At 36.8% G+C, this 72089-nt stretch overlaps 1 protein-coding gene across 3 annotated transcripts; it reads left to right on the top strand.

Annotated features, from left to right (window-relative positions):
- Nucleotides 1-18092: 18092 nt before the first annotated feature.
- RAD21 (RAD21 cohesin complex component) lies at nucleotides 18093-48709 on the top strand. 3 transcript variants are annotated; one of them, XM_077847031.1, is made up of 14 exons: nucleotides 18093-18294; nucleotides 26281-26455; nucleotides 33107-33236; nucleotides 35273-35372; nucleotides 37208-37314; nucleotides 37967-38173; nucleotides 38637-38762; nucleotides 39088-39210; nucleotides 40231-40454; nucleotides 41500-41659; nucleotides 42131-42279; nucleotides 44770-44919; nucleotides 46316-46399; nucleotides 47004-48709. In XM_077847031.1, the coding sequence occupies exons 2-14, from the start codon at nucleotides 26312-26314 to the stop codon at nucleotides 47193-47195; spliced, it is 1896 nt and encodes a 631-aa protein (XP_077703157.1). In that variant the 5' UTR covers nucleotides 18093-18294; nucleotides 26281-26311; the 3' UTR covers nucleotides 47196-48709. The 3 variants fall into 3 exon arrangements, with proteins under 3 accessions (XP_077703157.1, XP_077703159.1, XP_077703158.1); XM_077847033.1 differs by lacking the exon at nucleotides 18093-18294 and adding an exon at nucleotides 18556-18697; XM_077847032.1 differs by lacking the exon at nucleotides 18093-18294 and adding an exon at nucleotides 20034-20141.
- Nucleotides 48710-72089: the final 23380 nt, after the last annotated feature.

The raw sequence follows: 72089 nt of genomic DNA, 5'->3' as shown, positions 1-72089 counted from the left end.
AGTACAATCAAGTTTATGGCTTCTTATTGTTCATTATACAATAGTTCTTTTCTGTGCAACTAGATAATAAACTATTCTGAGGACTCAAGCCTAAATCCTCAGTTTTATTTCCAAAGCACAACAGCCCATTGCTAAACCTATAATAGCAATGCAATAAATACCTGGTGATTGATTGACTTTAGGATTATGATATGAGTTTGGCAGTAAGAGAGACAGTCTCTGCCTTCATGTAGCTTACAATCTAGTCTGAAAAACACGTGCTAAAATAGCAATTATTACCAATAATTATTTAACTAGAGTTGCAGTTAATACTAAAATTGTCTCTGAGATCCAATTTTTGATCACTATGTCTCTCTTCAGTGAATTCTTCTGCTCCCTTCTAGATTTCAAGCTCAGATCAGTTTAAAAAATTGTTTCACTCCTCTGACTCTAACTCTGTGGTCCTAAACTGGGATACTTTTGCCCCCAGGAGATATTTGGTTATGCCTAGAGATGTTTTTGGTTGTCATTTAGGGAGGAGAAGGGGGATATTACTGGCATCTAGTAGGTAGATGCCAGAGATACGGCTAAAGATCCTAGGCCTAGAAGGCTGCTGTGGCAAAGAATTGTCCAAGCTGAAGCAACAATAATGCCAAAGGCTGAGAACTCCTGCTCAAACACTTTCTCTCTCCCAAATGCCTTCTGAGTAGTCTTCTTCTCAGCCCCCTTCCACGTGTTTCTTTTAATCCCTAGACATATACAATTATAATGACAAAGGTTTTTACAATAAGATCTCTTTTGTCTCCTACAGAAACTAATATTCATAGAATCTGTATATTACTTGTGAGAGTGGAGTATTGTCATAGAAAAATAAATGTAAGTTGCTGTCTCCTACAGAAATGAGTTTATTTTCTCACTTTTAGCTTCCCATTGAAAAGAAGTAGTGTGTCAAAGCCTACTTATTATTCTCTACCCTTAAGACATGTTTCTATGATGCATCTGACAAATTATACTCAAATTTTCTTTAGCTGTAATAACTGTACTAAATAAAGATGAAATCTGTTGTAAGAATCCCCTAAATGGTAAATTTAATCATGTAACTCATTAATTCTTCACCAAAAAATGTTACATCAAAGACATATGTATTTTTAAACTTTTCATTGATAACATCTAAAACAAAAAACATCAAACCACGTGTGGCATCTTTAATAACACACAACGTTATTTGAAAGCACAATGGCTTCAAATACATTGGTATTAGTAGATCTGTTCTTTTATTTCAAGAAGCACGTATTAGTTTGAATTCTATTCAAATCTTAGAATATCCTAGTCTAAAATACATGCAACTAATATAGCAAACCAAGTTTAAATACTTAAGAAATCTCTGAAAAAAGTTCTACTTTGGAATATGTGTGAATCTCTGACAAAGGGTTCATCTCTTCATCCAGCACTGTGGTCTCCTTAGTGTTCCTTGAAATTTGCAGGGAAGCTCCTGTCTTAGAGCCTTTGTACCTTGTTCTCTCTCCCTGAAAACCCACAGAGCTCATCCTCTCACCTCCTTCAAATCTTTACACATCAATTTCTCAGGGAGTTGGTGGGGGGTGTTCCCTCACCCCCTCAATACTTTCTCCATTTCCTGCACTATTTTTCTCACCTGCACTTATCTCTTTCTAACATGACAAATATTTTACTTCTTTATTGTAGTAAGTATTCAATAAATGTGTGTTGTTCATTTAGTAAATAAAAAAGGAGGGAACGATGAGGATACCAGCAACATCCATTCTGCTGAAATGGATTTAGTAAGCATGGTCTGGCTCTGGAGTAATAATGCCATATTGGCTGCTTCTAACTCCAGTCCAAATCCAAGGTGGTGTGATTATGGAACCAAGGGTCCCAACAATACCTTTCTAATTCATCAGCTTCCTCACAGTGGCAGAGATTACTCTTTTTTAGAGGGTGGTTCTCAGTTGATATTCTGAGAGCCACTCCCAGAGACCCAGCTAAAGCCAACCCTTCTTCACAATCTTCTCATTCATCTTAGATTATCCAGATGTTTCCTATTATACACAACTGAGCCCTGACAAATATTATGTCCCCATTTTACAGTAAGAAAGCTGAAAATCAGTAACATTGAATGATAGGAATAAGTCACAATCAAGTTTATATCATCCCATAAACAAAATGAACATTTCTAGACTCCTCCTTTAATGACTCAGAATACTTAAAACTTACTCAGTCCCAGAAATTCCTCCTCAGAAACATCAATTTCTGGAACTGATGAACATATATTCTTTCCAGCCCAGCCCTCTGCCTAGAATAGTTTGCACCTGCTACTGATGCCTGTTAAGACTGCTCCCAAGAGGCAAGAATATTTTGCATCTCAGTATCTGAGTGTTTTACATAATGTACCCTGTATGATATTTTTGTGGAATTTTCAATATGTGTTGTACTGGGGAACTCAAATTAAGTCACAAAAATCAGCTTGGTTTGGTTACGAAACATCCGTTGTGGGTTTACAGTGCATATTATGGATTCAAATCTTCTTGCAACTAAAAATGGCTTGTTTTCCTTTTCTGATTACTCAGTTGATGACTTGTGTGATTTGGGACAATGAAAGACGGAGAATCTAGCTGTTGCTTCCTGTCTTTTGCACATTCTGTTGAACCAGCTAAACTGTTTTTGTGTCTAGTTATTTTTTGTGGCTATGTGGAGTATGCTTTTGAAACTGAAAACATTTTTGGAGAGAAAACCATCTCAGATAAAATATCATGGGGGAAAATCCTTTCCATAATTTATATAGTGTTATACAAACAAGTCAAGGAAGGGCTACTCCTCTGAAGAAACAAACTTGGTAAGAGGGAATTCCATAATATAAAAAGCAGATGAAGTAGAAGGTATCAGAGGATGAATAAAATCAACATATTTCTTCAGGGATACTTGAAACTTAGTAACAAAAGGTTATCAAATACCATGTGTTAACTATACTGCACTTTTAACACAGTTTTTTCTATTTACTGAGTTCTTTCATAAGTTTTTAACAATTGGTCCAAGAATTTACAGAAGGGATAAACAGCACTTCTAAGGTTGTAAAATAGATAACAAGAAATCGTCATTAGTAAAAGTTATTAAGAGATATTCTGTTTTGCCATCAAAATCAACCATAAAGTACCTATTGCTCAAATAGAAATCCGGACTCTAGCAACAAAGAGAACACCTCTAAAAAATTGCACTTTCATTTATTTAGCATAACAGTTTATTAGGTTTAAAAGAGAGGAGATAGGAGGGAGAGAATAAAATCTGTGCTACCACCAACAGAAATTATATATATATATATAAATTATATATAAATATAATTTATGTATAATATATATATACACATACTATTATTTGATATAGAGAAAGAGTGTTGTGAGAAGGGGAGGAGCAGAGAGAGAAACTTCAAGCAGACTCCCCACTGAGCACAGAGCCTGACTCCAGGCTCAATCTCACAACCCATGAGAACATGACCTCAGCCAAAACCAAGAGTCAGACTCTTCATGATCTCAGCCAAAACCAAGAGTCAGACTCTTAACTGACTGAGCCTCCCAGGCGCCACAATAGAAATTATATTTTTAAAAAAGATTTTGTATTAGTGAATTGTATCACAAAAATGCATTACAAAAGAGCTATCCTTCAGGTGCCCGGGTGGCTCAGTTGATTAAGCAGCTGCCTTAGGCTCAGGTCATGATCTTGGGGTCTTAGGATTCAGCCTCATGTGGGGCTTCCTGCTCAGTGGGGAGTCTGCTTGTCCCCTGCTCCCTCTGCCCCTCCCCCTGCCTCATGCTCCCTCTCTCTCTCTCAAATAAATAAATAAAATCTAAAAATAAAATCAAAAAAGCTATCCTAAAAATATTATATACTAAGAATAAATAAATAAATAGGATAACTCCTAGAATGTACCAGGAAGACTCAAGTCAGAGGAATTGCCTCAAGTGTGTGGGGATTGGAGAAAGACCCTGCTATGCAAAGTCAACCATGTGTAGCGTAGAAAAGGAAACCCTAGGAAGGACAAGCCTCATAGTTGGATCTGTAGAAAGGGTCTTCTATGTACATTTTTTTTAAATCATTAAATTCCACAGCCTGACACATTGCCATATACATAATGGTTCAACAAAATATTTGTCAAACACTTTGATACCAATGAGGTCTGTTGAGTACAGATGCACATGGCAACTCCTTTATGCTTCTTATCTTAAATGATGAAGTGATACCTAGATCAATAGATACCATGTTCCAACCATGAAGCCACAAGCCAATATTTTAAGGATGAAAGAGCAGAAAGCTGTAAAAGATATGGTGTTTAAGGCTATCAAGGAGCTTCCTCCTCCAGATGTTTTGTTATGTGAAATAATTAAATGTCTTATTCTTTATTCTTGAGACGACTGTTATTTATTACTCACAGAAAAAAAAAATGGCAAGAATATACCTTAAAGAAAAAAAAATGTGTTCTTAATTGATGAGTACCTAAAAGGAAAAATTTATCTTTTATCCTCAAAAATAGGCCTGGTGTGGTTTCAAGTCCTCTTTGCCACAACACTCTCAGACAAAACAAAACAATCATTTGCTTGATGACATCTGCAATTCTTCAATTAATAGAACACTTTATCTCAAACATGTGATACTGACTCATACTTAATTGTATAGCACCTGCTTTTGGCATTGCCTTTGGGTCTGCTCCAAAAGAGAATTTCCTGTTTTGGGAACTTTTGGCTCACAAATTCAGATAATGCTCAACATATCTATTTTTTAACTAGTACAGGTTTCCTGGTTCAGCTATTGCTAAACTTTTGTATTCAAATTAATCACACTGCTACCATGCATTGCACAAATAACCACCTCTGAATTTTTCCCTCGTCAACCATATTTTTTCCTGGATTCTTCTCTCAAACAGTCACAAAACTCCATTTGTGCCAGATATCAATTATATTGTCAGTCAGCTCCAAATCCACCTTTCTTTGTCTTGCTTTGTGATACAGGAGCTGGACTATGTGAACATCTTCCCTTTGGCAGCTGGTGCAATGTTAGGTTTTGTCAGCAGGGGGCATAGAAGGGACATTGGTGGAGGAAGGGGTTGCTCTTCCCTGTTCTTGTATGGGTTTTTGCTCCCACAACTCTTAAAAGCAAGCAACCAATGGGACCCCTAGAAGTATTCATGCTCCAGGGAGCTTTGCCAGCACCATTGCAAAGTTTCACTAGTACCTCAGAGGGTAGCTTCCCATTGAGTTTCCCTAACATCCCAGAATGCTGATTACCAGCTGATTTCATTGGGACCTCAAAGGGTGGTTTCCAGTCAGCGATGACTGGAGACACTGCAGCAGATTTCTCTGCCATTAAGTAGGCCACAGCCACACCCTCTCCAACAGAGTCTGGGTGTCAGTGTTGTCCTCCTTTCTTTACATTCCATAGGAACTTATCCTCAACTGTAGAGGTAGAAGCTACTCCCTATATCTGCTATTCTTGTATTCTGAGTTCTTTTTATTGCTTAGTCCTTAATCCTCTGTTATTAGTTAACTATTAACCATTTAATTCCTTAGTAGTTAATTCCATGCTATAAATTTGGTATTAGTTCATTACTAAATAGTAATTCTTTATATTAAAATGTTCCACTTAAATTACTGAGTGATTTCTATTTCCTGGTTACACCCTTCCTGACACACCTCTAGATCATTCCTAGGAATTCTGCATGGGGCATCTTTATTTTACACAAATGTCAAGAGTCTATAGACTTCCAAATAGCAGTTGTAATTTCAGACCAAATTTCCAAGCCTGGTAATCCAGTACATTATATTTAATCTATATAGATTATTTTGCAGAGGCTTGGCAATAGGAAAGACTCAAAAACAATTTCAGTTGTGGTGGTCTTCCTTAAACCCATTAACATTCATTTTAACTGTGGCCCAAGACAATATTTCAAATGTCAGTCTGAGAATTGAATTGCACATCTAAATACTTCAATATTCGGGGAAATGTTTTGGTATTAGAAATGGACTCTACTATTGCCTACAACTCAAGAATTTGATATAATTATATTTCTGCTAATAATAAGCCTATAGGAAAACTACATATTTTTAATCTATACTTTCAACACACACTATTAAATATCGGAACATTTGAGATCCTTAGGATCTCACTATCCTTTGTAAAGAATGACCAATCATAGAGAAAATATTTGCAAATCATGTATCTGATAAGGCTATTATCCATAGTATGTTAAGAATTCATACAACTCAACAAAAAGACAACCCAATTAAAATGGACAAAGTATTGGAATAAACATCCTTCAAAGAAGATATACAAATGGCCAACAAGCACATGAAAAAATGCTTTATGTCATTAGAAAAATATAAATTAAAATCATAATGAAATAACACTTCATATCCCCTCAGATAAATTTTTTAAAATGTAACATAAAATAACTAGTAGTGGTAAGAGTATAGAGAAATTGGAACTCTGATACATTGCTGGAATCTAAAATAGTGCAGACACTGGCAAAGAGTTTTGCTGTTCCTCAATAATTACCATGTGACTTAGCAATTCCACTCCTGGGCATATACCCTAAAGAACTGAAAACAAGTGTTCAAACAAATGTTTGTGCACAAATGTTCATAGCAACATTATTCACAATAGACAAAAGGTGGCATCAATCCAAATGTTTATCAACTTATGAATGTATAAACAAAATCTGGTATATCTGGAACATAGAAAGGAGTGAGGTACACACAACAACATGGGTGAATCTAGAAAACATTATGCTAAGTTAGAGAATCAGGCAAAAAAAAGTCACATGTTGTATAATTTCTTTTATATGAAATATCCAGACTAGGAAAATCCACCGCTCAGCGGTTTCCAGGGCTGGAGGGAAGAGAATATAGGAAGTGACTGCTGAATAGGTATGAGGTTCTCTTTTGGGGTGATGAGAATACTCTAGATAGTAGTGATGGTTGTACAATATTGCAGATTCCACAGAATTGTACACTACAAAATGGTTAAAGTAGTGAATTTTATATGTATTTTACCACAATATAAGGATATATTATGGAAGGGGAGAAATTGGAGGTGGAAAACATGAACAATTCTTTCAAGGAGTTTTGTTCTAAAGGGAAACTGAGAAATGGTACAGTAGCTGGAAGGGGATGTGAAGGAAAGAGTATGTTTTTAAAATATTGGAAATCTTGCTATCATATAACAATTATCAAATAGATGCTTGTTGAATGGATGATTAGATATTTGGTTACCAGACAGACATAGAGGGTGGTAGAGCTCACCTTGGGATGAAAACATGGAGATTGCCATTGACCTGCTACATCCTTGACAGATGAAATCATGACCCACCTTTGCCTCTGATATTCATGGCCTCACTGTGCTAAAGAAATGAATGATGGCAGTAGGGAAGCAGCATAAGGCATAGAAAGCCATACAGACTAACTAATGCATTGCTTAAAATATCAAGTAGATTTCTCCTTCCCATAGTGAGACAGTGGATAAAGTGTCTATGCTAACAGCAAGATATGTGAATGAGAAATCCTATGTCCAATTGATTGTGAATTAAAAAGATGAACAACTTGTCAAATTGGATGGATTTATTTATTTATTTATTTATTTATTTATTTATTTATTTATAAATGTACTTTGATAAATTCCAAATGGTCAATAGTAAATGACGGTTGAAAACATTCTCTGGATCTTTGGAAATTTGCTTATTTAAGGTTAAAATTATTCATGTCTCAATGTCATGTTTTATTTTTTTAATTTTCAGTATTTTAAACATATGCAAAGGTAAAAAGAGAATTAAAATGATCCTTTATATATACTTCACTCAAATTCAACAACTATGAACTCATAGCTAATCCTATTTTATTTATAATCCTACCCACTACTCTTCATACTTCTTTTTTTTTTTTTTAAGATTTTATCTATTTATTCGAGAGAGAGAGAGAGAGAGAGAGGCAGAGACACAGGCAGAGGGAGAAGCAGGCTCCATGCAGGGAGACTGACGTGGGACTCAATCCCGGGTCCCCAGGATCACGCCCTGGGCTGAAGGCAGCAGTAAACCGCTGAGCCACCCAGGCTGCCCTCCTACTTTTTGGAAATTATTTTTTAATACCTGCCAAACTTAATATCATTTAACATGTAAATATTTTAGTATGGATCTCTAAAGGATAATGATGCTCTTTAAAAATATAGGCACATGTGGAATAATAAGATGGCAGCAGAGTAGGAGGACCCTAGACTCATCCTGTCCCATGAACACAACTAAATAACTATCAAATCATCCTAAATACCCCCAGAAATTGGCCTAAGACTGACAAAACAAACTCCACAAATAAAGGGAAAGAAGAGGCCACATCAAAGAAGTAAGGAGTACTGAAGTACTGTTTATGGGAGAAATAGATCACAGGGGCTGTGGAGGAAAGGGAGCCATGGCTGCGGGCAAGAGAGAATACACAAGAAAATGCACAAGGAAGACAGTTTCCAAAGCCATCAGCATGGACATTAAGAAGAACTGAATTTCAGGGAAATCCCTGGGTGGCTCAGAGGTTTAGTGCCTGCCTTCAGCCCAGGGTGTGATCCCCGCGTCCCGGGATCGAGTCCCACGTTGGGCTCTCTGCATGGAGCCTGCTTCTCCCTCTGCCCGTGTCTCTGCCCCCCCCCTCTCTCTCTCTCTGTCTCTGTCTGTCTCTCATGAATAAGTAATAAAATCTTAAAAAAAAAAAAAAAAAGAACTGAATTTCATGAGCTCTTAAAACCAGTGGACATAAAGCTGAGAGTTTTAAAGGTTATTGAGCTTGGCTGGTTAGAGCCACGATGGCACTGTCTTGCTCTAGAGAGAAGGCAGGCAAACAATCCTGGGGCAGACTGTGGAAAGCATGATCTGAAGAATGCCTGGGGCACACAGTGGGGAGATTATTCACTAGCCTAGAAGCGCCTCCCTGATAGGCATCTTCACGGAGAGCCTTTCTGGAAAAGAGGACCTGTCTGGTGCATTTCCCTCCTCCCCCTATCAGCATAAACACAGAACCCCCTATAGGAATCCCCTGACACTGGCTGTCTAACTTGCTTACACCAAGCCCCACCCCTCTACACTCTGGAGGGCTGCCCTTGTTAGTCAAACTTGCCTCAGTCCCAGCGTCCCAGTTCCCTCCCCTAGAAGACTAGTACCAACACCTACCCACGCTTGTGTCTCCTGACCAGAGAATTCTAGGGGGCCTAGACTCTGACGGAGTTGGTGTCAGGTATTATTTCACAAGCAGACTAGAGCACACCTAGTTAAAAGTCTCCACATTCAAGCCAAAGACCAAACACTGCTCACAGCAGGCAAGGAGAGCCTTTGCAGATGACTGTCCTAAAGGATAGAGCAGCCAAAACACAGTAGTAGAGCACATGCAGCACACTGGAGACTCTCTGAAGTGCCAGACTCTGGGCACTACATGACCTTGTCTTCATATGGGCATTACTTTCAGAAGCAGGAGACATAACTAGCTTTTCTAACACAGAGAAGAAGGCAGAGACTTAGACAAAATTCCAAGATGGAGGAATTTATTCCAAATGAAGGAACAACATAAAGGCCACAGCCAGAGAACTAAGCCAAACAGATAAAAGTAACATGACTGATGGAGAATCTAAACCAATAATCAAAAGGCAACTCACCAGGCTTGAGAAAAGAATAGAAGATATCAGTAAGACCCTTACAAGAGATAGAGGAGTTAAAGAAGAATCAATCAGAGATGAAGAATGCAATAAATCAGATTGGAAAAAGGCTTGATGCAATGAATAGTGGGGCTGGAAAAAGCAAAGGAATGAATTAGTGATGTGGAAAATAAAATAATGGAAAATAATGAAGCTGAACAAAATAGAGAAAGAATTATGCAACATGAGAATAAACATAGGAAACTCAGTGACTCCATCGAATGTAATAATATTCATATTATTGGAATTACAGAAAAAGAGAGAGAGAGAGAAAGGGGAAAGAAAATCGATTTCAAGAAATATTAATAGAAAATTTCCTTAAGCCGGGGAAGGACACAGATATCCAGATTCAGGAGGCACAAAGAACTCATATCAAAATCAACAAAAGCAGGCCAACACCAAGACATGTTGTAATTAAATTTGCAAAATATAGTGATAAAAAATCTTAAAAGCTGCAAGACAAAAGAAATCCTTCACTTACAAAGGAAAACTCATAAAGTTATCTGTTCTCAACAGATACTTGGCAAGCCAGAAGGGAGTGGCATAATATATTCAGAGTGGTGAATGGTAAAAATCTGCAGCCACTCTATCCAGTAAGGCTGTCAGAATAGAAAAGTTGAAAGAGTTTCCCAGGCAAACAAAAACGAAAGGAGTTTGTGGCCACTAAATCAGCCCTGCAAGAAATATTAAAGGGGACTCTTTAACTGCAAAGGAGAGACCAAAAGTGACAAAGACAAGAGAGGATTGGAGAAAATCTCCAGAAACAACAAAACAAGTATTATATGGCAATAAATACATATCTATCAATAATTACGTTGAATGGAAAGTGACTAAATGCTCCAATCAAAGGACATAGGGTGTCAAAATGGATTTTAAAAACAAGGCCAATCTCTATGCTGATGCTGCCTACAACAGACTTGTTTTAGACTTAAAGATGCCTGCAGATTGAAAGTGAGGAGGTGGAAAAACATTTAGCACACCAATGGATGTCAGAAGAAAGTCTGAGTAGCAATACTTATATTGGACAAACTAGATTTTTTTGTTCTTGTGTTCTTGTGTTGTTTTTATCCTGCGGTGTGATACCAGCCTCATGGGATGATTTTAAATGTGTTCCATCTATGCCATTATTTTTAAGATTTTGATAAAGATTATCATTACTTTTTAAAATGTTTGGTAGAATTCACTACTTAAACCATGTGGTCTTGGGCTTCTCTGTGCGGGGAAATTTTTTATTCTTAATTCAACTTTCATTCTTATTATTGGTCTAAGAAAATTTCCTACTTCTTGGATTCAAGATTCATGATTCAATCTTGGAAACTTGTGCATTTTTAGAAATTATCTGGGTTTTTTCACTATCTGATTTATTAGCATATACTTGTTTAATCTATCATACTATGTATTTGTGTGGTTACCTGTTGTATTATTTTCTCTTTCATTTCTTATTTTGGTTTTTGAGTCTTCTATTTTTTCTCTTAATGTAGTTAAAGCATTGCCAATTTTGTTTTTATTTTTGGAAAAATTTGTCATTACTTTCAATGTTATTGTTTATTCTGGTCTCTATTTTATTTATTTCTGATTTTTCTTTGTTATTTCCTTCCTCTACTAAATTTCAGCTAAGTTCCTTCATTTTCTAGTTCCTCGTAATATTGTTTATTTGATTTTTTTCTTAATATAAGAATTTATAGCATAAATGTTACTGTAACATTTGCTTTTGCAGATCCCATAGGTTTTGGAATATTGTGTTTTCTTTTTCTTTTGTTTTGAGACATATTTTGATTTGCCATTTGACTTCTGATTTGGCCCATTGCTTGTACAGTAGCGTGTTGTTTAATACTTACAAATTACATATTTAATGTTTACATTACAGATTGTCCAGATTTTATTGTTGATCTTAGTTTTGCACCACTGTGGTTGGAAAATGTACCTGGTATGATTCCAGTTTTCTTTAATTCATAATATTTTGTTATATCTCTTTTTATGTGATTTAAGCAGTGGATTCTTCTGTGTGTACTTGAAGAAAATGTGCATTCTATTTTTCTTGGATAGAATGTTTTATATATATCTTTTAGAACCATGTATTCTGAAGTATACTTCAAGTAAAAAATGTTCTTGTTGAAAAAAAGCAACCTTAACTGAGGTTAGTCATATCAGAGGGAAGGTGGGCAGGGGATGGATGAAATAGGTGAAGGGGATTAAGAGTATACTCCTCATGATGAGCCTTGAGTAATAATGTAGAGAGCTGTTGAATCACTAAATTATATACCTGAAGCTAAAATAACACTGTATTTTAATTACACTGGAATTAAAATGAAAAACTTTAAAATTTTTTTTAGTTTTTTAAAAAGTAAATGGACAGAAAAATATATACCATGCAAATAATGCCATAAGAAGAGCACAGTGGAATTAATAGCAGATAAAACAGAATTCAAGACAAAGATCATTATCAGTAATAAAGATATTTTACAATGCTAAAGGAATCTGTTTATTAGGAAGTGGTAACAGTTATAAATATGTATAAGCCTATTAACAGAGTTTTAAAATATATTTATTAAAAATTGATAGAAATAAAGGGAGATATAGTCAATTCCATAATGATAGTTTGAGATTTTTTTAAAATTAATTATTTGAGAGAGAGAGACCATGGGCAAGGTGAGAGGCAAAGGAGGAGCAGGTTCCCTGCTGAGCAGGGAGCTCAATGGACTCCCATGGATCCTGGATCCTGGGACTCTAGGATCATGACCTGAGCCAAGGTAGAGGCTTACCTGATTGAGCCACCCAGGTACTCCTATACTTTTAGATTTTAACATGTCTTTCTTAGAAATTGATAGAACAACTAGATGAGGGAAAAAATCATTAAAGACAAAGTATCAGAACATTAAAAATAATAAAATAAAAATTTAAAATATAACCACGATACCATTTCACACCTAAAATAATTCTTTACTATCATCCTTTTTAAAAGATTTTCTTTCCTTCTTTTCTTTCTTTCTTCTTTCTTTCTTTCTTTCTTTCTTTCTTTCTTTCTTTCTTCTTTCTTTCTTTCTTTCTTTCTTTCTTTCTTCTTTCTTTCTTTCTTCTTTCTTTCTTTCTTTCTTTTTAAAGATTTTATTATTTATTCATGAGACACAGAAAGAGAGAGGCAGAGACACAGGCAGGGGGAGAAGCAGGCTCATTACAGATGAGAAAACTGAGTCTCAGAGAAGTTGAGCAACTTGTTGAAAGTCACACAGCTACTAAATGGAAGAGCCATGATATCAACCCAGGTCTACCTGGTTCCAAAGCCTGTTCTGTGAAAAATCCTTGCTTCTTGATGTGGTCCACATACCAGCAGCCTCAGAATTACCTGGAACCTTCCCCCAAAAAAGCATGCAAACAAAAGTGGAGTTTTGGACCCCACCCCAAACTGTCAAATGCAAACCAGCAATTTCACAAGTTCCCAAGTGACAAGCCTATTAGTTGGACAAGCATCACTTTCTGCCATTCTTCATTGAATATATCTGACCTTACTGATAATAAATTATAAATAAATAAATAAATTATAAATGAATAAATAATAAATTGCCTTTGGGGCTCCTGCATGGGTCAGCGGTTAAGTGTCCGCTTTGGTTCAGGTCGTGATCCCGGGGTCCTGATTTCCGGTCCCACATCCGGCTCCACACAGGGAGCCTGCTTCTGCCTTTGCCTATATCTCTGTCTCTCTCTCTCTCTCTGTGTCTCTCATGAATAAATAAAATCTTTTTTAAAAAAAAAGTTTGCCTTTAGTCTTAGGGAAAATATTTCAGTCTGTTATTTTTCAATGTGAGTTTATATAATAATATTAATTCCCACATAAGATTAGCGGATAGGGAAATAATTTCCAAATAATTTCCAAATAGACACTGCATTACTTCAGGTCTGATTCTTTTCCCCTGACATATTAACTTTTTGCCTCCAACAAGTTAAAGCAAAGCACATTAACCGAGCTGAGCCCACGGAGGTCATGGAACTGTACATGATGCCCATTCACTTGGAGTCAGCCCTTGGCTCAGCTTAGCCCCAAGCTGTGTCTCTGAAGCACGTACTGTTAGAGTTTCCTATATCTCTGTGCCCCTGTCTCATAACACAGCAGCTTCTACCTTCCCTCACACCTCTTCCAACAAGTCACCCTCCCCTTCTTTGTAGGAAAAGTACCATATTTACTGTATGACTTCCTGATTAATGGTAATTTAACATGTCTGTTTTAAGTTTGCAAGGATTTTTCATCAAGGTGTTACCATATTTGTTGTATAGGATTTAAGAGATCTACCCAACCTCATTTTCTTCCAAATTGCCCTACTCTTTTTAGTAAGCCATTCTGAAAGGAACAAAATATATCGTGTTACAACAACAAAAATGCCTGCATTCTGCAATGACCAGAGGGGTTCAGAGGAAACACTATCCATCTGCTTTGGGATAAACACCCACTATTCTCAAAGGTGCAGCAGAATGCACAGAAGAAGAGATGATGGGCTTGAAAACAGAAGAAATGCATCAAAATAGTCACAAAACCTCCCAGTTAAAGAGTTTAAACTGCTCTCAGCATTGAGATGCAGTTAGCATGATGACATTTTCTGAGAGAAGTCTAAGTAATTAGCATAGAGACCCTGACCCAGCTTCTGCTTCAGCAGCATTTCCTGGTCTCAACCTCAGTCCTTGACAAACTGACAGTCCCACCTGGCCCACACACCTGCAGCATCCCTGGGCCTGCACTGGGCCCTTGTGATTCTTCTTTGCTGACACCTCTCTGCCTAAGCAGACCTTTAGTCCACCTGGAGAGATATTTACAGCTCCTCTCCAAAGCACTGACTCAAGCCCACATGCCCAAAGCTGAGCATGTGACTCTGAATGGGATCTACCATTTCTTTTTTAAAGATTTTATTTATTCATGAGAGAGAGACACACACACACACAGAGAAAGAGAGACAGAGAGACAGAAAGAGGCAGAGACACAGGCAGAGGGAGAAGCAGGCTCCATGCAGGGAGCCCGACAGGGGACTGGATCCCAGGATCACGCCCTGGGCCAAAGGCGGCGCTACACTGCTGAGCCACCCAGGGATCCCCAGGATCTACCATTTCAATGGCTTATAAAACCCTTTCTCACACTCCATTACCAGTCATTTACTTAATATTTAAGCATATTGAAAATTGATACTTCAATGTTTTGTCCTTAATCTATTTCTTACATAACTTTTTTGTCTGATTATAACATTTTTGACTAGGATTGTTGTCCTTAAAGTGAACTTCCTTTCTGATCAAAATATTACAGTCTCTTTTAGAGATAAAAAGGATATTGTTGGCAAGAAAAGCCAGAATCTACAATTGTTTTTTCAGTTACTTTCTGTCCATTTCTCTGCCTAATTCCAAATCTTAAAGAGATTATTCAATCTTTCTGGATTTTCTGTAATGAGGTTTAGGATTCTTATGCAACAAATATTTTATACTTTGATTTTTCTTTATTTAAATAAAAATTTTTAAAATTTTGGTGCAAAAAAATAAAAAAAAACAAAATTTTGGTGCAAAATGTTCAATGTTCACCCATTACTAACCTTGAAATACTCCTGAAAATCTTATCCATTTGCCTTATTTCTCTCCTAATGTAATGCCTCCTACTTTATATATATATACACACACATACAAATAATATATAATTAATTCTGCTTTTAAAATTTGGCAATTCAGAGGAACAGGTCTACAAAATTGTATGTAAATCTTAAATAGCTCTCTACTATCAGTTGGTCATCTTTCTCTGTAACAGTTTTTATTTCACCTTAAGTCTCAGTTGTGTTTATATGCCTTTGTGAACTAAGAAAGAACACACCTGCTTTCATAAATATACTCAGGATGGTGGCAGCATCCAGTTCTTCAGTGATTGTCCCACATCACACACATTATCAACTAAGTAATCAGAGAAGAAAAGCCAAACATTTTCAACTAAAGGAAGATTGAAGCTGTAATTTAAATCAGTTCTGGGGATCCCTGGGTGGCTCAGTGGTTTAGCGTCTGCCTTTGGCTCAGGATGTGATCCTGGAGTCCCGGGATCAAGTCCGACATCGGCCGCCCTGCATGGAGCCTGCTTCTCCCTCTGCCTGTCTCTCTCTCTCTCTCTGTCTGTCTCTCATGAATAAATAAAATCTTTAAAAATAAATAAATAAATAAGTCCTGCCGTGGTTTCAGTCAAAAAAATTCACTATTATTAAAATTAACATATGCAGATTAATCAAATAAGTTTTTCCAGGCAAAGGAGATGTTGACTGCAGCTAACTTCTGTGACAAGAAAAGCTAACTTGACATTTTAGTACAAGGAGATGAATATGTTGATAGGATTAGACTTTGAGCCAGAACAGAACATATACCTTGTTTAGAAGAATCAAATCCAGCAGATTTAGGAGACTACGGCTGTATGTGAAGAAACTATATAAAAATCCACAAAAGGGAAGGTGGGCTTGGGTGGAGATCTAATGGATAAGAATAAAAATAGTTCAAGAGAAAAGAAGTGATAGTACCTTGGAAATTCAGTACTGGAGGGAGAGAGGGAGGGGAAGGAGACAGAGAACAAAAGGGGAGACAGAGAGACATTTTCAAATAAGGATTACAAAATGGGCATAGAACAAGTATAGTTAAGCGGGACATTTAGAGTATCCAGGTATTTTCAACATTCTTAAAAGTTGAATATCTGATAAATATTTGCCATACCTTGCTGGCTATTTCATTTCTCAGAAAGTAGAAGGAACAAGAATAGTAGCCACAATTTACTGAGTAATTATAGTTCCAAGCATTAGGCTGAGTATTTTGTATATATGATCTCATTTAATTCTTTCAAAAATCATGAAAATTACTATCCCCATACAGGCAGTAACTGGCAGGCCATTTTGTAAAGCCCTGAAATTTTGAGTGAGGAGGGAATCTATTTTACAATAATCGCATTACCCTAAATAATACCGAGGATCAGGGAAGACTCACTTGAGGAAATGACTGTGGAACTAAGATGTGGAAGATTAAGAATTAGACCAAGGGAGGCAATGGAAATGCAAGACTGTTCTAAGCACAGGGAACATCCAGTACCAAAATCTTGAGGCAAGAGTGCTCATAGTGCATTCGATGATTTAAAAAGTGGAGTGACTGGAGTAGGGTAAGAAAGAGCAGGCAACAGAAGCAGCTGGAACAGGAGGCAGAGGCTACATCAGGTATTCTGGGTAATAGCCTAAAAGCTATGGAAGAGTTTTTAGAAGACGAAGGGAGTGATCAGACATGTCTTTTGCAAAGGTTCTTTAGGCTGCATTGCAGGGAATTGATGAACTGAAGGAAGACAAGAGTGAAAGTAGAGAGACCAGTTAAGACGGCCACTGGGAATACATACTTGATGGTGGGATAGACAGCAAACAAACACAACAAAACTAACCTTCATATAACCTTCCTCCATCTAGTCGGCCTCAGTGTATGGCTCCCCAGTCCAGTCTATCTAATCCTTGCAAGGAAGTCCCAAACCAGAGGAATCATCTTTGCAACTCCCTCTACCACAAACTCGTAAGGAATCTCTATTGGCTTTATTTCCTTAAAAAGAAAAAAAAAAAAAAAACCCACAAACGAGCACAAATTACACCTGGACATTTACTCTAGTCCTCTCCAATATGCCCGGATGGTCTTTCTAAAATGCAGGAGTCTCCCTTAGTGTCCAGACACATGACTTTCTTTTTCCTCCTCTATCCCTATCTTGATCTCTGCTGCCATGGGACTTTTGCACAGGCTGTTCTCTCTTCTTGGGCCTCCACCTCTATATCCCAGCTCCACACTCCCAACCTCCCCACTTTTGGGTCTCCTGCATTTGGCTTTATAATTGTTGGCACAAGTATTTCTAAAAATTCCGCTACACTGAAGGCTTCACGGAGGCAGGTGCTATGCCCTTCACATTCATCATTACGCCCCAGACCCTAGTTATCCCAATATGTGGTTCGGAGAAGACCATCTATAAATACACGTTGACTCAACGAACCCCTAGATTTTAGGGAGCTTGTTTAAGGCTTTTGTGTGACCTTCGTCGCTACGGAACCATTCAAATGAATTTCCGTGCCAAGGCAAACAAGACTGCACGACAGCAGCTCCCCCCGAAACCAGCGCAAGAATAAAGGTAAGGCGCCAGATGTGCACTGCGCATGCGCCGTCTGCCAGGTCCGCAAGGCTCCGGGACCCTCCGGCCAGAGGATCACCTTTGCGCTTGCTCATTCCCGGGCTGCACAGCCAGGGGGCGGGGCCTACAGGAAAGGAAATGGTCACTGCGCCTGCGCCGCTCCTGCTAGGGCTTGGGCTGGCTGCGCAGGCGCATAGGTCCCATTTTGACCGTAAACATCCTGCCGATTTGAACCGAGGATTTGGGCGGCAGGAAGAGCCGCGGCGTAACGGCAGCCATCTTGTTTGTTTGAGTGAATCGGAAAGGAGGCGGTGGCTGCGGTGGCGGCGGCGGGAGCTGCGCCGAAGCTACACCTCACAGGGGCTCCCCCCTCTCCCCGCCCCCTCCCCCGACCCTTTTCCCCTCCCCAGGCCGCCCAGCCCGCCCTGCACCCGGCGGAGAGCAAGGTAAGCTGCTCGGCCGGCCCCTCTTACCCTCCGGCTCCCTCCCCCTACCCCTTCCCTGCCGTCCGGCCGCCTGGGAGCGGGACCCGGGGGCGGGGGGCGGGGGCGGGCGGGGGAGAGAGCCCCGGCCGCGCCCCGGGACGGTGGCCGCGCTGCCACCCTGCGGGCCCCGGAGCGGCGGCGCCGCCCGCCCAGGCCGCTTGCCCCGGGCCCGCCCTCGGCCGGGACCCGCGCAGCCCGGGCCCGCAGCATCGCTGGGTCGGCGGCAGATGGCCCCGGTCGGTTCCCGGGGCGGCAAAGCCGTTACTCCGCCAGCCCCGGGGGAGCCGCGTCTCGGGAAACTGGGCGGCGGAGGGGGAGGCGGAGGTTTGAACGAGCCCGCTCTGGGGCTGGGCCGCCTACTCGGGTAAAAATGGCTGTCGGGGGAGCCGCGGGGCGGGAGGCGGCGGCGGCGGCGGCGGGCGCGGGGCAGCGCGGGGACAGCTCGGGGGCAGCTCGGGGGGCCGCCGGCGTGCGGGCCTCGCTGCTGGCGGGCGCTCGGGCCGCGGCGGGCGGCAGGCCCCTCTCCCGGCGCCGCTGCTGCCTCTCCTCCCCACCCCCACTCCCCCCCCCTTTTTTCTTAAAGGAAAAATTTTACGTTGGGAATATTGCATATTGGACAGACCTATAGAAAACCGACCGACCAAGGGAAGTTGCTTCTGATTCTAAGGGAATTAGCATAATTGGTCCTCCCGTCCCGCCCCCCCCCTTCTCCCGGCTTTTCTAATGATTAGGGATATTGGGTGTTTGGATGCTGGTACAGAGACGCTTTCGGGAGGCGTGTGTTGCTGACAAATGCTTGATGTCTCTTTCTCGGGGAGGAGGGCTTCGCGAACGGTCCGCTGCGGCCGAGCGTCGCCCCACCAGGCGCCGTCGGCGGTGCTGCCGGACCTAGCGGCCTCCTTCGGCTTTGAAAGGAGGCGGCGCTGGAGGGTTCGCCTGCCCCCCCCCCCCCCCCCCCCCGCCGCCCCGATTTGTCAGGCTGTCTTCAGCGTCCAAAAAAAACGCGCCCCGTGTTTTTGAGGGTTTTTTGGTAAAGGCCCGTGTTTATCGGCTCTCTTGTGCAATCGAAAGTTATAATATTCGCCCTCATAATGCTGTTTAGAATCATCACTGAATTCCAGGGAGGGGAGAAAAATTGTTATTTTCATAAAATGAATGTAAATGCCAGGGAGCTATGGGAGTCTGCAGAATCTTGCAGATGGGTTGGAGAGGCTTTCCTAAGTTGTAGAGTCGTTAATTTTTTTTTTTTTTTTTAACGTTGGAGACGACTCATGGTTTTTAAAAAGACACTGATGAGGACATACACCATATCCAGTGATGACATTATGTAGCAGTTCGTAAACGGTCGAGGTGACAGCGGTGCGTAACTAATGGACGGAATGCTTTTCGTACAAAGTTAGGAGGATTCCATTGGTAGAGCGTATCCTAGTTTACCGTGTTTGCTATTTATAAAGGCAACACCCGCTCTAGAATGGTTTACCACTTGAAGTGTGGTATATGTTTAAAGTATTCTTAAAGTTGATGGTTTCTTCTCTGATGAATTTCCATTCATTGAGACACGTATTCTGAGAACTTGTATCTTTTACAGTTTTGCGCAGAAGGGAGATTTCTAATATTTGAGAAATAAAGGTTCTGTTTGTTTAAACGTGACGTCAGGTGATTAGAGCATAATCGTAACTGGCTTGTGTGTATGCTCTGCTGTGAGATTTATTTCAAAGTTTCTGTTTACTTATAACTACAATGGGATTGTGTCAGTTTGCTGTTCCTCGTTCTGGTAATCCTGTTTGGTAAATATCCTCATTTTACAGGTGTGAAACCCAAGACTCAAATAATAAGTAACTTGTAGCCATTACAGAACAGCTAAGGAAGGAGCTGAATTTGAATCTCGGACCCCTGACCCTAAAACTCTTGTTCAAAGAATGTTAGTACCAAAAGGGTGGGGAACTCTAGTGTGCAGGGTTGGAAATAACTTCTGTTCCTGCTACACTCTCCCAAGCCCCCAGAGATAGTTACTTTCTTACCTGAGTTAGGTATATTTTCCAAGGTCAGTAAATCGCTGAATTTCAACCTTTAGGTGCTTATAGTTTGTGAGAATGAACCACACAGAGTAAGCGCTCAAGTTGCTAGTTAATAGCAAAGCAGGATTGTGTCTTGACTTCCAATATAATAGTATTTACTTTGAATAGGTGATATATGTGTGTGTTCCAAGTTAAAGTCAAACAGTACAAAAAGGTAGATCTCACTTTCTCAGCAGACCCACTTCCAAAGGTCAGTGTCTCATTTTCATTTGTACACCAGAGATATTTTATGCAAATGCATTGAGTATATAGTATAGAAAGAGCCCTTTTTTTTTTTAATACATATATATATGTCATTGTTTAAGGCCGCATGGGATTCTTTTATACGTATTTTGTTAAAAGTCACCAATTAGCAACCAGGTAGGGTTGTTTCTAATATTTTGTCATTAGAATTCATGCTGACAGGGCAACACGGTGTTGCAGTTAGAGGTGTGGGCTCTGAAATTCAAGTTCCCACTTGGATTAAATGCTAGTGAACTTTAGCACATTGTCCTCTCCTTTTCTCTGTTTTCCCATCTGTAAAATGGGCCAGCACTTTTCAGACAACTGTCCTGAAGAGGATGGACACAACATTCTTAGAGCTTAGTGAGGTTTTTAAGATTTTTGTTTTTATTAATATTATACATCTCCAAGTATATATGGCATTATTATTGGAAGTGCAGTTTCTGGTTTAAAAGTATGATTGTTTGAGATTTTCATAAGGTGTTGGCAGATTGCCCTTCAAAGAGGTCATACCAATTTACATACAACCATTGTCCTACCCAGCTTTCTAACAGATGAGTGAAATGTAATAACTAATGTTGTAAACACATTTACCTTTGGCTTTTGTTGAAAGATCATAAAGAAATTGCTGTTTTTTGCATTCCTAAATATGTTCTAAAATATTGATCTTTCTGCCATTTCACTTTAGACTAAAATTACTTTTTAGGATATGTTGGAAAAAGTTTGCTGCTTTAGAAAAAAAAATGAGAAATCATGAAATTGCTAAACTATGCTCTGGGACCAAATGCTGGCTTTATGCTAAGATGTTTTGCAAAGAATTAGCAGCTTTAGAATCTTCCAAATCTACAGAGATTAATCAGCCTTTTTTTTTTTTTTTTAAGATTGGCTAAAGTATAGTAATACTAAGAAAAAAAAACTGTCTAAAAGCAATGATTATACTTTCTCCTTATTTAGATATAAGCCAGTAGTTGATCCACCACTGTGCTTCAGGCTTCCTTTAGTTATTAGGGTGATTTCCTCTTGCTAATTGTTTCCCAGAATAATTTTAGCACCACTCTGCTTTAGTTACCCCATCCCATGCCAAGAAAGCATCTATTTAGGAATCTGCCTCCGCATAGCTGGGATATTTTAGGCATGGTACTCTGACTATGAGCTTAAGTCCAGGCCATGAGCTACTGACACCTGTTGAAAAGCACCAGGAGTTTTAATTTCTAAAATCTCCAGAATATTTTACATGTGCCAATTATGAGATCACTTTGTGTATCTCTCTTTTTTTTTTTTTTCTTAAAGGATTTTCTTTCTTTATTTGACAGAGAGCACAAACTGAGGGAGCAGAGGGGGGGAGAAATGGGCTCCCCACTTAGCAAGGTGCCCAAGGTAATGAGGGGCTCCATCCCAAGACCCAAGATCCGGAGCTGCAGGGAGACACTTAACCGACTGAGCCACCTAAGTGGCTCATTTCTTTTATTTAAGAAGCACATTTCTTTATTCATTAAGCACCTATTTAGTAGTTGTCAAGGGATAGGCAGTATTCTAAGCTAAATATTAAGGAGATTTTTATTTGGAACACAACTGTCTTCTGCCGTGAAATTTGGGACTTCTTGTGTATGACAGTGACTGCATTTCTAACCACACACTGCCATATTGGCTTTCTACAAAATCCTGTAGACTTTATAGTGCTGTAGATGTGTTTTAATTTTCACACTAACACTTGAGCTTAAAGTAAAAGTACTGTTTTGCAACATAGACTCTTGGAATATGGGAAGCATATTTTGAACTATAAAATACTGCTGAGCAGGTTATAAGATAAGCTGGAGGTGTTATTATTTAATTCTTATACTTTAGAGTGTTTGACCTAAATTCCTCTAGTTTCATATTCCTAAGTTCTTTTCTTCACTTTACATTTGAGAGAAAATTCACAACATTGTGCATTTGATGAGGCCATTTTTTTTTTTTTGAGACAATTTTCCTAGTGTATATTAATGATCCTCCTGGAATGTCTGGTTCAGCAAATGAGAATTTCAGGACCTTTTGCCATTAAGTGATGGAAAATGGAGAGGAGACAAATCTGACTGAATTTTGCACCACCCCCCTGTATCCTTTCAAACATTTTTGACAGGCATGAAATCTCTTGTCTGTAATATGTTTAATATATTCTGTACATCACTGGAAAGAATGGGCACAGTTTTTATTTCAAAGTACAGTAAGCAAAATTCTCATTTTAAAATTTACAGTCTCTTTTTAATTTACAAACATGAAAATTAGAGTTAACTTTGGGGTGTTTTTTTTTAAGCTAGTTCAAAAGAAATTTTATATTCCTACTAGCAGTTTGTAAGAGAGAAAGCTTCTGTATATCCTCCTGGACTTCGGTGTTGCCATTATTTTTTATTTTAGGTCCTGCAATAGATGTGCAGTGATCTCTCATGGGTCTAAATTTTTTTTTTAATTTTTATTTATTTGTGATAGTCACAGAGAGAGAGAGAGAATGAGGCAGAGACACAGGCAGAGGGAGAAGCAGGCTCCATGCACCGGGAGCCCGACGTGGGATTCGATCCCGGGTCTCCAGGATCGCGCCCTGGGCCAAAGGCAGGCGCCAAACCGCTGCGCCACCCAGGGATCCCAATTTTTTTTTAATTTTTTTTAAATTCTCATGGGTCTAAATTTGCTCTTAATGACTGGTGATGGTGAGCATCTTCTCATTCTTATTTGCCTTTGGTATGTCCTTTTCTTTGAAATTTTTCTGCATTTCTTTTGCCCATTTTCTAATTAGACTTTTTTTTCTTGAGTTTTTAGAGTTTTTTATTCTGGACCCAGGTCAGATATTTCATTTTCAATTTTTTTTTCCTATTTTGTGATGTATTTTTACATTCTCACTGAGCTCTTTAATAGAACACAATTTCTTAATTTGATAAAGGCCAATTTATTGGGTTTTTTTTTTTTTTTGCTTTATGGGACAGGTTTTGTGTTCTGTCTAAAAACTCTTACTAAGCTTTAGGTACCAAAGGGTTTTTTGTCTGTTTTTTTTCTAAAACTTTTATACTTTTACATTTAAGTCTGTAATTTAAAAAAGAAAGTTTGGGATTTATTTATTTATTTATTTTGAACTACTTTTATATAATGTGTGAGGTTTGAATCAAGGTTCCCCCCCTCTCCCCTCCCCCCCCGTGGATGTTATCCACTCAGCCAAGCACTTCCCCCCCCCCCCCCCCTCCATAAACAGAGACAGAGGCAGAGACATAGGCAGAGGGAGAGGCAGGCTTGCTATAGGGAGCCTGATGTGAGAGACTCGATCCCAGGATCATGGGATTACCACCTGAGCCAAAGGCAGACAGATGCTCAACCACTGAGCCACCCAGGTGCCCCACCCAAACACCATTTGTTTAAAAGACTATCTTTTCCTCTTTGTCAAGCTGCTTCATCTTTGTGAAAAATCAGTTGGACTTATTTATGTAGATTTCTGGGTTCTCTGTCCTGTTTTATTGATCTCTGTGTTTTTCTCTCTGCCAAACAATGTTGACTTTTGTAACTATGTAAATCTTGAAATTAGTTAGACAAGTTCATCCCTCTGTGATTTTTTAAAAAGAAATAGTTTTAGCTATTCTCATTCCTTTGCCTTTCCATATAAATTTTATGAAATTGTCAGTGGCTATAAAGAAAACTCACTCGGATTTTGATAGATGTAATGTTAAGGTTTCTTTTAAAACTAAACATACACTGTGCTACCCAGCAGTCATACGTCAGGACATTTGTCCCAGAGAAATGAAAACTTCACCTAAGTCTGCATACATAGATATTTATAGCTGCTTTATTTTAGATAACCTCCAACTGGAAACAACCAAATATCCTTCAGTAGGTGATTGACAAAGCAAATAGTGGGATATCCATTTCATGGAGTGCTACTCAGTGATAAAAAGGAACATATATACTGTTAATAAATGCAACGACTTGGGTGGATCTCAAAGAGTGTCAGCAGAATCCAAAAGGTCATATGCTGTGTGATTCCATTTATATAATGTTCTCAAAGTGACAAAATTATATGAAGAACAGAGTGGTGGTTGGGGCTTAAGAATGGTAGAGAGGAAGGAATGGGTGTGACAAAAAGGATAGGAAAGGAGGGAGAGTTTTGTGTTAATGAACTAATTTTGCATTTTATTCTCACACAGTGGAGGTTACATAAATCTGCACATGTGATAAAATGACAGAATTATACATACACATTGCACCATTGTCACTGCCCTGGTTTGGCACTATATGTAAAATGTCATCATGGGGCAAACTGGTTAAAGAGTAAATGGGACCTCTCTGTACTATTTCTGGGACTCCTGTGAATCTATAATTATTTCCAGATCAAAGATGTTTTAAAAATGTTTGAGTACTTTTCATTTGCTACTGGTGTTCCTTAGTTTATTTCTGTAAAAACGTTACATCTTATTCCAGTGATGGGGCATCTTAGAAAGAAATTTATCTGGCAAAATAGACTTTTTAAGTCTTCTGTGAAAGAGGGAAGATAAGGGAACTATCAACACAAGAAATCTAGGAAACATGCACAGTTAGTATACTCTCCAAGCTGGAGTTTTTAGGCTGCCTTTTATTCTTCTTCTTCTTCTTCTTCTTATTATTATTATTATTATATGTATTAATACATAGCTTGCTGAAAGAAAAATATGAATAACCCCTGCTTTTCTACTAAGACTAATTCAGTCGTAAGATAAGTGTTACACTATCATTTTTCTGAATTTAGTGTTTTAGTTATAACTGGGCATGTGCTTTTAACTTCCTGAGTTGGTAAAACCATATACATAATAGTTTTTAAGCCTCAGCTTTTCTAAACTACTCACCTGTAAAATGGGACCAACCCACCTGCTTATCTTTATTTGGTACCTACAGTATGAAATATTTATTATATCACAGTGCTTGTTATGAGGTAGCAGTTATTATATCAATCTAGTGGAGTATCAATTATTAATGAGGTTCTAAAAATAGAAATTTGGGTATTGATTAATATCTGTGCCTGAATGTTTTTTCTTCTTGGACATACTTTTCTTGCCATAAAGAATATATTTATGTAGCTTTTGGACAGAGGCAGACTCCACAGTCAGTAATCAGGACAGGATGAAATATGCACATTTGATAGAACTTCAAAATGAACAAGAGTTTCTTTGGTGACAACTTAAAAAAAAAAAAACTGGTACTTTTGTTTGGAGTATGAAAGTGATTTGACTCTTTTGTTCCTTTCCCCCTTCAGCTCTTAATTTTTTTGGGTTCTTGCCCTCTCAAAACTAAGCAATAGGTGGTTTTTTGTTTTTGTTTTTGTTTTTTAAGATTGTATTTATTTGTTCATGAGAGAGAGAGAGAGAGGCAGAGACACAGGCAGAAGGAGAAGCAGGCTCCATGCCGGGAGCCTGACGCAGGACTCGATCCCGGGACCCCAGGATCACACCCTGGGCCAAAGGCAGGTGCTGAACTGCTGAGCCACCCAGGGATCCCCAATAGGTGGTTTTTTTAAATGAGTATTGTACCTAACTCAAACCTTTCATAGTTCTCATATTAAAAAGAATTGGAAACTATTTTATTTTCAGATTTCTTATATGTATTGATAAGTCTTTGTTTTCATATGGTGTTTATATTAACTTTTTTTCCTTTTCAGTTTTCCTCCTGTTTCATAATCAGCCGGAACAATGTTCTACGCACATTTTGTCCTCAGTAAGAGAGGGCCTCTGGCCAAAATTTGGCTAGCGGCCCACTGGGATAAGAAGCTAACCAAAGCCCATGTGTTTGAGTGTAATTTAGAGAGCAGTGTGGAGAGTATCATCTCACCAAAGGTATGATTGATGTTGATATTTTTATTCACCTTGTCAATTGTTTATTGATATGTAAGATAGATTTCTGTGAAACACCTTTTTAGGTTGGCATCTCTGTATATTGGAGGCAAAGAAATGTTTATAGTATTCCCTTTAAAAAGTTCTCCGAGTGCACAGATATTTTCTTTGCCTATTTCCATGGTAGATAAATATGACGTCAAGCAGTACCCAAATATTTTATATTTTTCTTTCTAGATGTTTTTGTACTTAAATATGTATATAGATGTTACTAATTTGAGAATTTACAAAATAATCAAAAAGACCATCCATTAATTAGGAAATGTTACAGGGATCAGATCTAATTATCTTACCCACAGTGTCCATAACACTTGTTCCTCCTCAGCTCTATGGGCCTACTTGCTGTTTCTTGATATCCAGCTTCTTCCTGTCTCAAAACTTATACTTGCTATGTTCTTTCCTAAATAGTTAATTACTCTGTTTTCCACTAGAATGGAAGCCTCATGAATATCCTTACCTTACCTACTTTGTTGACTGATCTGTGCTGAGAGGATCTTTTATTGACATCCTCCAGAACTGTTCTGTGAAGCAGTGGTTTTCACCCTTGAATTTCACAAATAGTGTAACTGGAAATAATCCAGTGTTTTTTTTGTTGCCAAGAAAGTACTTTTAGAACATGCAGACACAATTAAATCTATTGACATCATTAGCACTTCATTTAAAAACAGATATATTGACTTCAAAAAATATATACAGACTGATCTCAGAGGAAAAGTCCTTAAATACGATTTTTATGTATACATGCATATCGTGCCTATTTTAAAGGTCTTTTCCTGGACCTTGTATTAACATATACATGCGTCCATTGTCCTGTTGAGAAAACATTCCAGATCACAGCTGTCTGGACCAGCGTTGGGAGCTGCTCTTAGAACTGGCAGTTTGGATGGTGCTGGCTGCCATAACATGTTAAATAAGAGTAGTTCTTTATTGCTGAAAGAGCAGGAGGATCTCAAAGGAATAAAGCTGGGATATAGAAAAGACTTATTTAGAAAAATAGTGTGGGAAAAGAAGTTACAGGTGAAAACGTGAAAATTTGTATTTGTAATTAGCTAATTATAAAGCTTCCATCTGTCTATGGAATTTAGGCTGGTTTTAGAACTATAGTAGGTGGAGTTTATTGCTATAAAGGACATTTCTGTCAAGTTATATCTCAGACAATATTAAAATGAAAACTTTACAAGCAGAAAAATAGGTGATCTTTAGTCTTACCATGTAGAGAAACCTTTTAGTGTTTTGGTATGCCTTCTAAAATGTGCGCATGTTCTTTACACAGTTTTTCACCTTACTGTATGTATACACAGCTTTATTACATGTTTTGTAACATAGGCTGCATTCAGAAAAAGCTCTGTTCATAGCTTTATCATTTTTAATGTTGCATTATACACTGTTACAGCCTCTTATCCACAGAATTTAAATACAAAAAAATGGGAACAGACTTGACAGAAATTGAAGTGAAGCCACTTGTGTATTCATATATTCAGTGTAGAATCCCTAACATGTAGGATTATTGGAAAGTGCTCTAAATAGATGTTGCTGGGAATATCTTTATATGTATCTCATGCTCTGCATTATCTTTATGATCAAAAAAACCTCTGAATTCCAAAACATATTTGGCCCCTAGGATTTAAGTTAAAGGATTATGGACCTCTAATTCATTGTTGTGATTGTACATGATTTATTTTACCAGTCTCTTTTTTGGGTAGTCTATATTTTTTCCTAATTTCTTGAATTTTAATTCCTCTGGTCTTGTACAGTGCAACCATTAAATTATCCAAAGATTTCTCTAGGTAGTAGGACTACAGGTTTATTTTCCTCTTTTATTTTTTTTTAAACTATTGAATAAACAAACACTGCTTGCAAAATCTTTTGTTCACATCTGTGTCTTTTTTTTTTTTGACTCCAAGTTAATTTTTATGTGATGTTAGAATATGTCAAAACCAGTATTACATAGAGAAGCTTCGTGTTCAGTGGTCTTTTGTTCATATCTGTAAGTTTTTCCTTAATGTTAATGTTTAGGAATATAATTGTTGGGCCAGGTGTGATAATAGAGATTTCTGATATGCATTATAATTTGGCTCTGTGGGGAGATAGTGCCAGTTTGCTCTGCTGGTTGAATTGTATGAGAATATGATATTTTCTACTTTTTATAGATAGGCTTACTGAGTTAAATGAATGGAAAGAAGAAGTTGAGCTCTTTTTTTGAAATTAGTATGTGTGACTAATCTTTAACACCCATTAATATTGAGGGTGATTTGGCTTAAAAGGATGACAAATTTTTTAATAGTATGTACAGAGTACTTCGTACTCTGTTAGGGGTGCTATAAAAGAGTACAAGACAATCTTATATATGAAGGTGTCTACCAGTAGCCACAAAGCAAGGCATATGGTTCAGGAATAATATCAAAAACTGTGACGAATGTGTGAGAGAGAGAATAACTTAACCATTTCTATGTAGGTTATTTGATTGATCCTGTTTTATTTTGATAGACTATAAAGATATTTCCACAGAGTAAACTGACCTGAATATTTCTAAGGTTTGCTCTTGCTGTGTGGTTCTCATTAGGGATGAATGTTGGGTTAGTTGTTTAGAACAAGTGTCAGACATATAGCTCAGTTGCAACTCTGTGCCTTCTGCCCCTCCTAACCCCAACCCTCTGTTGGAACAGCCATAGGTAACCTCTGTAGAGTTTTCTCTGGATATATTATAACCTGTGTTCCTTACAACACCGACACTCATAACACACTAGATCCCATATAAGCGTTGATTGAGATCTACCTTGAAAAAAAAACAGGATGAGGGAGTATATTTTGTTGTGAAGAAAGATGATTATCCTTGATCAGTTAGTTTGCCTTCCAGTCAGCTGATAAAACTAAGTGAAAAATGGCTTAATGGAAAATTAACAGTCTTACTTAACCAGAAGTTTAGAAAAAAGGAAGATTTAGGATTAGTTGAGCAGTTCGATGGTGTCATTCATCTAAGGACTCACTGTTTTTTTTGTTTTTGTTTTTTAAGATTTAATTATTTTTAGAGAGAGGGTGGGGGTAGAGGAAGAGGGAAAGAGAGTCCTAAGCCAGCTTTGCACTGAGCATGGAGCCTTCCCACAGGGCTTGATCTCACAGCCCTGGGATCATGATCTGAGCTGAAACCAAGAATTAGAATGCTCAACCAGCTGACCCACCTAGGCACCCCAGGACTCCTCAATCTTGTGTTGGCTTCTTGTCCTTACACTCACGGCCTGTGACTACAAGCAGCTCCAAACCCCAACCTGCACACAACACAAGAAGGGAGAAGAAAGAGGCAGACATTCTCCTTGTACTGGGAACATCATTCTCAGAACTGACCTACTTCATGCTTCTTTTTTGTTGGTTGAGCTGGGTTATATGCCCATTCAAGAAGCATTAGTAAGGAAGAATGAGACAGCTCTTCAAGGCTGGGGACAGTCACTTCTCAAACAAAATCAGAGTTCACTTAGCCAGCAAAGAGCAATGGCTCTGGATTAGGCAACCAAAAATGCTCCATATTCCTTAAAGTACTTATGACAACAATTTCTGGAATGCCTTAGTACCTGCTTCATAGCTGCCTTCTTATCTGTGTTAACTGATGAATTACTGACAATCTGTTCTTTGTGACTACTCAGGATTTACTACAGGTAAAGGCATAAATAAAGTAAAATAGAAGTGATTATAAGGTAACTTCATTTTTTTTTGTATTTTTTTAATTGGAGTTTGATTTGCCAACATATAACACCCATTGCTCATCCCGTCAAGTGCCCCCCTCAGTGCCCATCACCCAGTCACCCCATCCCCCTGCCCGCCGCCCCTTCTACTACCCCTTGTTGGTTTCCCAGAGTTAAGAGTATGTCATGTTCTGTCTCCCTCTCTGATATCTCCCACTCATTTACTCTCCTTTTCCCTTTAAACCCTTTGACTATTTTTTATATTCCCTGAATGAATGAAACCATATAATGTTTGTCCTTCTCTAGTTGACTTACTTCACTCAGCATGATACCCTCCAGTTCTATCCATGGTGAAGCAAATGGTGGGTATTTGTCGTTTCTAATGGCTGAGTAATATTCCATTGTATACATAGACCACAGCTTCTTTTATCCATTCATCTTTTGATGGATACCAAGGCTCCTTCCATAGTTTGGCTCTTGTGGACATTGCTGCTATAAACATCGGGGTGCAGGTGTCCTGGCATTTCACTGCATCTGTATCTTTGGGGTAAATCCCCAGCAGTGCAATTGCTAGGTCGTAGGACAGTTCTATTTTTTAACTCTTTGAGGAACCTCCACACAGTTTTCCAGAGTGGCTGTACCAGTTCACATTCCCACCAACAGTGCAAGAGGGTTCCCTTTTCTCCACATCCTCTCCAACATTTGTTGTTTCCTGTCTTGTTAATTCTCCCCATTCTCACTGGTGTGAGGTGGTATCTCATTGTGGTTTTGATTTGTATTTCCCTGATGGCCTGTGATGTGGAGCATTTTCTCATGTGCTTGTTGGCCATGTCTGTGTCTTCCTTGGTGAAATTTCTGTTCATGTCTTTTCCCATTTCATGATTGGATTGTTTGTTTCTTTGCTGTTGGGTTTCATAAGTTCTTTTTTTTTTTTTTTTTTTTTTAAGATTTTATTTATTTATTTATGATAGTCACAGAGAGAGAGAGAGGCAGAGACACAGGCAGAGGGAGAAGCAGGCTCCATGCAGGGAGCCCGACGTGGGATTCGATCCCGGGTCTCCAGGATCGCGCCCTGGGCCAAAAGCAGGCGCCAAACCGCTGCGCCACCCAGGGATCCCTCATAAGTTCTTTATAGATCTTGGATACTAGCCCTTTATCTGATACGTCATTTGCAAATACCTTCTCCCATTCTGTAGGTTGTCTTAGTTTTGTTGACTGTTTCTTTTGCTGTGCAAAAGTTTTTTATCTTGATGAAGCCCCAATAGTTCATTTTTGCTTTTGTTTCCCTTGCCTTCAAAGATGTATCTTGCAAGAAGTTGCTGTGGCCAAGTTCAAAAAGGGTGTTGCCTGTGTTCTCTAGGATTTTGATGGATTCTTGTCTCACATTTAGATCTTTCATCCATTTGAGTTTATCTTTGTGTATGGTGTAAGAGAATGGCCATGTTTCATTCTTCTGCACGTGGCTGTCCAATGTTCCCAGCACCATTTATTGAAGAGACTGTACTTTTTGCAGTGGATATTCTTTCCTGCTTTGTCAAATATTAGTTGACCACAGAGTTGAGGGCCCATTTCTGGGTTCTCTATTCTGTTCCATTGATCTATGTGTCTGTTTTTGTGCCAGTACCACACTGTCTTGATGACCACAGCTTTGTAGTACCACCTGAAATCTGGCATTGTGATGCCCCCGGCTCTGGTTTTCTTTTTCAATATTCCCCTGGCTATTTGGGGTCTTTGCTGATTCCACACAAATCTTAAGATGATTTGTTCCAACTCTCTGAAGAAAGTCCATGGTATTTTGATAGGGATTGCATTAAACGTGTAAATTGCCCTGGGTAGCATTGACATTTTCACAATATTAACTCTTCCAATCCATGAGCATGGAATATTTTTCCATCTCTTTGTGTCTTCCTCAATTTCTTTCAGAAGTGTTCTGTAGTTTTTAGGGTATAGATCCTTTACCTCTTTGGTGAGGCTTATTCCTAGGTATCTTATGCTTTTGGGTGCAATTGTAAATGGGATTGATTCCTTAATTTCTCTTTCTTCAGTCTCATTGTTAGTGTATAGAAATGCCACTGATTTCTGGGCATTGATTTTGTGTCCTTCCACTCTGCCGAATTGCTGTATGACCTCTAGCAATCTTGAGGTTTTCTATGTACAGTATCATGTCTTCTGCAAAGAGGGAGAGTTTGACTTCTTTGCCAATTTGAATGCCTTTCATTTCTTTTTGTTGCCTGATTGCTGAGGCTAGGACTTCTAGTACTATGTTGAATAGCATTGGTAAGAGTGGACGTTCGTGTCGTGTTCCTGATCTTATGGGAAAGGCTCCCAGTGTTGCCCCATTGATAATGATACTTGCTTTGAGCTTTACATAGATGGCTTTTAAGATGCTGAGGAATGTTCTCTCTCTCCCTATACTCTGAAGAGTTTTGATCAGGAATGGATGCTGTATTTTGTCAAATGCTTTCTCTGCATCTACTGAGAGGATCATATGGTTCTTGTTTTTTCTCTTGTTGATATGATCTATCACGTTGATTGTTTTACGAATGTTGAACTCCCCATGCATCCCAGAGATAAATCCCACTTGGTCATGGTGAATAATCTTTGTAATGTACTGTTGGATTCTGTTGGCTAGTATCTTGCTGAGAATTTTTGCATCCGTGTTCATCAGGGATATTGATCTGTAATTCTCCTTTTTGGTGGGGTCTTTGTCTGGTTTTGGAATTAAGGTGATGCTGGCCTCATAAAACGAGTTTAGAAGTATTCCATCCTATAAGATAACTTCAAATAAATGATCAAAAGTATAAAGAGATAAAAGCCGCCTATAAATTGCACAAAATACAAGCTTCGCAGTATGATTATCTCTAAAACCAAAATATTAACTTTATGAATTAGATTAATATTCATGTTTTATTCATAGGTGAAGATGGCACTACGAACATCAGGACATCTCTTACTGGGAGTAGTTCGAATCTATCACAGAAAAGCCAAATACCTCCTTGCAGACTGTAATGAAGCATTCATTAAGATAAAGATGGCTTTTCGGCCAGGTATTGTTGACTTTTTTTTTTTTTTTTTTTTTTTTAAACCTTGGAAGTTCTGTAGTGTGAAAAACTGCAAAACATACACTTGTTTTAATTGTAGTACAAGGAACCCTTCAAAAATAGGGCAACACTTGGAGAAGCAGCAGTTCAAGGGAAGAAATCCATGTCTCATGCATTTGGAATTATAACAATCACTCTTCTTTTTAACCTTTTTTCATCAGCTTTTGTAGAACTAAGAGTTAAAATGTTGAAAGCTTATAAATAATAATAAATAGACAGGAAAAATGTTGAAAGCTAATTGTTACATGATTTTTTTTAAAAAATATAGCTCAGAAAAGAAAATCTTAGGATTTAAAAGTGTTTTTCTTGAATAATTTTAGCATATTCTTAAAATTCACTTTTAACTTGAGGCTTTTATTAAATGTTCTCTGTAGTTTTTTATGTTTTATCTAATGATTGGTTCTAAAACTAGACTTTAACAACCAAATTTCCATCTCCATAGATGATAACTAGGGCATTTATCTGAATTCATGTATTGTCTTACAATTTTTTAAAGCACTGATGACATTTTAATGTAATTAAAATAAAGCATAAGAGAGATGGCCTTACACAGTAGTTTCTGCTGAGGTTATATGTTAGCACTTTATTTTAATATATGAATAGTGAAGTTTTTTAGATCTAATTTTTGTTTAAAAGTAAGGTATTCATACAGATGGCTAAGGAGACACATGAAAAGAAGCTTAATATCACTCATCAGGGAAATACAGATCAAAACTACAATGAGATATCACATCACATCTGTCAGAATGGCTAAAATCAACAGTATGGGAAACAACAGATACTGACAAGGATGCAGAGAAAGGTGAACCCTCTTGCACTGTTGGTAGGAATGCAAACTGGTGTAGCCATTCTGAAAAACAATATGGAGGTTCCTCAAAAAGTTAAAAATAGAACTATCTTATGATCCAGCAATTGTACGACTTGCTATTTACCTAAAGAATACAAGAATACTAATTTAAAGGGCTCGATGCACCCCGGTGTTTTAGCAGCATTATCTACAATAGCCAAACATGGAAAGAGAGCCCAGATGTCCGTTGACTGATGAATGGATAAAGAAGTGGGTGTGTGTGTGTATACGTGCACAACGAAATACTCTTCAGCCATCAAAAAGAATGAAATCTTGCCATTTGCAATGATCTGGATGGAGCTAGAGTGTTAGCTAGCTTATGCTAAGCGAAATAAGTCAGGAAAAGGCAAATACCATGATTTCACTTATGTGGAATTCAAGAAATAAAACAGCTGAAGAAAGGGGAAAGGTAAAAAAAAGAGGAGAATGCAAACCATAAGAAACTCAGCTATAGAAAACAGGCTTCCTGGATGGGAGGTGGGTGTGAGGGGGAGGGCTAAATGGGAGGTTGGTATTACGGAGGACGCTTGTTAGATATAAGTGTTATATATAGGTGATGAATCACTAAATTCTCCTGAAACTAATATTGCACTATGTGTTCACTAACTGGAATTTATATAAAAATCTAAAAACCAAAGATGTTTAGGCAGAGCCTATGATACTTGAATGATTTCTAACATGGTGGATACTAATTGTATTTTGCTTAAATAATCATGCTTTTTGTTTAATTTTATCTTTTAAAGCAATGCATTTTTAGTTTAGACCACTTGAAGAATATAGAAAAAAATTAAAACACTATAATCATACTTAGCCTAAAATAGTCAATTCCTCAACAGTTAAGGTGCTCCTTTGTAGTTATTCCTCACAAATTTCTTGTTGAGAAAACTGTTATTAACACTTAGTCCTTTTAAGGATATCACCTTAATGCATAGGTAGTGCCTTGACTTTGCTTTTGGAAAGCAAGTAGTTTTTCTTATTATAGAAAAATAAAAGTATTGTGCCTTGGTGGTACTTTGCATAGGCTAACGATCTTTCTAGACTATAACCTTAGGAAATTATACTGACTTTATCTTCCTTTGATCTTTAGATAATTTGTGGTATAACCGGGCCTTGAAGTTTACCATTTCTTTTCCAGGTGTTGTTGACCTGCCTGAGGAAAATCGAGAAGCTGCTTACAATGCTATTACCTTACCTGAAGAATTTCATGACTTTGATCAGCCACTTCCTGACTTAGAGTATGTCCCTCCTCCCCCCCCCCCCTTTTTTAAAGGTTTTATTTATTTATTCATGAGAGGCAGAAGGAGAAGCAGGCTCCCTGCAGAGAGCCTGATGCTGGGACTCATCCCAGGACCCTGGGATCGCCCTGAGCCAAAGGCAGACACTCAACCACTGAGCCACCCAGGTGCCCTTCCTCCTCCCTTGTTTAGTTGTTGACTTGGTCTACAGATAACATGACTTGCTTCCAAACAGAAAGTTTCCTTGAACTATTTTGACATCAAGTTAACATGAGGCTAAAATATATATACTTTCAATTAGGATAGTGTATAAATATGAAATGCACAACCTTAGAATCGTTTCTTCTGTAAGAAAGTTATATAGATATCAACCTTAACAAATCTAAGGTTGTAGAATTCTAATGTGCTTATTTGGCCAAAGCTTGTGTAAACTAAAGTTTTCAGATGTGTGCTTTCATAGTATCAGTGAATATGAACTATTGCTTCATGATTTTTTTCTTTGGGGGTATATATTAAAATTTACTGGTTATCTTCTTTGCTGTGCTGTACTCAGCTACAATTTCTGGTTCTTTTGTTTGTTTTTTAATGAACATATGAGATAACTCTTCATGGAGAGCAAGAAAGGGTCATTGTTAAACAACATACATTTAAGGGGAAAGTTGTACAGAGATGGCCATTACAGCAGAATACTATAGTGTTTCCCTTTTCTCAAGTCCTCAAAATCTGTCTTTACCATGACAGGGAATGTGCCTATAACTTCTCGTGTAATTTAGTAGCACAATTGATGAACCCTCTAGACCAAGCCCCATCTTTTTTTGACATATTTGTCTGCTTTTGAAAATGATCCATGAAAAAAAAAGAAAAAGATCCATCACTCCTAATTATGATTTATTTTGGAGTGTGTGTGTTAATGGTAGGTGCTATATAGCTGCTTTCCTTACTTCCCACTTTGTTTTTAAAATTTTTTCATTGGAAATTCAGCAGCTAAAAAGTAGAAAGATTGGTAATATGAACCCCATGTATTGACCAATCAGCTTCTTTAATTATGGATATGTTGCCAGTTTTATTTCATTAATATTTCCCTGACTCAACCTTCCAACACCCCACTGGGTTATCTTAAAGAGTAGATCTCTTCCTCTATAAATAACTCACTATCTCTTTTGAGGTAGGGAATTTTCTAAATCCATCCATAACAACATCCCACCTTTAAAATATAAATTAGAATAATTCCTTAATGTAATATCCAATCAGCATTCAGATGTTCCCAGTTTACACATAGGCCTTTTTTAAATCCTCAGTTTGTTTAAGGTCTCTACAAATTCAGCAAACTACATTTGATTGATAGGTCTCAGAAGTCTTCCATGCTTTTACTTGCCACTTGTTTCCTAAATAAACCTGGTCATTTGTTTTGAAGTATTTATATTCTGAATTTGGCCGATGATATTCCACGTTGTTTAATATTACAGGTCTTTTATTGAGTATTTTTTAAACAATACGAGATATTAATCTATTAGAGGAAGACAGTGTCTCAGAAAAGTGGGGTAACTTCAGAGTTCATACCACGACCCTGATGAAAACCCCTACCTGTCTAGACCATGCATTTCTAAGTTTTTTCTATGTTTTGCTTTCTGGTCATTGATGGTTTTTAAATCTAAATACAAATTCCAAATCATTGTTCAGATTCTTAGATTGTATATAGTGTCAAATACTTAGATTTCTAAACCATGGTAACTTTATATGTATGTTTTTTCCTTGTAGAGAGAATTAGGATATTTTTTTCTCCTATACATTGCAGTGAGACTTAAGACTAAAATGTATTTGAAATTCTCTTAAAGTGACATTGATGTGGCCCAGCAGTTCAGCCTGAACCAGAGTAGAGTGGAAGAAATAACCATGAGAGAAGAAGTTGGAAACATCAGTATTCTACAAGAAAATGATTTTGGTAATGGAGAAACAAATTACTAGCTAATAATGTTAGAAGTATGTTGTGACACTGCTAGCAGTTTGAAAAGGAAAACCCAGACATATGTTCATGATGATAAAAGGATAAATTTCATCTCATGCTTTCTCATAAAGAAAAGAATTTACCTTGCTACCAGTATGTTAAGCATTTCCATTTATGCACCAAACTTGAGTTCAGTCCTTGCCTATTCCTGCTTCCCATACACAGTGATAGAACCTATATTTGAATCTGTAGAAAGTCCCAACACTGACATAATGCTCAGTTGAGAACAGTTTCATTATGTACCTACTATTCTTCTTGAATAGTGTTTAAAACAGGCAAATTTTTTTCTTGATGACAACACACTATAACGAATGTTTTAAGTGTTTATGCAACCTAACCTATACACGTATTTAAATTTACTTAACGTATTTAAGATAACCTAAATTTGGATCCTACGTTTGAATGTGCTAGTCGTGCCCCAGATCCGTTCATGAAATATAGAGGCTAAAGGTTTAAAGTTTAAACTGGGTGTTTAATACTCAAAGATAAATAAGGCCTCAGCAAATGTGACATTCCAATTATAATAAATCCTTAGTTCTTTTATAACAGTGATGTTTTTAACTCTTTTCAACTAATAACATTTGTTTAGGTGACTTTGGAATGGATGATCGTGAGATAATGAGAGAAGGAAGTGCTTTTGAGGATGATGACATGTTAGTGAGCACAAGTGCTTCTAACCTACTGTTAGAGCCTGAACAGAGCACCAGCAATCTGAATGAGAAAATTAACCATTTAGAATATGAAGACCAATATAAGGATGACAATTTCGGAGAAGGAAATGATGGCGGTATATTAGGTAGGTTGCAACACGGTGGTTATTCTAGCATTTATTTGTTCATTTATGGTGTTTTAGAGCAGTCGCTAATTCTGGGTCATGTAAGCAGCTCTTTAGGTATACATGTGTGGATTGTGATTAATCGATTTCATTCAAGTTCTCTGTGGAACTGTAGCCTAAAAAGGTTATAATAATACCTAATTTTGTTAAAGATGCTTATCTCAGAGTTTTAAGTGTTACTACTTCTTAAACTGCTCTCTTTTGTGTTTGATACCTATATTAAATAAATGTTTTAAGTAGAAATATGAACTAGAAAAGAGAATTTTTTTATACTGTTATACTTTTGTATACTATCTTGAAGAGAAATGCAAGTTGAATACAGTTTTTTTTTTTTAATTTGGTTAATTTTAACGTAATTTTATTTTCCCAGTGATAGGCTATTCTTTTAGCACTTTTTTCTCAAGTTATATATTTTGTATTTCAGATGACAAACTTATAAGTAACAATGATGGTGGTATCTTTGATGATCCCCCTGCCCTGTCTGAGGCAGGTGTGATGTTGCCAGAACAGCCTGCACATGATGATATGGATGAGGATGATAATGTTTCAAGTAAGCATTTCCTGTTTAGTGACCTGAACGTGATTGTATGGCAGTGAAAAAGGTATCTAATAGAAGACCACAAACTAAAAGTTCCAGCTTATAATGAATTATAAGTCTCTTTAAGAACAGTGCTTATGATTATTCTGATTCTCTTACATGTTAACCCTGTACCCCTCCCCCCCTTTTAGCTAATATAGCCTCCTTTGTAACTAAAATAGTATTTGTTATTGGTACCAAGGGGTTTCTTTTAGTTTCTCAAAGGGATTTTTTTCCCCATTTGTAGGAGATGTATTAAATACCCATGCCTTTTGTGACCAAATTTCTGTTTTTATAGTGGGTGGGCCTGATAGTCCTGATTCAGTGGATCCTGTTGAACCAATGCCAACTATGACTGATCAGACAACACTTGTTCCAAATGAGGAAGAAGCCTTTGCATTGGAACCTATTGATATCACTGGTGAGCAAACAAAACTTTTTGTCTTACAAAATTCAGAACATAAGGTCCTAGTTATGGCTTTTCTTCTCTATTTGCTACTCTTGTTTAGATAGATGGCAAAGCTTCTTTCTTCTTTGTCAGTCATCTCTCATAGAATCTTCTATTATAATCTAAGTATCTTAGAGAATACCTGCAAAAGTTGCTTTGAAATACAAGTATAGAACCAAGTTTTTTGCTAATATGTAGCTTAGTCTTATGCTAACAGATCACATGTGTAACAATTAGAAAACATTGCAAAGAATTTTACAGTGAAGTACAGGATTGACTGTGTCTTTATTGAATAGTTGGGCTACAGTCTGGAAATGTGATAGATTCTAAAATCAGTGTTGTGCTTCTTAAGACGTATAATGAAATCTTGAATTAATTTGTATCTTGAGAAATTGATCTAGTGTTACCTACTTTGCAGAGTTTTAGTAAAGATTAGAAATGAATATACAATAAGAATCTAGGATGGAATTCCAGGTCCATCTGGGTGTGGACTGCCCCCCCCCCCCCCACACACACACACACACACTTAATCAATCTGCTTGTACAACTGCCATATATGAACTGTAATTTTTCCACCAAAAATCATAGTAATTTTGACCATTTATGGAGGATTTAAGATAAAGGTAACTTTTCTTAATGGCCGCTCAGATGTAATAGTAAGCCATACAATCCCGGACTTCATCCCAAATCTGAATCAAGTGTGAGATGTTCCGTATTTACAATACAAGTTTACATGGGCAAAATGTATTGGTTTTTGCATTATTGTACTCCTGTTGTGCCAAAGTCTATACATAGTCATTAATTCAGCAGATTTTTATTGAGCACCTATAGTATGCCAGTCTCTTTAGACATAAGTTAAAATAGATTCTGCCCTCTTGAGGCTCTTCTAACAGGTGTCTAGAAAAGCAGGGATACAATGAGACCAAGTCTAAAAGCTCTGTTTTTCATGATGGCCTCACATGAAAATGATGTTATTTTCTCCTGTCATTCCAGTCAAAGAAACAAAAGCCAAGAGGAAGAGGAAGCTGATTGTTGACAGTGTCAAAGAGTTGGATAGTAAGACAATTAGAGCCCAACTTAGTGATTATTCTGATATTGTTACAACTTTGGATTTGGCACCACCCACCAAGAAATTGATGATGTGGAAAGAGACAGGGGGAGTGGAAAAACTCTTCTCCTTACCTGCTCAGCCTTTATGGAATAACAGACTACTGAAGGTAATATAGTTGGCAGTTTTTTGGCCATTTTTAAAAAATAACTTTCAAAACCATTGACTTTTTTTTTTTTTTAACTTAAATCACAACATACAAACACAGCCTGATCTGAAAAGATCCTGCTCATACCTGTATTTCTAAAAGATGTAGGAGGAATTTTTTCTATACTTAAAAGCCACAGGTTTTTATTAATAGTTCTCCCTCCTCAATCTCCTTATAATTATTGTTCTATTGCCTTAGTGTACACTGTGCTTCAAGTCGCAGTCTACATTTTGCTTTCATTCTAAACCATGGAATGGTTCTCCTTTTCCCACAGTAAATAATTCTCTGGCTTTATGAAAATTATTTGCACTGATAAGCCCTTTTCGGCTCACTTTAAGTTCCAGACTATTCCAGAACAAGGTTCTGAAGTGAAGAACTCAGAGTGAAGCAGTGCTATTAGACTGTTATTCTGAGGTTAAAATATGCATTGAACCAAGTGATTTTACTATTTATTGGAAGCCTAGTCATATAATCATTTGGAAGAAAGTCCTTAAAATATTTATATTCTTTGACTCATTGGCCTCATTATTAGAAATTTTCCTAAGGAAATAATTCAAAATATGGAAAAAGCTATTTCTGTGAAGATCATTATATTGTTTGCAATTAATCTAAAAAGTCTTAATATTGAAGAACCATTCAAATGTGATACATACACACACGTATCTCCACTCAGTGGAATATTATGCAGTCATCAACTGTCAAAAAAACATAAAACTACTTGGCAGGATTCCAGTTAGATGGAGTTTTCAGTGTATGAATATGAAAATAAATTGCAGGCAAATTTAAAATGTGTTTTAATTTTTCTAAAATTGCTTCACTTAAAACCGGATGTCCTATATTTAAAAATCAGGATATAATGTAGTGTATATAACATTAAGTAGAAATCATGCTAAATTATGTACACACTGATTATAATTCTATTAAACCATGCTTAATGGAAAATAGAAATGTCAGTGATGGATTTTTTTAATGTGATTTATAATTGAGATTTTTAATTCTTTTATAGCTCTTTACACGCTGTCTTACACCACTAGTACCAGAAGATCTTAGAAAAAGGCGGAAAGGAGGAGAAGCTGATAATTTGGATGAATTCCTCAAAGAATTTGAAAATCCAGAGGTTCCCAGAGAGGATCAGCAGCAGCAACACCAGCAGCGTGATGTTATCGGTCTGTTCGTTTGAATAGTTCCTTGATGAAGTTTAAATGAGCATTTGGCTTAAGATATACCTATATTAAAAAAAAAAAAAAAAAAGATATACCTATATATTGCCAAGAGTAACAGAAATCTGGAACAAAGGCACATACTCAAATATCTGCACAGGGAACTACATTTGGTTGCTTTGTTAAAGAGAAAGCGTTCTGTTTTTGGAAAGGTTTAAAGTTTTAGACTAGTTGAGTAATATTGTAATAAGAGGATTCTCCTGCATTGGATTACAGGTGGGGGGATTTTACCCTTTTTCCCCTTTACGTGTATTGTGTATTGTTACAAATTGAGTAATCTTCGCAGAGCTAAAATTTTTATTTGGCTTTCTTCATTAGATAAATTACCTTTGTCTTAATGCATTAGTATTCAAGGAAATTCTAAAATATTGTTAGACTTGTACAATTTATGTCTCTTTTTCATATGACCAATTGCAGATGAGCCCATTTTGGAAGAGCCAAGCCGCCTCCAGGAATCAGTGATGGAGACCAGCAGAACAAACTTGGATGAAACAGCCATGCCTCCACCACCTCCTCAAGGAGTCAAGCGAAAAGCAGGACAGATTGACCCAGAGCCTGTGATCCCTGTAAGTAAGCACATCAGTCATCAAGAATTTTAGATCCCTCGTAATAGTGTTAGTATCTAAGGAGCTGTTTTGAAATATAGTGGTTTAGAGGAAAAAAAATAAGGAATAGGTCTGGAGAGAAAGAATGGCTGTCAAGGATGTGAACGCAGTATGCCCTACATAGGAGAAGATACACAGAAATTTGAGCCTTTTTGACTCTTCTTAAATAGTCTTGTTTCAGAGCCTAATGTGACCCCATCCTTGGCCAGTGTGGAATCCTTGACTAAACTTGATTCCAGTCATTTTTATTTCTCAAGGATTAGTCCAGGGTGAATCTGAAATTCTAGATTAAAGGTGAAAACATATGGAACCTATTAACTTTTTCAAGTATGTAATGAGTAAATGTCACTCTTTTTAAAAAATATCACTTTTTCATTAACATCTAGTTCCGAATGTCTGATTAGTTTTGGTTTTTGCCAGTAAAGTTGAACATTTTTCTCCAGTCTTTTGAGATATCATTGACATACAACATTATACTAGTTTACAGTGTACAACAGTAATTTGATTTTGTGAAATCCTTTCACAACATATGTATGTGTATACATATAACATCACCTTACATAATTACATATTTTTTCTTCTTTTGAGAACTTTTAGCAACTTTCATATATGTTAACTATAGTCACCATACTCTGTATTAGATCCCCAGAGCTTAACGACTGAAAGTATCTTTCCAGCCTTTAGTTAACTATCATTGTACTCTGCTTTTATGAATTCCACTTTTTTTAGGTTCTACATATAAGTGACATCATATAGTATTTGTCTTTCTCTGACTTATCTCATGTAGTATAATGCCTTCCAACTCTATCCATGTTATCACAAAAGGCAGGATTTTCTTTCTCCTAGTGAATATTCCATTGCATATATATATATCCCATCTTTTTAATGGATAGGCTGTTTTCATATCTTGGCTCTTATAAGTAATGCAGTAACCATGAGGAAACAGGTAACTTTTCACAGGAATGATTTCATTTCTGTTGGATAAAGACGCAGAAGTGAAATTGCTGAATCATATATATGGTTCTATTTTTAACTTCTTGAGGAAGGATCCTAGAGTGATCCATAGTGGCTGCACCAACAGTGCACAGGCGTTTCTCTCTTGATTTGCATTTCCTTGCATAAGAGAATGTTGAGCACCTTTTCACAGACCTGTTGACCATCTGTAGGGTCTTCTCTGGAAAATGTTTATTCAGCTCCTTTGACTATTTTTTAATCAAATTGGTTTTATTTTTGCTCTTGAACTGTGTGAGTTCTTTATTTGGAATGTTAACCCCTTATCAGATAAATAATTTTCAAGTATTTTCTCCATTCTGTAGATGGCCTTTTCATCTTATTATTGCTCATATCCTTTCCAGAAGCTTTTTAGTTCCGTCTAGTCCCCCTTGCTTATTTTTTGCTTTTATTGCCTTTGCTATCAAATCAGAAAATCATTTCCCAGACCTATTTTAAGGAGCTTATCCATCTTATGTTTTCTCCTAGTAGTTTTATGGTTTTAGGTCCTACAGTCAAAACTTTAACCCATTTGGGGTTGATGTTTGTGTATGGTATACCATAATGGTCCAATTTTCCCAGAACCATTATTGAAATAAGATTTCTCCATTGTAGACTCTATATGCATGGATTGACTCTTCAACCTAAAACTGTCTCATATTACAGTAACCTGCAAAAGAAAGAGAGCTATCTTATTAAAGAATCAGAATATACTTGTTAAATTCCTTTAAAAAAAAGTAACATCTGCCTATTTTGTGCAGACTGACTACCATTAAATATAAAGGAAGTAAGGTCTAATGTAAGGCTTCCCAATCTTAAATTTATAGAATAAATTAATCTGGTGGGCAAACGGAGGCTTTTTGGTAACCTTGGTTGTTAAGAGGTATTTGCAGAAGACTAAGAACTAGTTTTCTATACCCTCTGGTGCTAGAGTTGTCCAAAAGAGCATCTTTCTGTATGAGCTCAGGAATGGGAGTGGGGACAGATAATGAGTGGGTTACTCTAGTACTACTGTCCTGGAAGAACTTGTTTGTTAACATTCTCCGCGGTCTATATTAAGCCTGGAAGAAATTCAGGAGATGGACTCAGAGAAAACATGCTGCCATAAGAGCTCCCGAGACTCTTCTTTAGAGCCCAAGCTTAGTTGTAATAGCCTTAGGACCATTTCATGCAGAAATGGTCGACAGTAATATTAAAGTCTGTTTGCATTGCATTAATGGGTAACTCTGTTTTGTGTGGGTTTTCCTAAAACTACAGAAAGTTTTTGGGATTTTTTTCTGTTACAGTTTTTCTTGTAATTTACAAATTTCTCACATAGACTTTATATATAAGTATTTGGTTCCTAAAAAAGTAGAAAAACAACACTTTTGTTAAAGCAATTGATTATATCTTGTTCTTAGAATTTTTGATGGTGAGGGAGTTTGGCAGTATGAACTCAGTATTTCTTCCCCTTGCTTTAAGCCCCAGCAGGTAGAGCAGGTGGAAATACCCCCCGTAGAGCTGCCCCCTGAGGAGCCTCCAAATATCTGTCAGTTAATTCCGGAGTTAGAACTTCTACCAGAGAAAGAGAAGGAGAAAGAAAAGGAGAAAGAAGATGATGAAGAGGAGGAGGTAAGGAAACACTTGCAAAGAGACCTGATGAATAAATCCTATCCTAGATTTAGCACAGATCTTCAGTCAGCTCTCTTTTAGATTCGTAGTGAAGCTAAGGTACTTGATGTTGAGCATCACAGCGAAGGAAAATGTCCAGACATGAACAATTGAACTGAATTCTTAATGATCTAGATTATCATTAATAACATCAAATTTTATGTCATGCTATGTCATTGGCTCCTTTGTGGGCTTTAGAAGGACTGACTGCCCTTTCACTGATCTCTTGGTTGAATTCTAGATCGTTTGTAGTTGGCTTTATTATCTTGTGGCCAATTTTTATTGCAATTAGCATCTACCTCTGGTATGACTTTTCATTGTGTCTATGGCCTGGAAATCTGATAGCCAAACATCTTCCATTTGTAGGAGTTAGACTAGGATAAGACGTGACTTTGTAAAACAGATTGAGTAAAGGTTTGAATAGCTTTTATTTTTTGAAAAAGTAGAGGCACTTTAAAAACCTTAAAATAACTCTAGGAAGCCTCGAAACTTTTTAAAATTCTTCTAAGACTGAAGCTTATGGACTGGGTACATACTTTCGTTAGTATCTGTATTTATAATATATTATTATGTCAGCCATAGATCTTATAACCATTTTTAAAAAAACTATAGTACTCAAGCACTAAAGTCAAAATTTAGCCCCAGAGCTACTCTAAGTCTCTGTAGTAAGGTAGGCCATTACCTCAGACTTAGTGTTGAATCTCAGTATGAAACCATAAACTCTTGGCTCTTTGAAGTATGGTATGTAGTTCAGCATAGCATGGAAGCATCTCAGCTGTAGCCCCATGTGAACTTCAGAATTTAGAAAGTCATTTAGAAGGCAGGTCTGTAGGTGATGGGGAGCTGGGCAGCACAGGGAAAATCAAGTATTACGGATTATAGCCCATTTCTTTTAAAACACTGTGTAGACAAGTACTACTTACCTGCTAATCTGTGTGCTCTTTGGTACTGGTCCACAATGAGATTGGGGTCCACCAGAATATAAATCAGCTAGATAATCATGCTACCAAAACATACAAATATATTCTGTTGAAATAAGCAGTGTGCTTAGTGGCATAGTTGATTTATAGCCAACATAAGTTAATTATCTTAATAGGGGGCCAATCAATACCCAGTAGCTCACCAACCAGCAGTAGCTGTCCAGGGGCCATGCTCTCTCTGTAGGCACATCCTTATAGATCAGTATAGAATCATATATTCAGCCAAATGCTTACTTGTAGTTACAGAAGACTTTCTTCTGCAATTTAAGAAAGATAAGCTTCCAAGTAAGAGATTTTTCAGGACATAAGGAAATAGTCCATTTTGCAGTAGACCACTTTTGTCATCTTTTTTGTCTATTGGGATCCTTTTCATTCAGGATGAAGATGCTTCCGGAGGTGATCAGGATCAAGAAGAAAGAAGATGGAACAAAAGGACTCAGCAGATGCTTCATGGGCTTCAGGTAGGTACATGAGTCCAGACTTAGACTTGAGCAAAGACTTGGCATTGCTCCCTCAAAAAAATAGCAACACGCTAGGACCGGAAAGCCTGTGTTTCTAGCACTGTGTATTTTAATATATAAAGTGTTGGGCTCAGAGTGAGCCTGGAGAGCCTCCAGGTGAACACTTTTCCTGTGGTTATGCTGCAAAGGAAAGCTATGGTGGTTTATAGAATGCCTTTGTGTACCTGCATCTCCTACGGTTTTGTTGAGCCAGATATAAATGAGATATTTTGAGCATCTGTGAAATACCAAGCAGGTTATTCAAAGTTTCCCAAAATAGGGGCAAAGGATAGTTGGATTTTAAAAATAAGTTGAAATTTTAGGAACTGTGTATGTGTTCAGTTTTACTGTTGTATCACATTTGTTGGAATGTTCCATGGACCTTTGATTTTAGAGGTGCCATAATATACTTTGCCCCTTTACCATCACTCAGACTATTCAAAAAAGTCCACTCTTAGCAGAATACACAGTATACTTTCTTTAGGATCCAAAATTGCACCTTTTTAAAACTACCACCTTACTGTGAGATTACGTTGATTTACTTCTTCCTTTGGTTTTATTTCAGCGAGCTCTTGCTAAAACTGGGGCTGAATCCATCAGTTTGCTTGAGTTATGTCGAAACACAAACAGAAAGCAAGCTGCAGCAAAGTTCTACAGCTTCTTGGTTCTTAAAAAGCAACAAGCTATTGAGCTGACGCAGGAAGAACCATACAGCGACATCATTGCAACACCTGGACCAAGGTTCCACATTATTTGAGCAGCTAGAAGAGTTATAGCTAGTGTTCATTTCACTAGTGTATACAAATTGCCCCCGTGTGTAGGGCACACAAAACCCTTTGAGAAAATTTAGATTTGTGTCTGTACAAAGTCTCTGCCTTTTTCTTTATTTTTTTCCAGTATTTTATCAATTTCATCTTTAAGGGAAACTACTTATATGGATGTGTTTGTGTTCTGATGGAGAAAACAAGCACACCCAAGGACCCAGAAGATCATTTTAACAGTTCAGAACAGATGTGTGCAATATTGGCGCATGTAATAGTCAGGATTTTTATCTTAGTTCTCCATCACTGCATTGGAAAGGAAAACATGTCAGGAAAAAAAAATTCCTGACAATTGAGAATGATGGTGTGAGTCTTTGACAGGAAGAACTTGTCTTTTCCTACGAGTAACACTGGCAGTCTTGTTAACAGCTGTGTTTAGGGATGGTGCCCAAAACAGATTGTCCTCTTGAGATAAAGTGTAATTCCATATGACCAAGAGGGTCTGTGAAACTGTGCTGTAACTGAACCCCTTCAGTTACAAAATTATAGGACTTGGTTTAAAATGTTCTATTTTTTAAGTCATTCCATTTGAAACTTTTTAATGAACCTGACTATTCTAAAATCTGTTGTTTTAGTGAGGCTCTGAAATGAGCAAAAGTAGACTTTTTAGAGTAGAATAAATATAAAAACATTTATGACTTTCCGGAAACTCTAAATCAAAGTTTTAAAAAGATGTTTGGATATATTTGAGTACTCAGATCATGAAAATAGAAATTGCTCTGCCAACAGCTAAAAGGACAGACTGACGGGAAATGAGACACCTGGTTGACTTAACCCTTAAGCAGACAATGCTGTTAATAACTAATGGCTTCTCTGATATTTATTATAAGTTTTAGTACTGATCTTTTCCCAATGCTGCACACTCCTGTGTTTGGAACCTTATTTTAATGGCTTTGCAACAGAAATCCTGTATCCAGTTTCCTATAATTTAAGAAAAGCATCCAAATAAAGGCTTTACTATTAACAGACCAGATAGCACCAGAAATTATGTGTCTATTATGATTATCAGAACATGTCTTAACTTTTTAGGGCAAAATTACTCACACTGAAAGTTCTTGCTTAAGTGTTGGCACTTTTGTGGAAAAAAAAATCACTTTTGGATCTCAGACTTCAGTGTATACCCAGTAATTTTAAATTATGTGAAATGTTTTAAATTAGTGAACTCGTAATTACTGTTTTTGATGATTCAGTTTCTTGAGAATGGTAAGTGTATAAAATTGCTATTGCAGCTTTATTTTCAATATGTGCCTGTAAACCATGGATTTTTCTCCCTTTGTAAAAAGTCATTTGTAGATAATTGAATGTTTGATTATAGAAAGGTCATTAGTTTCTTGTTAACACATTTTGTTAGTCTGGTTTTGTTGCTTATCGGGTTTAATATTGTTCTTGAAAATAGTTGATGCTATGTTATGTATAACTTTTCTAATAAAAGTTGTGTTATAAGCTGTAATTTTTGGAGTATTAATTATCTGGTTGAAGGTGTTCCCCAGCAAAATGTTAATTATGCCTCATGTTTTGTTTACCTTATCTAGAATAATTGTCCATACAAATAGTTAAGTGAATTTTTCAAGAAGTCTTGGGTTAAAAAAAAAAGGAAAGACTAGTGTGTCTTTAACAGAAGAGCCATGTGATCTAAGATAAAATGGAAGTAACAAAGGGCTGGTGCTGAGGAATCTTTGGAGCACAGATATAGATAGCCCTGCAACTGCTAAGTACCTACAAGCTATGACGTGCCTGTCAGTGTATGCCCTGGCAGCCCTGAACAAACTTAGCTGATGACCATGTGCTGGAGATTTCCTGGGTCCATCTGAGAATCCTGCTAAAAGCCGGGGCGCATTCAGTAACTTGGAATGTATGTTCCTGTGCATTCAAGCCTTATCCTGTTCCCAGCTGTGAGCTTCAAGACACTAAGGTTTTATGCTTAACATACAGCAAGGCTTAACCGTAAATAGTTAATGCTGTTTATAATAGGAAAACCAGTATTCACTTTGGCTCAAGTCATGATCCCCGGGTCTTGGAATCGAGTTCCACATCAGGCTCCCCAGAGAGAGCCTGCTCTTCCTTCTCCCTATGTCTCTGCACCTCTGTCTCTCATGAATAAATAAAGAAAAATTTAATAAATAAATAGCAACACTATGTAAAAGATGCAGCCCTAGAACCACCTTGCCAAATGATGGTAGAGCTGCTGGAACCTAAGTCCTCGGGATTTACCTTCCCCCTCCACCTTGATAGGAGCACATTCCCTGTGCCATAGCCAGCCAGTTAACTCAAGCCCTGGAAACCTAGCCTACACCACTCATGGATGTCCTGGGGTGCAGAAAAAGGAGCTATAGTTTAAAAGAGAAGCTAGAGAATAAAAGCTACAGCCCTAGAACACCGCTGAACAGAAGGGGAGCTGCAGGAACTCTGGGATCAGGGAGGTTGGCAAGCACCATGGTTTAGATTCTCCTTTACAAAACCTTGGTAGGGTGGTCAGGAGGTAGGGCCTGGGTGCCCTAGCCCGCTTATCACCTCAATGAGCCCCTAGCCCCTAGCCCACACCACCCCCACCAGTCCCAACAACACAGCCCAAGGGTGGCCACACCAGGACACTCCTGGTCATTACTTCAGCTTCATAAAATTTGCTGGGGAACCCCTAGCACAGAGCACTCTGGGACCTCCCAGTTCATCCAGCTGCCTCATCACGTTGCCCCCTGTGCAGAGCACCCCAGGAAACCCCAGCCTATGCCCACCTTGATTCCAGCCACCCTGCCAGGGTGCCCCCTGTGCACAACACCCCGGGAAACCTTGGCCCATACCAACCTCAGTTTCAGTTGCCCCACCATGGCACTCCCTGCACTGAGGATCCCAAGTTATGCCAGCTTGCACCCATGTCAGCTTCAGCTGTCTTTCCAGGACATCCTCTGCACAGATCACCCTGGCTCATGCCCACTTGAGCTACATCATGCCAAGGTGCCCCTAAACAGAGGACCCATAAGCCCCTTGGCCCATGCCTCACCTCAACTCCAGCCATGTTGCAAAGGTACCTCTGCACACAGAACCCCAGAAAACTCTGGCTTACACTCACTTTGGCTCCAGCTAGCCTGCCAGTGTGCCCTCTGCACTTTAGAGCCTTGGGCCCCCCAGCTAGTACCCACTGCAGCTTTATCTGTCCTGCCAGGGGACGATCTATGCAGAGAGACCTGGAAGGAAGTCCTCAGCTTGAACACACTTAGGCTTCAGCTGTCCTGCAGAACTTATACTAAGCAGAGAGCATCAGGACCAGTCCGTGCCTATTTCAGTTCCAACCATCCCCCCCAGGCAGCCCCAGCACAGAATGCCCCAAGACTCAGCCCACACCCATAGCTCTAGCCAGCCAGTGAAAGGCATCAGGCACACACTCTTCATAGAGGATGGCCATACAGAAGACCGTTCTTTCAAGTTTAGGAGACTAAGTGTTCTGCTTAATTCATAGAAACAAACACAAAGTCAAGCGAAACAAGAGACAGAAATGTGCTCCAAACAAAACAAACCTCACAAAAAGAGCTAAATGAAACAGATAAGCAATGCAGCTGATAAAGAGTTCAATGATCATAAAGATGCTTGCTGGACTGGAGAAAAGAGTGGAAGAACTCAGAGCTTCAAGAAAGAGAAGACCTAAAAAAAAAAAAAAGCTGAAGAATACAGTAACAATGAAAAGTACACTGGAGGAAGTCAACAGATTAGCAGATGCAGAAGAACAAATTAGCAATCTAGAAAATAGGGTGATAGCACCAATCTGAACAGCAAAAAGGAAAAGAATTTTTAAAAATAGAGATGTTAAATGTTTCTTGGACAACATCAAGACAACAAACATTCACATGACAGAGATCCCAGAAGAAGAGAGAAAAAGAAAACTAACTTAAACTATAGCTGAAAACTTCACTAACCTAAGGTAACAAAACACATCCGGTTCAGGAAGTAGAGAGTTCCAAACAAGATTAACCCAAGGAGATCTACACCACAACACATAAAGAATAAAGAGAAAGAGAAATTTTAAAACAGAAGCAAACAAGTTACATGCAACAGAAACTCCATAAAACTATCAGCTAATCTTTTAGCAGAAACTTTTCAGGCCAAAAGGGAGTAGAATGATGTATTCACAGTGCTGGGAGGAAGAAACCTTCAAACAAGAATATTTGACCTGGCAAGATTCAGAATTGTAAGACAGTTTCTCAGGCAAACAAAAGTTAAAAGAATCTATCACCTCTAAATTGGCCTTATAAGAAATGTCAAAGGGACTTAAGTGAAAACGTCCATACTTAGACATAATAAAAATATTAGTAAAAAGATACAAAATATGACAGCATACACAAAATGTAGAGATGTGAATAAAAATTATTTTAGAATATGTTTGAACTTAAATGACTATCAACTTAATAGAGATTGCTATGTACTTAAAATGTTATATATGAAACTCATGGTAACCACAAACCCAAAACCAAAAATAGATTAAAAAAAATAAAAATAAAAAAAAAATCCAGGCCTAACACTGCAGAAAGTCATCACCTTTAATTACTTTAAATGTAAATGGTCTAAATGTTCCACTCAGTAAAGAGTAGAAATGAATTTTAAAAAGCAGGACTCAAAAAAAAAAAAAAAAAAAAACAGGACTCATCTATATGCTACCTACAAAAGACCCGCTTTAGACCTAATGACATGTACAGACTAAAAGTGAAGGGATGAAAAAAGATACTTGATACAGGTGAAAGAAAAAAAAAAAGGCCAGTGTAGCAATACTTCTTTCAAACAAAATACACTTTAAAACAAAGGCTGTTGGGGCATCTGAGTGGCTCAGCTCATTGAGCATCTGACTTTGGCTCGGGTCATGATCCCAACGTCCTGGGATCAAGCCCTGCATTGGGCTCCCTGCTCAGCAGAAAGCCTGCTTCTCCCTCTCCCTCTGCCACTTCTCTGCTTGTGTATGCATACTCTCTGCTTCTGGCAAATAAATTTTTTTTAAAAAGAGAAAAACAAAAAACCAAAGGCTGGGTAATGAGACAAAAGGCATTACATAATGATAAAGGAACCAATCCAATAAAAAGACATAAAAAATTTCTGTCCACCCAACACAAGAGCACCTAAATACATAAGGCAAATGTTAACAGACATAAAGGGAGAAATTGACAGTAATACAGTAATAGTACATGACTTTAACACTCCACATGACAGACATTTTCCGGACAGAAAATCAATAAGGAAATTGTCATTAAGTGACACATTAGACCACATGAACATAATATACATAGAACATTTCCATCCAAAAACAACACAATATACATTCTTTTCAAGTGCACATGGAACATTCTCCTGGATACATGTTAGGACACAAAATAAGCCTCAATAAATTTATATGTGAACCACACTAATGTCACCTTGGACAAATCTATCATGGGGACATTTCTGTGACTAGAAATCTTAAGTACAGCTCCTGTACCCTGATTTTTTTGTTTGTTTCACTACTCCCTTAAGTAAACTCTCAGGGCTTAATGTCCTTGATCTACTCTGCAGATATGACTATGATACACATTCTCCAGCATGTACTCCCAGACTCCAGGGCTATAAAAGCAGGTCTTAAGGGCAGTGTTAGAGAGATCTACTTGTCTTGCAGCCATCAAAGACATTCTTCTATCCAAAAGTCCCCATAATAAACTATTTCTCATCAACCTGGATTTGTCAGACTTCTTCAATCTCTACCAGTCTTCATTTTTTGCCTTTGGAGGTCATTTTGTATATACCTCCCTTTCATGGAACAATTTAAGACGACAGGAATCCTATCATTCATCTTTTCTGATGACAATATGAAACTAGAAATCAATTATAAGGGGGAAAAACACAAACACATGCCATCTAAACAAGGTTGCTACTAAACAATAAATTTGTCAACCAAGAAATCAAAGGAGAAACCAAAAAGTGCATGGAGGCAAATGAAAATACAACAGTCCAAAAGTTTGAGGATGCAACAAAAGCAGTTCTAAGATGGAAATTTATATAATACAGGTCTAACTGAAAAAACAAGAAAAATTTCAAAGTAATTTAACCTTATACCTAAAGAAACTAAAAAAGGAAAACAAAGCCCAAAGTGAGTACAAGAAAGGAAATGATATAGATCAGAGCATAAATGAATGAGAGACTAAACAAACATCAGAAAAGATGAGTGAAACCAAGAGCTAATTTGAAAAAATTAAAAAAAAAAAACAGGTATGTACAATCAAGAAAAAAAAACACAAATAACTAAAATCAGAATTGAAGGAAAAGTAACAACACCACAGAAATACAAAGAATTATAAAAGATTTTTTGAAAAATTGTATGCAAACAAACTGGACAACCAAGAAGAAATGGATAAATTCCTAGAGACATACACTCTTCCAACTGAATGAGGAAGACAGAAAATCTGAACAGAATGATTCCTAATAACAAATTGAATCATTAATCAAAAACCTACCAACAAACAGAGAAGTCCAGGACCAGATGGATTCACAGGTGAATCCTACCAAACATTTAAAGAAGAGTTCATATCTATATTCCTCAAACTATTCCAGAAAATAGAAGAAGGAGGGAAGCTTCCAAATACATTCTATGAGGCCAGCACTACCCTGATACCAAAACCAAAGACAGTAGATAAAAGAAAACTACAATATCCCTGATGAACAGAGATGCAAAAATCCTCAACAAAATATTAGAAACCAAAATTCAGCAATACATTGAGAGGATCATTCACCGCAATCAAGTGATATTTTTCCAAGGATGCAAGGATGGTTCGATATTCAAGAATCGATCAACCTAACGTACCACATTAACAAAACGAAGGATAGAAAACATGATCATCTCAGTAGATGCAGAAAAAGCATTTGACAAAATTAAAAATCTGTTCATGATAAAAATTCTCAACAAAGTAGGTTTGGAGCGAACATACCTCAGTGTAATAAAGGTCATATATGAAGAACGTACAGCTCACATCATACTCAATGGTAAAAAACATAACTTTCCCTCTAAGATCAGGAATAAGATAAAGATGTCCATTCTCACTTTTATTCAACATCGTACTGGAAGTCCTAGCTGCAGTAATCAGGGAAGAAAAAGAAATAAAAGGCATCCAAATTGGTAAGGAAGTAAAACTTGCACTATTTGCTAATGACATGATACTATATATAGAAAATCCTACAGTGTCCACCAGAAATAATTAGGGTGGACAAACGACTTTCAGGAAAGCTGCAGGAAACAAAATTAATATAGAGAATTCTATTCCATTTCTATATACTAATAATGATGTAACAGAAAGAGAAATTAAGAATTGGACAAAAAAAAGAAAACACCCAGGAATAAATTCAACCAAGGAGGAGAAAGACTTGTACTCTGAAAACCTGTAGAACGTTAATGAGAGAAATTGATAATGACACAAATGAAAAGGTAATCTGTTCTAATGGACTAGAAGAATATTATTACAATGGATTAGAAGAATATCATTACAATGTCTATACTACCCAAGCAATTACAGATTCAGTGCAATCCCTATCAAAATACCAACAGCATTTTTTCACAGAACTAAACCCTCAAATTTGTATGGAACTGTATAAGATATTGAACAGCCAAAACAATCTTGAGAAAGAAGAGCAAAACTAAAGATGGTTCCAAATTTTAAGATATACAACAAAGCTATAGTAATCAAAATAGTATGGTACTAGCACAAAAATAGACACATAGATCAACAGAACAGAATAGCAAATCCAGAAATAACCCCACCATTATATGGTCAATTAATCTGTGGCAAAACAGGCAAGAATATACAATGGGGGAAAATACAGCCTCTTTAATAAATGATGCTGGGAAAACTGGACAGCATATGCAAAAAATGAAACTGGACCTGGACCACCTTCCTACACCTACACCACAAAAATAAGTTCAAAGTGGACAAAGACCTCATTGTGAAACCTGAAACTATAAAACTGGAAGCAAACAGAAGTGATAATCTCTTTGACATCAGCTTTAGCAACATTTTTCTAGATATGTCTCTAGATAAAAAATAAACTATTGGGACTCCATCAAAATAAAAAGATTTTGCACAGCCAAGGAAACCACCAACAAAACCAAAAGGGAACCTGCTGAATGGGAGAAGATAACTGCAAATGACATATCTGATAAAGGATTAGTATCCAAACTATATAAAGAACTTACACAACACCAAAAATCCAAATAATCAAATTTTAAAATGGGCAGAGGACCTGAATATACATTTTCCAGAGAAGTCATACAGATGGGCAACAGATAAATCACTCAGATGCTCAACATCACTAATCATTAGGGAAATGCAAATCAAAACCACCATGAAATATCACCTCACACCTGTCGGAATGGCTTGACCCAACAAGACAAGAAGTAACAAGTGTTGGCAAGAATGTGCAGAAAAAGGAACCCTCCTTCACTGCCAGTGGGAATGTAATAAAATCTATCAACAATTCTCAAAATGTTAAAATACTTATGTAAATAGCACAAGTGAAAGCTCTAGTTAGCTCATTAGTAAGATAACCAACAGATTAATAACTAAAATAAGAATTTTTTAAATGAGTTTTTTTTTTATGTTGTCAATGAAAAGAAGTTCTGAGCAAAGTCTTGAAGGAGCTAAGAAAGATAAGGGGTTTTATAGAGGAAGAATGTTTCAGAAAGAGTGAATAGCCACAGAAAAGACTCTGAGGTGTAAGTATGCCTGACATGTTCAAGGCAAAACGAGAACAGACTGACTAGAACAAAGTTAGTGGGAGGAAAGTAATAGGAAATAAGGTGGGAAACATTAGAAGGGCCAAAACATGTACATCAGAGGTTCTCAATATTGATACCCTTGGCAACCAACCAGGGAATTTTTTAAAATACTGATGTCTGGGTCTCCAGACTTCTATTTCCCCCTGAACACAAAATAATTGAATGGATGCATGGATGGAAGGAATTTATTAAGTAATGGATCTTACACATAATCTTGGAGTAACATTGATGCTCCTGGAAGATATACCTTATGCTTGCATAGATTAGAGTAACCCATGACATTTTGCCTCAAATACACAAATTTGAGAATGATAGATTAAGTGAAAAGTAAACTGGTATTTGCAGCTAAATGGACCAGGGTTGCCATGAGACTCCACTTATATTCAACTACAAATTTGGACTATTGGTGCAGAACTTGAAAAGTCTTGTGAAGATTACATGAAATAAAAAGTGCCTAAAATAGTGAACACTTAGTAAGTAGTAGTTACTGTAAAAATATTTAAAGCAAGGGATTCATATTAGAAAGGGGAATTTCCAGAATATGAATTTAACAGAATGGAATGTAACACTGAACACTCCCACCTTTTCAGCATATTATCATGATAGAAAGTCAGGCAAATCGAAAGATGAATGGATAAAGAAGATGTGGTCTATGTATACAATGGAATATTCCTCAGCCATTAGAAACGACAAATACCCACCATTTGCTTCAACGTGGATGGAACTGGAGGATATTATGCTGAGTGAAGTAAGTCAGTCGGAGAAAGACAAACATTATATGTTCTCATTCATTTGGGGAATATAAATAATAATGAAAGGGAATATAAGGGAAAGGAGAAGAAATGTGTGGGAAATATCAGAAAAGGAGACAGAATATAAAGACTCCTAACTCTGGGAAACGAACTAGGGGTGGTGGAAGGGGAGGAGGGCAGGGGGTGGGGGTGAATGGGTGACAGGCACTGAGGGGGGCACTTGACGGGATGAGCACTGGGTGTTATTCTGTATGTTGGTAAATTGAACACCAATAAAAAAATAAATTTATTAAAAAAAATAATAAAAAAATAAAAGTCCCCAAAGTGGAAAGCAAAAAAAAAAAAAAAAAAAAAAAAAGTCAGGCAAAATGAAGAAACAGAGAAATGTGTTCAAAATGAAAGAAGAGGACAAAACCTCAGGAAAAGAACAAAATAAAATGGAAATAAGCAATCTGCATGACAGAGTTCCAAAAAATAGTCCTAAAGATGCTCAGCACACTTGGGAGAAGAATGGATGAACACAGTGGGAACTTCAACAAAGAGATAAAGAACCAATCACAGCTGAAGAATATAATCACTGAAATGAAGAATTTAAGAGAGGGTGTCAAAAGCTGATTAGATGATACAAATGAATCACTGATCTGGAAGACAGAGTAATGGAAATCACACAAGATAAAGAGCAAAAAGAAAAAAAAAGAAGGAGGCTTCATAAGGTGATCAGCTGATTTTTCAGCAGAAACTTTGCAGGCCAAAAGAGAATGGCACCATATATTCAAAGACTGAAAGGAAAACAACCCTACAAAGAAGAATATTCTACCTAGCAAGGTTATCTTTCAGAACTAAAGGAGATATAAAGAGTTTCCCAGGCAAACAAAAGTTAAATTCATTACCACTAAATTATCCTTATAAGAAAAGTTCCAGAGATGACCTTCTTAAGAGGAAAGGAAAAAGCTAAAACTTAGAAGAAAATTATGAAAGGAAAAAATTTCACAGGTAAAAATAAACATATAGTAGGGATGCCTGGTTGGCTCAGAAGGAAAAGCACATTATTCTTGATCTCGGGCTCATGAGTTTGAGCTCTACATTGAGTGTAGAGATTACAAAATAAAAATAATAAAACTTTAAAAATAAATAAATATACAAAATACAAAAGTAGTAAATTCAATTATATCTAAAATATTACTTAAGGCATTCACAAAAATAGATGTAATAATATGACATCATATACATAATAAAACATGGAAGGAGGAGTAAAAATGTACTTTTTAAAAAATGTGTTTTATTATATAGACTGCTATATATTTAGGATGCTACAAATGATCGTCATGGTAACCACAAACCACAAAGTCATAATAGATACACAAAAAATAAAGAGAAGAAAATCTAAGATTAACACTAAAGGAGTCATTAATCACAAGGGAGAGAGGAAGAGAAAAGGAACAGAGAATTGCATAAACAATCAGAACACAATTAACAAAATGACAAAAAGTACATACCTACCAATAATTTCTTTAAATATAAATTGTCTAAATCCTTCCATCAAAAACATAGAAGGATGGAATGATTTAAAAAAAATAAGGCGCATCTATATGCTACCTACAAAGGACTCACTTCAGACCCAAAGACACATACAGACTGAAAATGAAGGGATGGAAGAAGATATTTCATCCAAAATAGAAGGAAAAAGACTATGGTAGCAATATTTATACCAGACAAGATAGATTTCAAAACAAAGACTGTAACAAGAGACAATGGCATTACCTAATGATAAAGGAATCGACCCAACAAGAGGATATAACAATTATAAATATCTATGCAACAAATATAGGAGTACCCAAATATATAAAGCAAATATTAACAGTCATAAAAGGAAACATTGATAGTTATACAATAATGGTACTTTAAGACCTTACTTACATAAATGGATAGGTCATTGAGACAGAAAATAAGGAAGCAAGGGCCTTGAACAACACATTAGGCCAGATGAACTTAAGAGAGATAAAGAAAACATTCCATCCAAAAATAGCAGACTACACATTCTTTTCAAGTGCACCTGGAACATTCTCCAAGATAGATCACATGTTGGGCCACAAAACAAATCTCAATAAATTTAAGAAGATTAAGGTTATATCAAGTATCTTATCTGACCATAATAGTATGAAATTGGAAATAAATTACAAAAAAAAAAATTTAAACACAAATATGGAGCATGAATAACATGCTACTAAATGACAAGTCAACTGAGAAATCAAAAAATACTTTAGACAAATGAAAATGGAAATAATGCTCTAAGATCCGTGGGACATAAGCAAAAGGAGTTCTAAGAAGGAAGTTTATGCAACATAGGCCTACTTCAAAAACACAAGCAAGGAAAAATTTCAAATAAACTATCCAATATTACTCTCTAAGGTAGCAAGGGAAAAAGAACAAATGAAGCCCAAATTAGTACATGGAAGGAACTAATATAGATCAGAATGGAAATAAATGAAATAGAGAATTTTTAAAAACCCAGAAAAAAAAAATCAATGAAACCTAAGTCTAGTTCTTTGGTCAACTTCTAGCCAGACTCATTTAAAAAATAAGGAAAGAAAGAAAAAAAGATAGAAAGAGGAACCCCAAATAAAATCTAATATGAAAGATATGGGGACGCCTGGGTGGCTCAATGGTTGAGTATCTGCCTTTGGCTTAGGGCGTGATCCCAGGGTCCCAGGATCGAGTCCCACATCAGACTCCCCACAGGAAGGCTGCTTTTCCCTCTGCTTATGTCTCTGCCCCCACCCCGTCTCTCACGAATAAATGAAATCTTTTTTAAAAAATTGTAAATAAATAAAATATTTTTTTAAAAAAGAAAGATACGAACTACAAATGACAACACAAAATAAAAAGAATTCTAAGAGATGATTAGAACAAGTATACCCCCAAAATTGGACAAACTAGAATAAATTAATAAATTCCTGGAAACATACAATCTTCCAAGACTGAATCATGAAGAAATAGAAATTCTGAATAGAGCAATTACTACTAACAAAGTTGAATTGGTACTCAAAAAAAACTCCCAACAAACAAAGGTCCAGGACTGGATGGATTCACATGTGAATTCTACCAAACATTTAAAGAAGGGTTAATACCTATTTTTCTCAAGGTATTTCAAAAATAGAAGAAGAAAGAAAACTCAAACTCATCCTTCCAAACTCACTTTATCCCAAACTCAGGCCACTGTTATTGGGATACCAAAACCAGACAAAGAAAATCCAGGACAATATCCCTGATAAACATAGATGCAAAAATCCTCGACAAAATATAAGCAAAACAAATTTAACAACACATTAAAGGAATCATTTAGCGCAACTAACTTGGATTTGTTTCAGAGATGGCAGGATAGCTCAGTATCTGCAAATCAATCAACATGATACACTGCATTAACAAAATGAAGGATCAAAACCATATACTCATTTTAATAAATGCAGAAAAGCATTTGACAAAATTCAACATCTACTTACAATAAAAGCTCTCAACAAAGTAGGTTTAGGGAGAACATACCTAAATATAATAAAAGCTACATAACAAGCCTTCAACTAACATCATACACATTTTATGATAAAAGTGTTAAAGCTTTTCCTCAAATATTAGAAATTTGATAAGAATATCCACTCTCAAAAAAAAAAAAAAAAAAAAAAGAATATCCACTCTCTCTACTTTTACTCAACATAGTACTAGAAGTCCTAGTCACAGTAGTCAGGCAACAAAAAGTAGTAAAAGGTATCCAAATTGGTAAGGAAGAAGTAAAAACTGTCACTATTTGTGGATGACATGATATTATATAGAGAAAATACCAAATAGTCTACTAAAAAACCATTACAACTAATTTAAAAAATTCAGGAAAGTTGTAGGATACAAAATTAACATTAAAAAAACTGTTGATGCGATCCCCGGGCGGCACAGTGGTTGAATGTCTGCCTTTGGCTCAGGTCCTGATCCGGGGATCCTGGGATCAAGTCCCCCATGGGGAGCCTGCTTCTCCGTCTGCCTGCATCTCTGCCTCTCTCTGTGTGTCTCTCATGAAAATAAACGAAATCTTAAAAAAAAAATGTATTTCTATAAACTAATAAAAAAGTAGGAGAAAGAAAAATTAAGTAATTCCATTTACAATTGCACCAAAAGGAATAAAACGCCTAGGAATAAATTTTGAAAAAGAGATGAAAGACATATACTCTGAAAACTATAAGATATTGATGAAAGAAATTGAAGACAACACAACAAATGTAAAGATACATGATGCTCATACATTGGAAGAATTAATATTAAAATGCCCATACCACCCAAAGCCATCAACAGATTAAATGCAATCCTTATCAAAATAACAATGGGTATTTTTCACAGAACTAGAACAAATAATCCTCAAACTAATATGGAATCACAAAAGACCCCGAATAGTCAAAGTAATTCTGTGAAAAATAACAAAGCTGGAGACACCAACAACAACTGATTTCAAACTATACTACAAAGTCATACTCATACGTGGAATTTAAGAAACAAGACAAATGAACACAGGGCAAAGACAAAGAGGCAAACCAAGAAACAGACTTTTAACTATCATAGGAAAGGTTACCAATGGGGAAGTTGGGGGTTGGGAGATGGGTTGAGTAGGTGATGAGGATTAAGGAGTGCACCTATGATGATCACTGGATGTTTTATGTAAGTGTTGAAACACTGAATTATACACCTGAAACTAATATCACACTGTATGTTAACTAACTGAAATTTACATAAAAATCTTTAAAAAACACACAAAGCTATAATAATCAAAACAGTATGGTACTGGCACAAAAATAGATACATGGGTCAATAGAACAGAATACAGAGCCCAAATAAACCCACCATTATATGGTGAATTGATCTATGACAAAGGAAACAAAAAAATAAAATGGAGAAAAGACAGTCACTTTAACAAATTCTGTTCAGAAAACTGGACAGCTACATGCAAAAAAAATTGAGCCTGGACTACTTTTTCACAGCAATATACAAAAAATAAAAACCTCAAAATGGATTAAAGAGTTAGATGTAAGACCTGAAACCATAAAATTCCTAAAATGAAAACATAGGCAATAAACACTTTGACATCAGTTGTAGCAATATTTTTGGATCAACCTTCTCCTGTACCAGCATGAAAAGAGATAAAACAAACAAGTGAGACTTTAAGAAAGTTTTACACAAGGAAGGAAACCATAAACAAAACAGAAAGCTATCCTATTGTATGGAAGAGATATTTGCAAATGATATATTTAATAAAGGGTTAATATCCACATTTTATGAAGAACTCATACAATTGAACAAAAAAAATAGTTTAAAAATGGACAAAGAATAAACAGTTTTCCAAAGAAGATAAACAGACAACCAATAGGCGCATGAAAAGGAACTGGACATCCCTAATCATCAAAGAAATGCAAACCAAAATTACAATGATGTATCATGTCACATCTCTCAGAATGGCTATTATCAAAAAGACAAGAAATGTTGGCAAGGATGTGGATAAAAGTGAACTCTTGTATACTATTGATAGAAATATAAATCGGTGCAGCTACAATGGAAAACAGTAGAGTTTCCTCACAAAATTATAAATAGGACTACCATATGTCCTAGCAGTTCTACTTCTGGGTATTTATCCCTACAAAATGAAAACACCAATTCAAAGAAATGTATGTACCCTTATATACAATAGCCAAGACATGGAAGCAATCTAAATGTCATTAATAGATAAATGGATAAGAATGTGTGGTGTGTGTGTGTGTCTGTGTACAATGGAGTATTAATGGAATATTACTTCCATTAATGGAATATTACTCAGCCATAAAAAATTGAATGAAATCTTACCATTTGTGTCAATGTAGTGGACAAGGAGAATTTTATGTTAAATGAAATCAGACAGAGAAAAACAAAAACCATATCATTTCATTTATATTTGAAATCTAAAAAACAAAACAAAACAACAACAAAATCATAAGTACAAAAAACTGGTGGTTTCCAGAGAGAAGGGAGTGGGGGATGAGAACATAGGTGGAGTGGATTAAGAGGTACAAACTTCTAATTATAAACAAACCACAGTGATGGAATGTATATCATGGAGAATATAGTCAATAATGTAATGATTTTATATTTGTGACAAATGGTAACTAGGCATGTGACTATTTTGCAAGGTACATAAATGTTGAATTGCTATGTTATACATCTGAAACTAACATATAACACTGTATATCAACTATACTTCAATATTTCTTAAAGAATTCCAAATAGAAGTCACAGAGATGAAGAATAATGACCCAAACTGAAAAATATACTAGGGATGCTCAATTGCAAACTAGATGAAACAGAAGACTGGATCAATGAACTCAAAGATCAGGCAGTGGAACTCAATCACTCAGGGCAACAATAAGGAATAAAAAAATGATAAAAGTGAAGACAGTTTAAGGAACTAATAGAACAACATCAAGGTACTGATATTCATATTACACTGGTCCCAGAAGACAAGAGACTGAGAAAAGTGCAGAAAATTTATTTTAAGAAATAATGACTGAAAACTTTCCTAACTTGGAGAAGGAAACAGACATTCAAATCCAGGAATTCCAGAGAGTTCCAAATAAGAGGAATTCAAAAATTCCCACAGCAAGAGACGTCATAATTAAAATGTCAAAAGTTAGGGGCACCTGGGTGGCTCAGTCAGTTAAGCATCTGATCCTTGATCTCAGCTCAAGTCTTGATCTCAGGGTATGAGTTCAAGCCCCACATTTGGCTCCACACTGGGCATGAAGTCTGCTTAAAAATAAAAATAATAAAATGTCAAAAGCTAAAGACAAGGAGAGAATCTTAAAAACAGTAAGAGAAAAGCAACGTGTCATATACAAAGGAATACTCATAAGGGTATCAGCAGATTTTTCAGCAGAAACTTTGCAAGCCAGAAAAGAGTGGCATGAAATATTAAAAATGAAGAAAAAAAAAATCCCAGGGAAGTATCTACTCAGAAAAGTTGTAATTCAGAATTGAAGAGGAAATAAAGAATTTTCCAGACAAGCAAAAGTTAAATGTGTTCATGACTACCAAACTGACCTTACAAGAGATGTTAATGGGATTTTCTTAAGCCAAAAAGAAAGAAAGAATGTTAATTAGTAACAGAAAATATGTGAAAGTTTAAACTTCACTGGTAAAGGTAGATAAAAGTAAGAGCAGTGGGTTAGTCATTTATAAAGCTAGAATGAAGGTTAAAAGACAAAAGTAGTAAACATAACTACAACAATTAGCTTAGGGATACACAAATAAAAAGATATAACATGTGGAATCAAAAAATTAAACACGGGGGGAGGGGAAGACTAAAAATTTAGTTTTAGAATTTTCTCAAATTTGAGTTGTTATCAACTCAAAAATAGATTGTTATAAACATAAGTTGTTACATGTAAGCTTCAAACCAACCCACAAGAAAAACCCTTGGTAGATACACAAATGATAAAGAGAAATGAATTAAGCATTCCACTAAAGGATGTCATCAAACCACAAAAGAAGAGAGCAAGAAAAGAAGGGACAGAAGAACTACAAACATCCGGAAAACAATTAGCAAAATGTCCATATGTACATATACACCAATAATTTCTTTAAATGTAAATGGACTATATTCCCCAACAAAAAGAGTGGCTAAATGGATTAAAAACAAGAACCATCTATAATCTGCCTACAAGAGACATCAGATGTAAGGACATACACAACTTAAGAGTGAAGGGATGGAAAAAGCTATTCCAAGTAAATGAAAATTAAAATAAAGTTGAGGTAAATGTATTTATATCTGATAAAATACTTCAAAACAAACACTATAACTAGAAGAAAGAAGAGTAACAATAACAAAGAAGAGTATTAAATACTGATAAAGAGGTCAATCCAACAGCGAATAAAATATGTGCCAAGACAGGAGTACTAAGTATATAAAACAAATATTAATAGACCTAAAGGGAGAAATAAATAGCAAAACAGTAAAGTTAGGTAATTTTAATGCTTTACTTTCATCAATGGATAGATAATTCAGACAGAATCAACAAGGAAAAATCTGCTTTAAAAGACATTAAACCACTTGGAGTTGGGCATGTACAGGAGAAGAACAATACACATTCTTCTAAAGTGCACATGGAACATTCTCCAGGACTGATCATATGCTTGGTCACAAAACAAGTCCCAATACTATTAAGAAGATTGAAATTATATCAAGCATACGATAGTATGGAACTAAAATCAATTATAAGAATAAACCTTATAATTCACAGGTAGGTGGAGATTAAACAACATGCTGCTGAACAACCAATAGGTCAAAGAAGAAATAAAAAGGGAAATAAAAAATATCTTGAAACAAATGAACACTGAAATAAAACATACCAATATTATGGGATGCAGCAAAAGCTATTCTTTTTTTTAAGATTTTATTTATTTATTCATGAGACCCACAGAGAGAGAAAGGCAGAGACACAGGCAGAGGGAGAAGCAGGCTCTGTGCAGGGAGTCCAATGTAGGACTTGATCCCAGGACTCCGGGATCATGCCCTGAGCCAAAGGCAGACGCTCAACCACTGAGCCACCTCAACCACTGAGACGCTCAACCACTTTTGCTAGGTATCCCAGCAAAAGCTATTCTAAGAGAGAAATTCACAGCAATAAATACCTATATCAAGAAACAGGGAAAATATCAAACAAATAACCATTCTCAAGGAACCGGAAAAAGAAAAAATGAAGCTCAAAGTTACTAAAAGGAAGGAAATAACAGATTAGAAAAGATTGATGACCTTAAGAACTGGTTCTTTGAACAGATAAAACAGATAAATTGACAGACCTTTAGTTAGACTCATCAAGTAAAAAAAGAAAGAGGGCTTAAATAAATACAATTAGAAATGTAAGAGGAGATGTTACCATTGATGTTACCATCAGATGTTATCTGATACCAGGTATACAAAAGATCACAAGAAACTACTATGGACAATTATACATCGACAATTTGACAACCTGGAAGAAGTGGATAAATTCATAGAAAGATACAACTTCCCAAAACTTAACCATGAAGAAATAGAAAATCTGAACAGACCAATTACTGTTAAAGAGGTAGAATCAGTAATCAAAAACCTCTCAAAAACCAGAAGTGCAGATATATTCCCTCGTGAATTCTACCCAACATTTAAAAAATAATTAATACCAGGGGCACCCATGTGGCTCACAGTAAAGCATCTGACCCTTGATTTCAGCTCAGGTTATGATCTCAGGGTTGTGAAATTGGGCCTTGCATCAGGCTCCATACTCAGCACAGAGTCTGCCTGAGATTCTCTCTTTTCCTTTCGCTCTGTCCCACTCCACACTCTCACTCTTTCTCTCTCTCTAAAATAAATAAATAAATCTTAAAAAAAAAAAAGAATACTTGTAATTCTGGTGTTTTTTTTAAAGATTTTATTTATTTATTCATTAGAGACACACAGAGAGAGAGAGGCAGAGACATAGGCAGATGGTGAAGCAGGCCCCATGCTGGGAGCCCAATGTAGAACTCAATCCCAGGACCTTGGGATCACGCCCTGAGCTGAAGGTAGACCCCCAGCTGCTGAGCCACCTAGGCCTCCCATAAGAATACCAGTCATTCTCAAACTGTTCCAAAAAATAAAAGAGTAGGGAACACTTGTAAACTCATTTACCAGGCCAGCATTACCCTGACGGCAAAACCAGATAAGGATGCCACAAGAAATTACAGGCTAATATCCCTGTTGAACAGAGATGCAAAAATGCTCAACAAAATATTAGCAAACCAAGTTCAACAATACATTAAAAGGATCATTCACCACAATCAAGTGGGATTTATTCCAGGGATGCAAGGATGGTTAAATATCCACCAATCAATTAACATGATACATCATATTAACAAAATGAAGGATAAAAACCATATGATTATTGAAATAGATGTCAGAAAAAAGTATTTGAAAAAACTAAAAATCTGTTCATGATAAAAACTCTAAATAAAGTGGGTACAGAGGAAATGTACCTCAACATAATATGGACCATATATGACAGGCCCACAGCTAACATCCTACTTAATGGTGAGAAAATGGAAGCCTTTCCTCTAAGATCAGGAACAAGACAAGAATAACCACTCTTGCCACTTTTGTTCAACATAGTATTAGAAGTATCATCCAGTGCAACTAGGCAAGAAATAAAACGCAGCCAAGTTGGAAAGGAAAAAATAAGACTGCCATTGTTTGCAGATGACATGCTATTATAATTAGGAAACCTTAAAAATTGCCAAAAACAAAACACTATTAGAACTAATAAGCAAATAAATACGTTGGATAAAAAAGTCAATATTCAAAATAAGTCACATTTCTACACACTAATAAGTTACCAGGAAAATTAAGAAAAAAATTTTGTTTACACTTACATCAGAAAGAATACCTAGGAATAAATTTAGCCAAGGAAGTAAAAGACCTGTGCACTGAAAACTATACTACAATGATTAAAGAAATTGAAGACAAAAAGAAATGGAAAGATATTCCATACCCATGGATTAGAAGAACAAAAATTGTTAAAATGTCCATACCACCCAAAGCAATTGACACATTCAATGCAATTCCTATAACAATCCTGATAGTATTTTTCACAAAAATAGAATACTAAAATTTGTATGAAACTACAAAGACCCTAAATAGCCAAAGCAATCTTGAAAAATAACACAACTGGAGGTATCATGCTGCCTGATTTCAAGCTATATTACAAAGCTAGAGTAATCAGACAGTCTGGTATTGGCAGGCATATAGATCAGTGGAACAGAATAGAGAGCCTAGAAATAGACTCAAATTTTAATGGTCAATTAATCTATGACAAGGGCGCCAAAAACATGTAGGAAGGACAGTCACTTCACTAAATGGTGTTGGGAAAACCAGACAGCCACATACAGAAGAATGAAACTAGACCACTATTTTATACTACACACAAAAATTAACCCAAAGTAGATTAAAGATGAATGTATGACATGAAGTCATAAACCTCATAGAGGAAAACATAGGTGATAAATTCCTGACATCAGTATTAGTAGTGATCTTTTGGATCTGACACCAAAAGCAAAGGCCACAAAAGCAAAATTAAAAAGTGGGACTATATAAAACTCAAAACCTTTTACAGAGAAAAGGAAACCATCAACAAAATGAAAAGGCAACCTACCAAAAGGGAGAAAATATTTGTAAATCATTTATGAAAAGGAGTTAATATAAAATATATAAAGAATGCATACAACTCTAATAAATAGAGGAACTAAATAAACATTTTCCAAAGATGACATACCAATAGCCAAAATGTATATGAAAAAGTGTTCAACATCTCTAATCAGGGAAGTGAAAATCAAAATTACAATGAAATATTACCTCATACCTCTTAGGATGGCTATTACAAAAGACAAGAAATAAGCAGTGTTGGTGAATAACAGGTACAGAAAAAGGGAACACTTGTGCACTGTTGGTGAAAATATAAACTGGTGCAGCCACTATCAGCAGGGAGGTTCTTCAAGAAATTAAAAATAGGACTACCATGAGATCCATCAAATCCACTTCTGGGTATATATCCAAAAACAAAAACAACAACTCAAAAATATATATGTTCACTGTACCATTATTTACAATAGCTGAGATATGCAAACAGCTCTTGTGTCCATTTATAGATGATAAATGGATAAAGAAAATGTAGTGTACCTATATAAAATGGAATATTATTCAGCCATAAAAAATTAAATATTCCCATTTGTGGCAACATAGACGGACCTTGAAGGTATTATGTTCAGCGAAAAAGTCAGACTCCACTTATATGTGAAATCTTAAAAACAAAACTAAACAAACCTCATAGATGCAAAGAATTGATAGTTGCCAGAGGTGGGGGCTCAGGGGGGAGCAAAATGGATGAAGCGGGTCAAAATGTACAAGCTTCCAGTTAAATAAGTAAATCATGGAAACTACTGTAAAATGGTGGCTAGAGTTAAGAATACTATATTAAACATTTGAAAGTTGCTAAGGGATTAGATCTGAAAAGTTCTCATCATAAGAAAAAAATTTTAACTGTGTATAGTAACATGTTAACTAGCCTTATTGTGGTGATCGTTTTGTAATATATACAGTTGAATCACTATGTTATATACCTAAAACTAACATAAAGTTAGAGACAAATTATACCTCAATAAAAAAAATAATAATAGTAGCTGGAGGACTTTCTATGTGTGAAGAGAGAACTGGACATCCAAGTTCACAAAGCTAATAGCACCCTTTTATCTTAATGCAAAAAGACCTTATTTAAGATATAGTATAATGAACCTGTCAAAAATCAAAAATAAAGAAAGAATCCTAAAATTAGCAGCCAAGGAAAAAAGATAAGCTACAAAGGAACCCGCAATTAGGCTATCAGCAGAGAGTACAATGACAATTTCAAACTGTTGAAAAATAAAAATTGCCAGCCAAGAATACTTTATCCACCAATGTTATCTTTCAGATATGAAGAAGAAATAAAGATTTTCCTAGACCAAAAAAAAAAAAAAAATCTGAAGTTCACCACCACCAGACTTGCCTTATAACAGATGCTGAAATAAGTTGTTCAAGCTGAAGAGACTTATCAGTAACATGAAAACATATGAAAGCTTACTGCGCACTGGTAAAAGTAAATATACAGTCAAACTTCAAAATTTTGAAGTTTTGAAGTCAAACTTCAAAAATTCTAAGTCTGTAATGGTGTGTTAACCACTTAACTATGGTAGTAAGAGTCAAGGGAAAGCATATAAAGAATAATTATAGCTACGATAATTTTTTAAGTTAATATACACTATAGAAACAGGAAAAACATAAAATATTCAAAAAGGAAAAGTAAAATAGTGAAGATTTTGTAGATGATTGAAGTTAAAATACTCTCTGGCAAAAATGGGCTGTTTTACCTATTTAAGATATGTCTTATATAAGCTCATGGTAACTATGAGGTAAAAACCTAGTGTAAAATGACAAAAAAATAAAGGGGAAACAGTATATCACTATGGATGTTCCTCAAGAAATTAAAATAGAACTACTATATGATCTAGTAATCCCACTTCTGGGTTTATATCCAAAGGAAATGACAACTTCTCCCTCTCCACCTCCACCCCATATATACAGTGGAATAGTATTATTCCAGGATGAGAAAGAAGGAAATCCTGCCTTTTATGATAATATGCATGGACCTTAAAGGAATACTGTTAGGTGAGATAAGTCAGACAGAGAAATATGGAGACTGTATGGTAACATACGTCGAATCCAAAAAAACTAAACTCAGAAATATAGAGCAAAATGGTGGTTACTAGTGGCTGGAGGATGGTGGGAATGAGGAGATGTTGGTCAGAGTATAAACTTTCAGTTATAAGACGGATAAGTTCTGGGGATCCAATGTATAGTGTGATATTGTAGTTAGTGATACCGAATTATACACTTGAAAGTTGCTAAGAGTTTATATCTTAAATGTACTAGCTTTGAAAAAAAGAAATGGTAATTATGTGATGAGATGGAAGTGTCAGCTTATCCTACTGTGGTAATCAGTTTGTAACACATAGGTGTATCAAATCAACATATGCACAACTTAATTGTGCATTATATAATTGTCAATTATATCTCAAAGCTGGGGGAGCATAAAGGAAATACAATAAATATTATAATTAACTGTATCACTTTTCCACCATCTTAGGAATCTCAGTTTCAAGATATCTTTTAAGGATCTTCTTTGAAACAATGAAGCTATATAGTGCTAGATAACTGGAAATAATCACAACATTCTTAGAAGTCAGAATTGGTCCTAAATAGTCATCCGTGAGAGTCCTAACCCACAGGCAGGTGAACACCTGCACCATATAGAAATACTCCACCTGGGGCAGCCTGGGTGGCGCAGCGGTTTAGCGCCACCTTCAGCACAGGGTGTGACCCTGGAGACCTGGGATGGAGTCCCACGTCGGGCTCCCTGCATGGAGCCTGCTTCTCCTTCTGCCTGTCTCTCTCTCTCTCTCTCATGAATAAATAAATAAAAATTAAAAACAAAAAGAAATACTCCACCTGTTAAAATTCTAAGGTGGTATGTCCTACTGGTTAGTACAATTCACTAGGTAACATTATACAATCTCCTATCATAACATTGTGTCTATGAAACCAGGCAACAAAATGAAAGGATATCAAATGAAACCCACTGGTATAAAGATCACTAAGTTCACAATCAGGTACACCTGTGTTTAAAACCCAGTTCTGTCACTAGTGTGCCCTGGACAAAGCTCTTCCCTTCTCTAAACCTCAATTTCCTTATCTATAAAGCTGGGTAGCAATACCTACACCTCAGGAGTCTGTGAGGATTAAATGCTCTGTGAACGGGACAGGCATCAAGCCGGGCCAACAGCTGGTACCTGGAAAGCATCAGTGAGCATGTAATTATATTCTTCTACACATTTCTCCTTTTTTCACTATTTTTACATTATCAGAACAAGCAATTTCTGTCAGTCTCTTATATAAAAACAATTTTTAAAATTTCTCTCATAAAATTTTGACAACATAGACAAGCAGCCACATTCCATAAAAATGGGAAGCAAGCCCTGTACTAAATCCCAAAGTGGAGTTGGGGCCCCAGGACAGTCGTGTGTGAATGGGCCATTTTGAAAAGAAGGAGCTACTTTTGATTACTTTTTTTGCCCTATGGTCTTACTTTCATGCTGATCCGCTAAACATTCTTACACTATAGTCAACCAGCAGCATGTCAACATAGGACCTTCTAAAATGATGGGAGGGCAGGGTGGATTGTATTTCAAGAACATGCTTCCAGGAGCATCTGTTTCCTGCTCTTCATTCCACCTGCTTTTCTCCCAGCTGTGCTTCTGTCATGAGTGCACATGTGTAGGCCAGCCAGGCAGGTAATGGAAATGAATGAAACGGCCAGGTACATAGCAATAGAGGGTGAGGAGGGACAGTGGTGGACCGGATAAATGGAGGGGAGATGGGACCATAATGTCAGCTAAAATCTCATCAACTGCTGGTTCAGAAAAAAAATCTGTCATGGCACATTCAGGGGTTTATCAAACAAAGGTCAGGAATCCCTATTCTTATGTGGATACTTGGGATTTTTAAACGCAATGTATGATTCAAAATTGTTTTCAATATCATACTGGTCACACATCTGCTGATAGATGTAGCCCATTAGCCTCAACTTTGTGGGTTTTGTTGAGCCAAGTGTGAAGACAGAAGGGAAGCAATTCTGTACCACTAAAGC

This window comes from Canis aureus, chromosome 14 (assembly GCF_053574225.1).
Source record: "Canis aureus isolate CA01 chromosome 14, VMU_Caureus_v.1.0, whole genome shotgun sequence".
Taxonomy (NCBI): domain Eukaryota; kingdom Metazoa; phylum Chordata; class Mammalia; order Carnivora; family Canidae; genus Canis; species Canis aureus.
Note: the sequence above shows the minus strand (reverse complement) of the source record. Positions and strands in the feature narration are given on the sequence as shown.

What these genes read in the sequence shown, in the direction of transcription:
- RAD21 (XM_077847031.1), top strand. Translation starts at nt 26,312, where the DNA reads ATGTTCTACGCACATTTTGTCCTCAGTAAGAGAGGGCCTCTGGCCAAA. An exon ending in GGAACCTATTGATATCACTG is followed by an intron (nt 39,211 to 40,230) that starts GTGAGCAAACAA and finishes CTGTCATTCCAG; the next exon opens with TCAAAGAAACAAAAGCCAAG. An exon ending in AAGATGATGAAGAGGAGGAG is followed by an intron (nt 44,920 to 46,315) that starts GTAAGGAAACAC and finishes CTTTTCATTCAG; the next exon opens with GATGAAGATGCTTCCGGAGG.